Raw genomic sequence first — 70,114 nt, 5'->3', positions numbered from 1 at the left:
ACAGAAGAAGATGTGCACTTACTGAATTTACAGTTCCCTGCTCCTGGACCACTGTATATGCAGGCAGCTGTCACAGCCTCCCCTTTAAACAAGGTGTAAATGGTGATCACATTAATTTGCATGGTTTAACTAAAACTTACTAACATATGCGTCATATCAAGAAAAAATACAAACACTGTACGTACTGTACAAAGGGTTTTTGCAATTCAAATTGACTTGCTAAAGCATTGCAGCTTTAGCCACAACATGATATCCCGTAATACTCGAAAACTGCACTGTTTTGGGTAACACTTTATTTTAAGGGGTCCTTGTTCCTGTGTATCTACCTAATTAATTACAGTGTAATTACCTATGTAACGGCATGTAATAACATGTACTTACATTGTAAATACATAGTGTATTTTGGTGTACTTACAGGTCCTTGTTACACTTGTAATAAGAAATGCCAAAGTGGCCTCTCTCTTTGCACAAGCATTTCTTATTACAAGTGTAACAAGGACCTGTAAGTACACCAAAATACACTATGTATTTACAATGTAAGTACATGTTATTACATGCCGTTACATAGGTAATTACACTGTAATTAATTAGGTAGATACACAGGAACAAGGACCCCTTAAAATAAAGTGTTACCCTGTTTTGTGTATTTACCTTGGGTTTTACTCCACAACACACACTAACAATAAAGACCACCGGCTCTGTGTCGCTCCTGTTAGAGCACCCTTGGAAGAAACGTACCACACAATTACTGCAAGTGTGTTATTTACCCTTCACAGCCAGCAAGCCAGAGCACACATTAAACAGAGTCACAGATTGTGTATGGTTCAATTACGTTTAGTCAAGAAAACTGAGCAAACAGGAGCAGGAGACACAGAGGGCCTTTGAGGTGGGTTTTAGACCTACGGAACATAGCGCTATGAAAGCTGAGGATGTCTGCCAGGAAATTATACGTCCAGCTGCTGTTGATCAGTGAAGTCTTGTTTTGGGCACACGTCACAGAAACAATACAATTTCCTGCCTAATTATCTGGGACCGTTCCCTCATTTCTTATTGGGAAAACTGTCCACAACACAAACAGCAGAACCAATGACAAGTGTCTGAAGACAGAAACAATCCACAAGGACCAATTTAAAGGTAATAATCCATATTGGTCTTGGCTGAAACACTGCTGAAATCTCAGTTACCACAATGGTGTGCATGTTTGTGGTTTGATGCTTATATTTCTTATTCCCACAATTAACTGATCATTCATGGACAGGACTGATTAGATTAATCTAAACCGCAAATCCACTTTGGAAGCAGAAACCAGCCATCTCAAATATCAGCACTTATGATCAGGTGTTGTTGTCAGGCTCTCAGAATGAAAAGGCACTACAAAAATCAATACTTCCTGTGACGGCAGCATCAACACACTATAATGCAACACAGCTAGAAGAAGACATGGTGCATTCATGAGTAAGAATTGCAAGTGAAATGAAAAAAGTCTCATTCATTGAACTAAAACCCTTTACACGAACAGCTGAAGGCAACAGGTTGCCATCTTCACTGGTGGCTGTCAGACGAAATTGTAGGAAATAAAGGAAATCACTACCTAAAAATAATGAACACAAGCAGGCTCAGAGAAAACAGGAGTAAATTGCAACACTTCATCATACAGTAAAATCACAAAAATGTATGATGCACTAACAAAAACTGACGATGGAGGTCAGAGCATACAAATCCAGAAATGTGTTTCTTGACTTTATCTTCAATGTTTCTTTAAAACTTTGAATAAACCATTACCAGCAGTGGAGACAGTGTTTTGGGTCTTTAAGAACCCAAACCTTTATAAAATGTCTTATTTAGTTTCAGCCCTTGGATCAGTATGCAGAAGGCAGAAGTACCTGAGAGGGCTGAGTCAGTATCAAGAGTAGATTAATATACTCTGTCAGACCACAGATGGAGTTCAGGGACTTCTGGCTACTTTTCAACACCATTATCTCTGGCTCCAAGTGCTGGCAAGGTGAAAGACAATCCACAGAGCTTTTACACTAATTGGTGGCTTTATGAATGTAAGAGAGCGCAGGCCGTCCTCCCTTAACAGCCTCTGACGAGTTTCCTGACACAACATCCCTCCGCAGGGTGCCAACTGCCCAACTTTGATTGTAGCCAGAAATAAACCTGACCGTGACGATCCTGTCCTTAATTTCCCACCGTGAACTTCCTGTCTGGAAGCACAGTTGGGTGATGAAGGACTGGGGAAGAAGTTTTTCAAAAGCCATATAATAGATTAAATATTTGATTAAAAGTTAAGATTTCATTATTCTTTTCAGGTTCAGGTTCAAGTTACTTGTTTTTGTACCCATAGGTAGATTTGTCCTGCAGTGAGTTCTCATTCACACATTAACATTCATCATTCACACCAGAAACAATGACAAAATGATCAAGTGATAAAGTGCTCCATAGCTCAAGGCTCCACCAGTTAATACATACATTCCTTAAAGACAAAATGACAAGAATACAATAACAGGGATGCTGGGGAAAGCTGTGACTCACCAATCAGTCGAGAGGACCATTTAACTATTTGGTTATAGGCCATTTCTCTCTTTTAAGGGTGTGTGACAGTCCCCAAATATTTATAAGATTGCACCACCTCGATGGTCGGACCCATAATAACAGTATCTTCATGCAAGTGCGTATTGGCTTAAATCAATCACCATGTCTTTAGTTTTTGCTAATTTGGAGATATAGCCTATTCACACCTGTCCAAAAAATCCTCTACAACTGAACCATGGCTGGTTTCATTTCCCTGCAGTAGACGGACAATAACAGAATCATCTGCCATGTCAGCTTTGGCACATGTTTGTGTATAATATATAGTAGTGGTGACAAAACACAGCCTTCAGGTGAACCGGTGGATGAGCACTTACGGTCAGAGAGAACACCATTTACTTTTACCCTCTGTGATCTATTAGTTAAAAAGTTTAAAATCCAACCCACCAAGTTGTTGTTCAGCTCAAAGTGTTCTTGTAGCCTTTTGGTTAGAATGTGAGGTTGGATTGTATTAAAAGCAGAGGAAAAGTCCACGAATAAAAGTTAGTGAGTTAGTGTTGCATCCTCCACTCTTCTGTGAGACCTATATGCAAACTGCAAAAGATTTTCATGAGAACTGATGTCAGAGCAACTGGTCTGAAGTCTCCAAATTGAATAGTGCATTTGTTGTGGACTATCTTGTTATAGGATTATCAATACTGGATGTTTCTGTAAAACCCCAGATTATGTTTAATGGTAACATTTCACAGTTTGCTTGGTGCATGCAAATCTCATCTTCTGCAGTATAACTATAGTATGTATGGTAATATATGTACATATATTAAATTTACTGTATGTGAAGGATATACACATATAATATAGGTATGAATTATACATGAAGCCTATTACAAATTTGTTTTAACTCTCATATTAGGTTAGGAGAATACTGCTAAGCTTGGGCACCTAAAAACACAAGGATTTGGAGAATGGAGGTCTGTAGCACAGAAAAAAAAGTCAATACTGTTCTCAGGGCAGTTGTAGCCTAGCTGAGGAAATAGAGAAGGTCGTACACACAATTCTTCTATTGGTGTGTCGGTGAAAGATGATTGAGAGGCGAACTGTGGAGCTCTTCATCCACTGAGATAGAACAGTGCAGTCCATTTAATCTGAGTCAAATTAAAGAGAATTAAATAACATTATTTGGCGAGATCAAGAAATGTTTCTGTAATGCCAGTCAAACCTGTTAAAATTAAAATACCTCTTTTTCTTCATATGCTAGAGTGAACACAAACTGAGTGGTGCATTGCAGTCTTCGGAGTTTGTGAGCCTCAGTTGAACCACCACTTAAATAGAATAAATCTTAATTGTCTGACTTTGGATATATTCCAGAGATGAGAGAGAAAAGTACTGGAAACAGAACATTTGGCTGTATGGAAACAAAGTTTTCTTTAAAAAGCATTCCATTAACATTTCTTTGAAATGATTGAGCTTAGAAACAGTTCTGAGATTGTTATGTGTGAAGTTATCTATTGGCAGCTGCTATTGAACTTGGAGTTTTTAAGTGAGGAGCTTTAAAGGATGAAAGGTTGTCTGTATCAATGTACCTCACTCAGCTTGAATCATTTTTCTGTCATCTCCACCACCCTCTGTGAATTTACAGACATTATACTTTCAGGACTGTTGGCGAGGATGATTAATCACTGTGCAATAACATTGTCCGTTTCCAAGTCACTATGCATGTCCATGAACTTCAACTGAAATCTGTATGCACCCTTATGGTGTATAGGTATTTTAGGTATAATGCATCAAAAGATGATTCTCTAAAGTGTTTCATGCTAAGATACAAATGTGAAGTTCATCTTACTAAACAGAAAAGGGAGTAGTGATGAAATCAACAGCCAGAAATTGGAAACTGCCTGAGCTAAGGTGAATAAAATAACAACAACACTTGTATCATGTAACTCAATGACATGGCCCTGGAATAAACTCCTCCTTATGAGGTGTGATTGCATTTTTTATGGGGACTGTCAGAGAAGTGGTGATTCAACTCTATAATAAATTTTGTAGTGTTAGTTTGTGGTTTCGAACTGGATTAGATAATAAATATCTTGTGATATATCTATGTCATATGTTGTTTGCCCTGAAGCCAGTAGTTTTCACTTTTCATTAGGCTCAATCTGAAGACATCCATGACCCAAACATGTTTTTTTTCCCCCCTTCATCTTTTGAATTATTATATCCACGAAAATATGGAGTAAGTAGCGAATAACTTACTCTATGAAAACATTTCCATTTGGACCTACTTTTACATATAAAACATGTCAAAGCATATTGTTGGGTAGCTTTCTGTCGTCTTATCTTTGGTTTCATGTCCACACTGTTTTGTCAGAATAATGATGTTCATAATATCATCCAGGCAGAATGAAAGTGTGTTTTCAAGTTAAACATTTTTAATTTAAATTCACAAACTACACATGGACATATGACACGACACTTAAATTACCTAACTCTGCCTAACCCTATATTTTTATCCACTGGGTTTTTAGTTCACTGACCTTCTGGTCCATTGTCATATCCATGCTGAGAATTGCATACATTTGTTTTACCTGCCTGTTATAAATATTTAAATGTTCCTTTGTACAGCACTTTGGCCATCTCAAGCTGTTTAAATGTGCAATGGAAATACAGTAGTTGACTTATATTACACATAATATCCAGTCTCTTTAGTTTATTAAATAACAAAATGCAATCCAATACATTATACAGTATGAAAGTGTTGATCTTCAATAAAAAAAAGAGAAGGACCTCAGTTTCAGCAACATCACAAACTGCAGCCTCACATATTACATTCGACTCAATATCTCAGACGCAGTGTCAACATCATTTAAATTGTATAAGCTAAACATTTATGGCACAGCTATATATTGTATATTAGATTAAATTTGATTGGATACGTTTGTGTTTATGTGTTCATTCCTTTATCTAAAATGTATTGCTGTTATCACATTACAAAGGATGGGAAAAGCTTTCTCTTATTTTACCGAGGCATGAAAATCTTTTTCACAGTATCTTCAGAGATAAATTGTGGAGACTGACTGTCAAATTGCATCTCTAGTTTCTAAAAAAAAAAATCCAAAGCACAGCTGTCATCAATAATTACCTCTAGACAAATCCAACTATGGGGAGAAGTGTGTAGCTGTTAATGGACTGCAATGTCAAAGTAATAAAAGGGGGAAAAAAAGAAAACAGAAAATTCTTTAGCATTTTAAAAAGGGACTTTGGGACATTTATGTTCTGTTGGATAATGATCACAAACAGGGACGATGAATGAATGATGAAAATGAGCAGGAGAGGATACAGAGCACAGCATGGAGGAAAGCTGAACCTGGGATGCTGGAGCTACATACAACCAGAGCTGTCCACTTTGGTTTATTTGAGAGAAACAGACACTCCAGACTCAGAATGAGTTTCTCTTTAGCCATTAGACACCCAATCAGCTGGTTTTTGGTTGGTCTGAAATCCCATGGATTTCAGCAGCACATGCTTGAAAGCCACTGTAGCAGAAAACACCAATTAATCTGTTTCTTTTTTTCCACCCGTCACTGTGACTAAAGCTCTATCTCTCTCACTCATTCTGGTCTTAAGAACTTTTTTCCTTCTTACAATGAGAGAAATAAAGTTTGTTCTAATGGTCAGGCCAAAATGACTGAATTCAACAAAATAGCACTGCAAAGGGCTATGGGAGAACAGAAAATGTATATTGCTGTCATTGCTGGTGGCAATGTTGAAAATCAACCATCAATTTTCATCTATCTGAGACACCAGGGGTGTCAGTTTAACCTTATCTTATATTTACATTTTCATTCAATCATGGATCCATAGAGATTTGAGTGAAATTGACTGCTGCAGTGAGTCTACAGTATATGATACTGTCACATTTTTTATTTGCCACAACATTTCATTGATGCAGACAGGATCAAGTTAGCGACCCACTATTTTGCTGAAGGACTAACCAAATCATTTAGTTGGTGAGGACACAGACACATCAAAGGACAATCTTTACAGCTTTGATAAAACAGACCTCTGCATGATGCTTTCATAGAAAAATAAAGAAATTTCCTTTTCTGTTTTACTGAAAGAGTGTACTGGATAAATGCAATATATATCTATACGAATACGGTGGTGTAGTCATTTATTATCTACCTGCAATATAACTATTTATCCATCATTAACCCTCAAGCAAACTCTTTTAGTTTCAGTCTTTACCGTTATCTATTTCAACTCTCACCTCTTACCTTCAGTTTAATTTGTCCATTAGACTAGCTTACTTTAAATCTATCTCAGTCTTTTATCTGTTTAATGAAAGCAACAATTTTTATTCAGTTCTTTTAGTGAGACTGGCCTGCTTGATAATTACACTCTCAGTTACAACATGTAGTGTTTAAATGTAAGCTGACCCATGGATATGTCTGAGTCCAATTGTTATTGTCATTTAGAATTAGATGAGGTACTCCTCGTTGCTGCTGTCATCATTTATTTGCAGCTCGGAAAGAGCTCAGTGGGAGCAGCCTGAAGTCGAGGTTAGAGAGTAGGTGAATGAGGCATCAAGAGAGGATAACCTCAAGTGTGTCTAACATGACAGAAGCATGGTGAAAAACAACTTTGCCCTAAATCAGCAGTTTGCTGTGTAACAAGGGGGAGAAAATAAACATAGATGTTTGTATTTCCTGGTTTCTTGATTGATTTCCTTCCGCATTTCAAACTATTATTCGTAACAAACTTGTTGTGCTCGGACCCCCAGATGATATATCCGAGTTTGGAGAAATTTAAATGTTTGGTCAAAAAAAAAAATCTAACCCGCGGGTGGCCTTTTTTTTCAAAATGGCCTGTGTGGTTTTTGGTCATTTTCTCCAAAACCACCGGCCCGATTTCAACCAAACCTTCTGTGTTGGACTCCCCTCGGACCCCCAGATGATATATCCGAGTTTGGAGAAATTTTTATTTTTGGTCAAAAAAAAAAAAAATCGACAACCCCTTGGGTAAAATTTTTTTCAAACTGTACCATATATAATTCAGTCTGTTTCATTCTCAAGAGAAACTCGGGCCCAACATGCATCAAATCGGTGTGCATTTCCTCTGACAGCCTCTCTGTGTAATAATAGATGAAACAGAGGATCACAGGAGAAGGACTCCATTAGGTCGGAGTTGAGAAGCAGACAGATATAGTAAGCCCATATGAAATATCCACATGGATTTAAGTTATAGTGGTTCGTGGTGCGATTACTGTATATGATCTTTTTTATTTACAGGCTACTGAGAGGTGTAAATAATACTTGTGGTCTGTATGTGGGACCATAAAGTAATCCAGACTTGCTCTACCTTTAGTCAAGCAGACTTAACACCTCGCTCCAACCACTATGCTGTACGCTCACAGTCAAGTCAACAGATGCAACACACAACCAAAAAGACCTCATGCTGCAAAAATGTCAAATTTTCTGAGTCAACCATAAACAAGCTGAAGGTTCAAGCTGTAGAGCATGTAAACAATACTGAGACACCGAAACAGACATTCAGAGTTTCATGTAGTACAGAGAATCTCCTTCTTGTGTCTTTTGTGCATTTTTTGCATTGCATGATGTTGTGTGTGTATCATTAATTGCCTTGATGACTTAAACACTGAGCTTGTTTACAAGAACAAGGTCTTCAGGACAACTCATGTGGATAATTTAGCAATCAGATCCTCACTCGGTCGAGTTGTGTCTGTGCTATTTGTTATTATCTTCTGTTAGTTGTAAACAAGGGTGTAAATCAGAGTGTAAACGAACAGAGTTAGAGGGATGAGGGCTAGCAGTTTGAAAGCTGCACTTTTTGTTTCTTTTTTAATTCAGCATGCTAATGTGGGGTAAAAATTGCACAAATGCCTCTTCCAAGGAGCAGTCAAAGCCTTTAATTCTCTTCTGAAATCTATTGCACTATTGTGTAAAAAAATAAAAATGAAGGTTGAAAAACAATTTAGAGCTATTTGCTTCAACCTGCAAGAATCCCTGGATTGTTAGAGGCTGTTTTATAGAGCAACACACCAGAATGCACAACACCTTCACTGTAAGCATGATGATTATTCATTCTTGTGGTTGTTAGCGCGACTTAGCGTGCAGCCCCAAACAAATGGTCAGAGCCAAGTTTAACAAAGGAAGGAAATCATACTCAATGCCTCAAGTCTGTTCCAAAAGCTGAGAATTGCATAGCCTTTGTGTGGACAAATGGATTCAGGGCATGCGATTCTTAGCGAAAGCAAATACTGTGTAATTAATATTCTCCAATTATTGAATGTGCTCATGTACAGCCAAGTAACTCACTGATATTGTTTCTTCCTGTCGCTTGATTGAGAATTACCGTGCGGTGAGTTGATTGTGTTATCCAGAAATGTAAACAATTACTGAGTTGAAGCGGCTAATATATAAAACTTCAGCCACACCAAAAATATATATCTTAAGAAATGATGGAAACTCCAGTTCCAAAATAAAGTGTCTGGAAGTCTCATCTTCTGGCAGTGGTTTTGCCCCAATTTGCTGATAAGCACTTCGCTCATATTGTAGCACTTTGCAACGGAAATCACATCAAACCAGACATCACAACAACACCTACTTGCATCAAAACATTTTTTACTGGAAGGACTTAAGTATAAGAGGTTATTCATATCTCTGGAGCAGGTTTGAAGCAGCACACCGCACTTCCAACTGAATTCTTCCCTCGTCTGTTCAGTGTGATCTAACGACTGTTTTGGGTTACACCACTGGAGGAATAATTCTTATTCCAATAGAGATATCTTTGCAGATTAAAACAAAAATCAATCTTGTCAGTGTCGCATTTTGACATCTGGGATGAGACGTGAGCAAAATTAATTCCCATGAGAAATGAGACCCCCAAGGAAAGTGCGCTATCTCTTGGTGGTTAAATGAACCATTACTTTTTCAGGTGTCACATGCATTAGGACAGAGATGTGAGTAAGAAAGTGCATTTTGTCGGTGAGCGCAGAGACCAAGCTCCGTGTGAGGCAGACTCTCAGGAATACATTATTCAGTGTCTGTCTCCCCACTTAAACTAACTTACCCAAGGACGGGCTTCTTCTTTCTCACTTTACCTCAAGTTGAGGCAGCCCAGACAAATACTCAGCCCATTTCTTTCCATTTATTACTGATCACAGACATTTATATTCTTATCTCCTGTCTAATGAATTGGAATAACTCAGGTTTGTCTGTAACTTTTCACCAAGCACAATCTTTTTTTGTGACATTACCTTGAACCTCAGCTTTACTTTTTGCTTACACTGATTTTTTTGTATCTAAGAAACAGTTTTGGTCTTTATGGCCGATGTCCTCCCTCACAACAGTTGTATGGAGCGAACATTTACTTGTTAAAATTGAAGACTGAAATTCTCCATTAGAGGGTGTGGCAGTGACAGTTGGTTGATCCTTTAATCTAGCCTCTTTAGATACGTGTGAAAAGTATATATGCCCACGTTAACACTGACTCACCGCCTTGACTCATTAATATCATCATTGAAATTTGCATTAGTAAGATAAGACTAGTGGTATTATCTATGTATATGTTGCATGCATTTACAAACCCTGTTTAATAAAATATGTTCATTTGTGTTATTTCACTTTATAATGAACCAAAACCACAATCAACAAATGACACTATTCTTCATCTTAAAATGTTCATTCTGAAATATTCCTCCACAAATAAGTCACAGACTGCTCTTTTTACCCTCCGCCCCCCACAGGGACAGGGCCTATTTGACGTATCTCGAGCATTTGACTGCACAGATGTTATGTTACAGGCAGCATATTTGGTCATAGACATGGTTTATAATTAGAGAACTGGGAGGCCGTTCCTGTGTATACTCTGGTGGTCGCAACAGCATCCGCTTCTCTAGAAGAGATCCTGCCCTAGGGCGAGTCAACACTGCTGGAGCACCATATACAGCCAAAACTACACGTTTAGAAGTGATACGTTATCGAACTGGCAGGGTGCTGAAAATACGATTGTGGAGAAAACTCTGTGTTCCTTTGTTTTGCATTCAAGTCATGGATGTTGATTAATTTCATTTGAGTGGCTCAGTCAGTGTCTGCATCAGTGATAGACATTTTGTAGCCTGCAGAAAGAGACTAGAGTTTTTTAATGGGGGGGAGCTTCATTTACACAAAAACTTTTAATAGGCACATATATTATTAAGTAACAGCTAAATGGCAGTGTAAAGGGGTCAAGGCTTATTCAAATGTTAGATAGTAATCCCAAGGTTATTGTTTGAAAAACATGTTCGGATCACTGTATCATAAACTATTCAATAGTATGATGGGGGCAGAAAATATAACAGATTCGCTCAGAGAAAAATAATTCAGCCTTCATGAAGTAGGTCAGTAAAAGTTTAATGACAGAAGAGTGGATGCAACTTATTGCCCACCAGTGGGTACGTATTGTGTCAGTGTGGGTGGTTACTGAGCTTGGTGACAAACCACTGTTTATCATTGATTAAATTGTGTTTTCTGTTTCATATTGTGTTGGCCAAATGACGCAAAGGGGGAATTACAAGTGTTTAATAATCAGAGGTTTTATTTTATATCTAGAAATATTTTAATTTACCAGCATCAGGGGTGAAGACGAATGTCTTATAGTTACATTTTGCACTAACAGGTGACTTGTCTGTGGTTGTGTAGTTTGATATCTACATTATGATGTGAACATGATTGAATTGTTATGAGAAACCAAAATCCAAATCTTTTCAACAGTACGGAAAAGCCTGAGCAGACAGCAGTGATGCCAAAAATGCCATGGACACACACTGTTTAAGGGGGGGTAGTTATCTCTCGATGACGGCCCCCCACCATCTCTTACCACCAGTAACTCTCCATGTCCAAGTCAAGCATCATTAGTGCTGCTGAGCCAACTCTTGGTGAAAAAGTCTGGAAATACTTCTCTTAACTACTCAGTGACATGTCTGCAGTGGTTACATCATTTCTTAGGTGTAATTTGCTTAAAACAATGTATATTTCTGCTGCTTTATGCAACCCCACTGCATTCATTCGTTTTTTTTTCTTTCTTTCTTTTTACTAAATTAGGGATATTGCCGGAAGAAATGATCACCTTGTAAAATGTGATTTGTTTGATTGAACCACCCACTCGGATATAGGTAGTTAAGACAGACTCCACCTCAACTACCTACATTAATACGTCACTTGTGGTGAAATCGTGTGAGCCGTGTCAGGATACCCAGACAATTTAAACTCAAGCATTTGCTGAAGCTTGATCGAGGAGAATAGAGATAACCCCTGTACAGTTAACACGGGGTTATATTAACTGTGTCCTTCCTGCAGGGTGTATTTAAACCTAAACTTAAGTCACATGAAATGACTTCAACCTAAGTCTTGCAAGGAATACTTTCTCATGGAGAGACAGCCTGGCTTTAGGGCTCTGTGCTACAACTTTGGTAGTGGTGGAAGAAGTATTAAAGGGATAGTTCAACATTTTGTCAAATTAGCCTTTTGCCATAATCCCAATCCAACAACTCCAAAGCGCTCTTGTGACCTGCACATTCACCACGCTATGAGATAATCATGTATAAATTATGTAACATTATGACACACGAAGCAAATACCCTGAATTAACTTCACTCCGACTGCATTTACCTCGAAAACAACTCTGTCTCCTAATGTTACATGATTATTTCGTAGCGTGGTGAATGTGCAGGTCACAACTTGTCCACAAGAGTGTTTTGGAGTTGTTGGATTGTGCATTTGAGTTTTGAGAGACAGGGGACCTGTACCGTCAATTGTGTTCGCTGAGCAGCTCACATCTCTGCCCCGCGGATCTCAAAACAACTTGCACCAGTAATTAAAGGTAATTAACCTAATCCTATGACTAGAGGGCTTATGGTAATAGGCAAATTTGACAAAAATGTTGAACTATCCTCAAACACAGTAATGTATAACACACCATTATAAGTATAGATGTTCTGTGGACAGTCCTACTAAGACACATGAGACTGATATATTATTTTATATAAGTAATGATCAATAGACAAGTAATAGTAATATATAGTTACTTCCCCACTAACCTTGGTTGCCATGAGAACTGAGTCTGGTGGACTCAATCAGCATCTTCACAGCTCTAAAGGAAACTATATTACTAATACACTTTTAAAACCTATGAAGAAAAAAGAAAATCAGGTGGTGCACTACATGTTAATGCAACTACTATAATGCAATATAAATAATAACTTAATACTTGAGATATTTTTTAACAGATTAGAGGATTGCTGCTATAGGATCTGAACACCTATAGATTTTTCTGCACATCAATGGTTGGACTGTCTCCTAGAAAATTAATATCTTGTCAATTAGTTATTATTTATGGATGTACAAATCAGATTTTTAGAAACAATGGTCATTGTGTTTGGCAAATTAGCAGCAGCGATAAAGGACGCATTATTAAAATTATTTAGTGATTAAAAAATATTTGTTAGCAAACATTTTTAGCCCCACACTTAAATAACTACAGATAAGGACCTTGTTTACATGCTGACAACCAAGCTTATCAATTAAACTGCAGCTGCACACTGCCCTTTAGAGGCTGGAAGCAAGTACTACACAAAAGAAGGGAAATTACCAAACGTAACTTATGTACTAATAAGCACAAAAATTTATTAACCAATCATTTCAAATCTGTTTCATCAATCACAATCAAATAAGCCCATCAGAAACTTACAGAAATTTTTTTTCTATTTACAACTCGTATGAAAAAATACACAAAGTAAGTCTACTTAAATATAAAAATGACATCACATGTCAATATCGTATTCTTTAACCTTTTGAAGTTGGTCATTTCTGAATGACATATGGTAAATCATCCACCAATCAGCTGCTGCCTTCAGTCTGAACTTTCCGCATATATCCTGGTGAACCACAATACTGCAGGTAGAGCAGCGACGTTCTGGATGCTGTAGGCGTGTCCTGTGAGAACAGAGCACACACACATCAGTAGAAATAACCACTATGTCCAATAAGACATTTATCATTTTCAGAGGGGAACACAAAAAACTGTTTCATCACAGGTTTTGGTACATGTGGTCACAATTAACTTTTTTTTCTTTCTTTTTTTTCCACAATTTCCAGAAACAGCTCATTAGATAAAACAACAATTCAGCATTTAAATGTTTGTAATGATGCCGTATACATACCAGATTGCACCATGAAGGATTGTCCTGAGTTGAAGAGGGACTTTGTGCCATCGATGGTGACACTCACAGAGCTTGTTATAATGTTAAAAACCTTTAAAAATAAATAAATAAATAAATACAGGACAATTAAAGTATTTTAACAACTCTGGTATATAAGACGACTGTGAACATAATCATGCGTGACCTAAAGTGAGAAAATGAATTGACTGACTGTTGTGGCGTTGTGATCCACCCAGAGAGGCTTCTTCATGTAGGAGCCCAGCAGGATCTTTCCATTACAGATGGAGCCACTGTTCAGGTCCGCCAGGATGCCGATCGCCCGACCTTGATAGAAGTACCAGTCAAACTGGTCTGGAGTGATGTCACTACCACCTATGATTAAATTAAAAAATAAAAATGATTCAGTGAGAGGTTCAGTCAATAATCACACCTGTTTTATATCCTTAGATAAGGATCACTGTGTCTACATTATTTGATAATAACTACATTAAATAAAGGCTTATTCAAAATCATCTCTGACAGACTCTTCTTCATACAGAATGTAAAACAAGCCAAAATAATGCACACAACAGAAATAAAAATGTAGATAACCCCATGAAATGTTTTCTTGAGGTAAACCTGTTAAGATCCTCTCAGCATGCAAATGGCAGAAGGCAAATATGGTACGTGCTGAGTGGTACAGTGATGTACCTCTGTAATCTAGTGAAAACTATCGCCCACATTCATGTATCCATTTCATTTTAAAGTCAAACATTACATTTACTCACTGTTGACTGTGGTAGACCAGAGATTCTTCAACCACTCTGTCAGGTTGGCCTTGTCCTTTGGCTGTAAGGTCAGAGGTCGGAGAGGAGGAGCACACAGATCTGATACCGAGAGCGCAGTTGCGACTCTGGACGACGGCAGAACTGGAACAAAATCAACACAAAAGGAAAAGTTGATTTTTTAAAAAAAGGCTGGGTGATCAATTAAAAAAAAAAAAAAAGACACTTTTCGCCATTGAAAATGTACATTATCTTCACTCTGGCTTCCCTCTTTCCTGTTGAAGTTACATATAAATTCAAATTAAATATGAGACCTTTGGGTTAAATGTGACTTTAAATCCCTGGGCTGTGTGTGGCTCAGTGTGTATGCGTCATAGACGGCTCTATGCAGCACTAAACGCAGCCCCTACAGTTTTACAAAACAGCCTTAAGGACAGGAGGAATATACTGCGTATTCATGTATATTTAAGAGATGCCTGAACTAACTCTGTTTAGGAAATATGTCATGAAAATGTGCGGGAAAAGAGAAAACTGAAATAAGAATTAGAAGCAGTGAGATAAAAGACCAGAAAGAAGCAGATAACTAAATCAAAAAGGGTGACATTTTAACATACTCATGTCATTCTCTTCATACAGCTCCAGCTCAATCATCGAGGATGGTCCACTTCTGAGGTCTTTTAACCTGCCAGAATAAGGAAAAGTGATAAGCACCCAACATATAATCACCATATTTGGAACAATATTTTAACTTTAATTTTCCATACGTGTTTTCTGGCTTGTACTGTGGATTGTCGTGACTGACAGAGCCGTTCTGTGAGTTCCTGTATTCACCAACATCCGTGCCGAGTGTCTCTTTATCAGTCTTACTGAGTACTGATACACAGTCAGTACCAGTGACCTCGTCTGCCAGAGCATCATTGATATCATGTATGTCGTTCTGATTCGTGTCTCTGCCGCTGACCACAGACGGCGTCTCTGCAGCTTCTTTTCTCGATGCCAGAGAGCGCTTGACAGTCTTTCGAGCAGGCAGTGTTTTCACATTCAGCGGAGAAATAGGAGCTCCACCCAGTGGCTTTGGGGAGACCAACATGTTGCCGTGTTTGGGACTTCCAAGTCTGGGAGATAGGCTCCGTTTGGACTGTGTTTTTCTGCCCTTATGCGGTTTAGGCTCCATAGGATCAGGCTGCCGAGGTTGTGAAGGGGTGCCGTCCATGTCCTCAGGCACGTCATCAACCCTCCACCAGTCACCAGGAGGTTTCCTCCTCCGTTTCCCTGATTCTGTTGCAGGGAGCTGCTCCACAGGTCTGCAGGGAGACGGATGCCGTGATGTGTTGGACTGTCTTTCGTTAGAGACATTGTGGTAGACTCTTGGAAATACCCGATCCCCTGTAAAAAATAGAACATATATATACAGAACATATTAATAAGTAACAAACCTTATTGGCTGCACAGTGAGCGCTCGCTCCATTGATCTCACCTGAGGTACGACTGATATCACTGTGTGAAAAGACCAAAGGAGAAGATTGATCAGGATCCATGTCCTGATCGGGAGCCTCCGGCTGCTGCTGCTGCTGCTCGTCTTTCTCCTCGGCCTCATTTGTGTTTAAGACGTCAGGTGTTGCTTGGATCTTCTGTGTTGAGCCTCTTCTTGCAGGTTTGTTTTTGTTTCGTTTGGGTTTCTTTTCTTTAGCTTGAACGGTGTTTTTAAGTCCGTCCTCCTTTGCCTTCGGAGGTGACGGTGCTACTGCTCTGGGCTCTTTGCTGTGCTGTTTGGACTTCTTGACTGTAGGATGGTTGTTTGTCATCTCTGTTTCCTCTTTCCTCTGAGAACTTAACCACCACTGTCCAGTCGATTTTCTTTTCCTTTTCCTAAGAGTCTGACCTTCTTCAGGTGAACTCTCTTCAGATACGCCCGGCAGCTTGTTCCCTTCAGCCTCTCCACCTGCTAAATCATCCGCTGCTCCGCTGTCTGTCACAGGATTTACATAAAAAAAAGAAAGGTTTTAGTGGTTGTAACACTGATTTTGACTGGTTGGAGAAACACAATTATCTTATATGATATTAATATTACTGTAACTTTGTTTATTTTTTACTTTTATGTGCAGCCATTTCTGTCTCATTAAGATGATATAAGACTTTTTTTTTTTTTGTGTGGAATTCATGATACAAATTCATTAGCATCTTAAATATCCAGGGGATTTAAAATTAAATGTCTTTAAGCATCAGTTTAATAGCAATGGGGGAAAGAGGGGGAAATCATTAACATAGTAATAATAACCAACAGAAAGACTAAATGTCAACACATAGGAGGAAATTTTAAGGGTATGACATCTTTACCTGTAAGACAACCAAAGTCTCTAGCATCTGCATCCTCCTCACTGTTCTGCTCCTTCGTCTCTTCAGGTTCCTGCGTCACTTTTTTGGTCCCCTTCAATGACTTAGCCCTGCTTGTCTTCACATTTTCTTTCCTATCTTTTGAATACTTGAGGCTTTTCGTCTCCGAGGCCTTCTGAGCCTTCTTTTCCACTTTCTGGGAGAGTTTTTCTTCATCTGGTGCCTCCTCTGCCCTGTCACTCTCTTTTAATTGGGTCTTTAGGAGCTGTTGTTTCTTTTTATTTGGTGGTTTTGCCTGTTCCACCTCATCACCGACAGGAAGATCCTCAGGACTCAAGTCACCCTCGTCATTTCCAGGAGTTAGTTCATTCTTTTCTTTCCCTTTCATCTTCCTTATTTTCTGATGATCCTCTTTTTGCACAGTCTCCGGTGGTCTGTCCTCTGTCCCTTTGTCCGTTGAGCTGTGTTTGTCTGTGCTGGCGGCTCTGCTCTGCTGCCCTCTCTTACTGGTGGCTGTATTAGTTGGGATGGAAAACCAAAGAGGAGCGTCGTCCTCCAAAATCAGGAAATCATCGTCTGGCTCAGGAGGGGGGCTGGGAACTCTTACTGGCGACAATTTCCTAAAACTGAGAGAAGAACGAACAAAGCAAAAAAAACAAAAAATATTAAAAATCATGTTATGTTTTTATATCTAAACACAATAAAAGACTCCCTACTAATAACTAAGATCTACTTTTATCACAACTCACCATGCAGGTTTTGGCTGTCTAATACCATTCAGTCTTAGCATCTGCAGAAACGATGACTTGTCTTTTCCGACTTGGGTCGACGTCTCTGTCAAAGACTGGCTGTGAACTGTTCCCTCTTCTTTCTCAGGAGATGCGGGTCCATTCGTCTGTTTCACTGGTGGGGTTGAATTTACTTGCCTGGTATTTAAAAAAAGAAGAAAACAGAATGGACTGAACTAAAAGGTGTAGTTACATTACAAACCACAGTATATATATTTTGCTGCTGAATGAATCATTGTGTGATTGCACTGGCTAAGATTGGTCAGTGCAGTATATACAAATTGTAAATCTTCCCAAGTAATACATTCTCAAATGAAGATACTGTTACTTTGAATTTAACTATGCATAACAGTGATCACTTCCTACCTTGCTGGTTTTCTTTTGCCCTCATGGGGTTTATTACGCATTTTTTCTTCGACTGGGCTAACCGCTTTGCTGAAAAGAAACATAAATATATCCATGAACATTTATGTAACATCAGATACCAATGAAGAGCTTACACAAAAACAGTGTTTTCAGAATGAAAAGCCCCTTACCATGATGCCTCCACCTTCTTTCTGGGACTTGACCTTGTGGATCTGCTAAAAGCAATCTCGGTTGGTGGAGACTCAAACTCACAGTCACCATTTCTAGAGTAAAAGAGAATTATTATTGACCAAAGAATCAATGAAACAACATACAGTATAATGACTCACGACGTTGGTGCTGGAACAAAAATCCTACATTTTAAAACTACCGGTACATCATTATGCGCAGACAATTTTATAATTAAGTGAATGCATTTCCTACCCCTCTGTGACGAGCCCATTGGACTGGGGTTTCTGGGTTTTTGTGTCCTCTTTTGGGTCATCCTCACACTCAATAAGAATCTGGGGGATGATTTGTTTTTTTTCATTGCCCTCTTCCTCTACGTCTTTTACAACAACGCCCTCTTCCTCTACGTCTTTTACAACAACGCCCTCTTCCTCTACGCCTTTTACAACAACATCACGTTCAATTGGGCTGGAAGTCTTTATGGGTCCATTAACATCAAAAGGGACGTCCAAATCTGCAACACAAAAAGGACTACCCTTTATCAAGAAATTAATTGACATTTGATATGTGTTAATAGAAACATAAATATATATATCTATGTTTTACCAGGGTCCATGTTAGGAGTGGGTGGTGTTGTAGGAAGTAGGACATCTCCCTTAGGGCCCTAAAGAAATACAAAATATACATTCACAGGCTGAACACATCTAAAAAGGTATCAAGTCTTATCTAATTCAATATCAAGCCCAAGCATGGGCACAAAACAATCAATCATAACATCATGCTGTTACTGTATGTTTTTTGAAACTGTTAGGCTTGACAACACAGACACTGAGAATAAAATATGATACAAGTAAAATAAAAGGCTTAAAAGCAACTGTCTGTTTTGTCTTTTCAGAAGCTGTAAGACACACATAACAAAACAAGTGGACATTTACATGTTTTCCTTTCTGACTATATATTTGTATTATCAGCAGAAGTTATTGTTATGACTGACTGAACATAACTAAACACCTGACATTACCATCTGGCATGGTGAAGTTTCTTTAGTGAGCTGCGCCCCCTGTGAGACCGGTGAAGCCTCTAGCTCGCTGTGGTTAGTCTCAGACTCAGAGGATTGGAGCAGGTTAACCTGTGAGCACGAATCTGTAAAGAAGAGTACAGCATCGGTTAACACAAAAAACAACAACAACAACAACTGGTTAAATCAATGACACACTCAACTTACCCAAGTCATCAAACATCTTATCAACGTCTCCCAATGTCAGCGACTCTGCCCATTGTTTAGACTGACTGAAAACACAATTGAACAAAGTTAAAATAGTTGGAATAGCAGCATTTCACATTATTTGAAAGTATAAACTAAAGTTTATAATCACTACATCACAGCGGATGTAATCCTAAATGTAAGATATTTACTTACATAACTCATTATAGGACATATAATGGACAGCGATACTACATGGAGTTAAAAACTAATTTCCTTTGAGATATTATATATATTCAAGTATACCTTTCTTTCTTTGTGAGGTAACAGAGTTTCCTCTTTGGTCTCCTCTGTAAAAAGACAGCAAGTACATAAAAGATTAGTTTTATATAGTAATTTGTGGGAAAAAGAACAGCAGACAACATTGCTTTAATATTATGCTAACTTCACAGTTTATCACATACACCAAGCTAAAATTACTGTAATCTATTATCCAATATTAGAATAATTTGTCTTCATTTAGCCTACACCATGTACACAACATGTGAATATGGCTTACAGATAATGCTTTAATAAATGGAAAATAAAAAACAAATGAATCAAAGCAAGATTAATTTCCTTTAGACAGTAGGATAGTTCATCATTATAGGTCACTTGATACTGAAATATTTCCATTTTCAATGCAACTTTTTTTTCCTATGTTGAATTTATGTTTTAAAAAATCAATTTAGACACTTCTTCATATATTTACCTCGTCATCAACTCCTCTTTGCATTTTACCGAAACTTAAACTCTGGGGAGTGAGGATTACTGTTGTCCCTGGTTTGATGGATGATAATACCCCTCGTTACTAGACAATACAGCCACACAAAAAACCACGAACACGATCCAAACAACGACCGTAAAGTTAAAACCAACACCTCTCTCCAACACATTATGACCTTGTTGTGGTCGTAACATTTACACATTAGCCACTGTTTAATGTTTAAACCCAACGTTACGTTACGTTACGTTACGTTTAGTTTAATGTAACGCTAAGTTAGTAAGTTACAAACTGGGTCAGCCCACCTCTCACTGTCTCGGCTAACAACATTGTTTGCTCCTCTTCTTCCTCCGCAGGACAACAGAAATACAGACACACAAACGTGACCATTTACTCACCAATTTTGGGTAATTAGTCTCCATTAGTGACAACCAGCTGTGTCGATTTTAGTCGATAACGGTACAAACGAGCGTTTGAACCCGCGCTAACAGCTAGCTAGCTTTCATTTCGCTTTCAACCCCCCCTGCTTTCCAGCTGCCGCCTAAAACTCATAAACTCCTGTCTTTAAAAGTTGACTTAAAGTACAGAATACCTGTAAAAGTGGCTTGTTTGAGTCACTTTTTAACTAAAGTTACCGTTTGCAAAACAATGGCGCTGTTTACTGTTTATAAGTAACCCGCGCATTCCACGGCCTTTGTCGTAAACCCTGAGCTGTGCCTCCCAGGCAGCGATGTCGCTGAGGTATCGCTCTTTTCCCAGATGCCAAACAGAAAATCCGTCCGTGGAAGACAAAAATAACCTCACAAAATAACATAAACGTGTTCTATAAACGCATGTTTAACTGGTGGAGTCATTAATGGTTGAAAAACGCACGACTTGGCAAAGACTTTCTGCCTGAGAAGAACTGCTGTTGGGCAAAAAACACACAAGGCCAAAGGGTGATCTTCTTCTTTTGCACTTTATTTTCCGTCAGCCTTGAGATTTACTAGGCCTCTCGCTTTGCTGCCCCCTACAGGTACATTACACAATTCATTTTATGACTGCCTTACAGAGCATAGACATAATAGATTAATGAAAAAAAAGAATCAGAAACCAAAATATTGAATGTTTAAACATACTGTAAGGCATGGTAATAGTCTCCTTACCACAAGCTAATGTGTTAGTAATCACTACGATAAACAAGAGCCATAAAAGGCTCAGAGACCGTTCAGCCAAGGTTAACGATTATGTAGATATTATACCGTGGTACATTTTAAAACACATGTCATTAGAATTTGGCAAAAATGAATGACATCTACAAAATAAAACAGTTATTATCGACAAAGTTATGTTTAAAATAACACCTATTTAAATATGAAATATGACATGAGGTAGGTTATATCATGAATTGAACGTTTTCAGCAAAATATCTTCTTCTGATTCTCAGCAATATCCATTGGTTCCAGGGCTTCGGGACTGATGCCATCATAAAGTGGGTGTTTGATGTGTTTCCAAATCACCAAACCAATCCTTGTGATGAACAGTACAGAGGCTGAAGCCAGTAGTGCAACTGAGAGATAAAAACACAGTGAGTACATCTTTTATATACTGTATACATATTTACTGTGTACAGTTTCTGGTCTTAGCATGTTATGACATAATATTTCCATTAAAGATGAAAATGGCATATTTAACTTAAAGCAGATATCAGTGGAATGTTTTTGTTAATATAAGTCCTAAATAGTCCTATTTTCCGTCAGCAATCACTTACATGAAGTATTTCAGCCTAAACACGAGTCTCTCCGTCACTCTGCTCTGCTGTAACCCGAGGAGAAAATTTTCCTTGTGGGATACAAGTGTTATCCAATGAGGAGAGAGAACGGCATGAAGGGCTGTGTGTGCAGCATAGACTGTAAAAAGAATGGACGTAGCGTCCGTGACGTCACCCATTGGTTTGGGGGAGTCTGTTTTGTGCCGCTACTACGGGGGTTTGAACCGCGCCATGTTGGATTCTACTTGCCATATTTGGAGCGGTGCGGCCGTTGGCCGGCCGAGAGCCCGCCCACTGGCCTCGTAACAGCGGTCGCCGGACCTGTCACTCAACGGTTCTGCGCCCTAATTGGCCAGAGCTTTAAACCTAATAATAGTAAAACTGTAGAGTTCAAAAAAATTCACCCCCCTCAGAGTGTGTGCGGGGGTAGAAACTATCGATTGAGACCAAAAAAATAAAATGTACCAGGCTGTAAATATGTTTTTTTAAGCTGTAAAATCGGCTATTTTAACATGGGGCTCGATTGGAGTTGCTCCCTTCTGGAGCCAGCCCCCAGCGACAGCCGAGGGGATTGCAGCTTTTTGAACGCGGAAGTGAGCTTCACTTCTCAGACCGACAACTGCCCCCTTGGTGTGCAGCCAAGGGATGCGCGTGAATGTGGTGACGTAGCACGAGGACCAATTGATGCCTGACAAGGGCGGGGGCTGCTAACTCATGGTGCGTTCAAAGAAACTCGTACTTTGTGTTTTTCCTTCCTGTGAAGTCATACCAGTTCGATCTGGTACGAGTTCACGGGTCGGAAGTTACGAGTGGCCGTTATAGGGAACTTTCACAGACAACAGGATGGTAAAAACACGAGCTACGGGTTACCTGGAACGCTACCAAGTCGTAGTTGTGACTTGAAGCTGTAACTTACGGTTTCAAAAGCCTGCCTTGAACGCAGCATTAGCCGTAACGGCCGTGAAGCTGATATCTGCTTTAAGTGTGAGGGTAATTTCAAATGTGATTAACTGAGATTTGCTTTACTGTTAATTTATTTCACTAAAAAGTCACAAAGACATTGTAGCCTACTTAATATTATAATTAATTCCCTTAATATTGTGTTTTTTTATTCAATAAATTTAAAATGATATATATTTATATAATATTTTAACCCTCATATTGGCTTATTCATCATATATGGGACTATCTACAATGTCTTACCAATGAATATGCCATTGCGGGTTAGTGATTCAGCATCAAAGTTTTTGTCCAGGTTTCCAGCAAGGGCCCAGATTACAACAGGGTAGACGATGAGGATGTACCGTACATGTTTGTCAAGGACAATGTTTTCCAAAAGGAACCTGTGAAACATTCAACACAAATGCGTTCTTCAGAATCTCTCTCATGTATATCAGAAATTTTTTGTGTGTCGAAGTGAAGACCACTTACCACACAAACAGCAAAACTGTCAAAATAGAGTATGAGATGGTGGCAGCATCCGTTGGAGACATATTTACATCGTAAGTCAGAACAATGGTTAGGTTGATTAGAGTTGCAATGGTTGTCCACGTTGTGTATATCATCACGCCATTTTGAACCTGTGTTGAAAAGTATTTTAGTTTAATGTAATGAGAAATCAGCGTAAAAAAGAGCTGAAATTGAACACTGCACATTGTCAACTTGAATGAAACAGCAAATAAACATGCTGTACATTTGTCATACTAACCAGCACACGAAGGAGCCACAGGTCGACATTGTGGTATTTCTTAAGCCAAGGTCCATAACTATGAAGCCCGTGGCAGATGAAGCAAATCATGGAGTAGTTTGTGCAAATGACCAGGATGAGGAAAACCAGCGCAGCAATCATGATTCTTTAGCAGGCACAATAAAAACAGAAAAAAACATCATGTTTGGAAGTCTGACAAATTCTTGTACAAGAATTGACATTAAGTTGTTGTAAAATAAACTTTTGCTTGTGCTACAGCAAGCTTAATTTAGAGATAAATGTGGAGAGTCTCACCCTCTGTCCCAAACCAGCAGCCAGCCAATATTAAAACACAGATTGAGGCACCAGCTAACGAAGAATCCATAAGGCAACACTGCAGGGCTGCAGTAAACATAGCCGTAACCATTCCTATGAGACAGAAGTTAAACATTTGTTCTGTGGGACTGTGTGTGAACATGAAAATGCAGAAAAAAAAGAAAAGAAAGAAATTGATCGCAACTTTCTACAAAGTCCTGAAACGATGTAGATGACCATGGCTGTCAGCCAGACGTAGATGACGCTCCAGATGTTAAAGGTCCATCCTGATGGTGTGATCTGGGTGTCAAACACAGCAGACACATTGGCTGTGGTTGTATAATAAGGACCTAGTGGGAGATGTAATAAAGTATTCAACAAGATTAGCAAGACTTTTATGACATGCTCAACTGGTATTTTGTTGTTTCTCAAAGAACCTGCACTTCTTATTCACAGAGTCATCTCAACATCCTCCACAAGTAACAGCAAGTATCTAAATGACAGTGAATTCTTACTTACCTATCCCAACTACCGACAGCCCATTGAACGCCAAGCTTATTGCAAAGCCGACAACAGAAACCACTATTGCAGTGAGACGTCCATAGTCATGTTTTCCCATTGTACTTTCCTATAACAAAGACAAAATTGGAGATGAAAATAATGAAATAGCTGAAAAGAGGAAGTGAAAACATCCAGGGCATGTTAGTCTCTATCAACCTCTGTACTTCCTCAGGGGCAGGACAAGTGATGATAATCATTCACCGTATGCAGTAGGCTACATACATCCAGTATAGACAATTATACCTAATTAAAGCTTTTTCATAAATTGTCAGCCATCTTCTTTTCTGAAACTCATCATCACCAAGACAACATAAAATATATCTCTCATTCCTAGTCAATTTTTGTTTAGCATTACTGAACTGGACTATGAACTCACAGTAAGTAGCCTAATATATAGTAGCCTATATGAATGAATATGAACATGTATAGTATAGTCCATGTGTCACTGCAACGTGCTGTGTTCTAGGATTGTAAAAGGTCGGCAGCTTAACATACAGAGAGTCCGTTCCATGAAGTCAAACAACACATACCTTTCTTTGCTCCTCCCTGTGTGAACACCAAGAGTAAGTGTGCAGAGGACCAAGGACTGCCTATTTTATAGAATAGTTGGTTGTGCAAGAGGATGGCTTACGACCTCTAAAGTGTCACGTGCGTCTCTTATCTCGTATACATTTCTGCCTCAGTGCAGTGGATCATAAAAGACAAACTGTCAATATTTTCCCACACAGCTGCTATAATCCTGAAACCATCCATGTGTGTGGCTTCTGAATGATGCCACTTCGTGTTAATTTATTGAATTTAATGTACAAATTTGGTAAGTGTTGCGGTTTACAGCAATATTTTTTGTACAGACCCAGTCAGAGAGACCAGTGCTTTCTAGTATCGCTTCATGTAGTTCATCTCAATAGTTTGTACTGAATATTTTCAAGTCTACCTGAGCTCGATCCGTACATGAACCTGATCGTTGACATCCGCAAGAGCAGAGCAGGTGATAATTGTCAATCCTTTGCAGTAAACACAGAGGCCACTCAGACAATCACACCACATGTCTTTCTCACAAAAGGTGTGGCTCCTAAACTGTGAACTTCTAGCTGACTTATGCCTTCAAAGTTTTTGCAGACTGTCATGTATGTGGACAATGTAAGGTAATTGAAAAATCAGAATAATTGTAAAAAATAGTTTTTTTTAGTTTTTTTTTTTGATTTTCTTTTAGCTTTTTTCACTCAAAACTACAGAAAACAATCATTTCAATAAACTTTAAATATAGAGTATATAACCTACTGTAAACGGTGTGGTAATGCTCTCCTTATCTGCCTAATGAGTTTTGTTAACAATCAGTGTTAGAAAACAGCCATAAAGGGTTCAGAGAGCAGTCACCCAAGGTTACGAAGTAATATTTCCACTGAATGCATAATAGTTTATTTTAAAATATGCCGTCTGTGAAAATTAAATAAAATAGTTGGCCTCACTATTATTGAGTAATGCCACACAAATGGACACCTGTTGTGACAGGGTGATTTAGCTTCATATTTTTTTTCTTTCTTAACAATAAACCTGTGAAACACCTGACAATTATAAGTTTGGTCAGAGCTCATGTACAGTAATAGAGAGAGGCATGAAAATATGCTGTTTTAAGAGATACAACATGGATTTAATTTCATAATTTGCAAAATGACTATTTGTTTCACTGTGGTCATATCTACTCATTATCTTATCATTACTGTAGACATTATTTTGCTGTTTGATAAAACAGTTATAGTATTTATTGCCTTCATAATTATTCCAGAAAGACACACGCCTGAGGAACATATCAATTTTATTTCATAACAATACAGAAAACTTAAAAGGCGAGCAAAAAAACAGAGTGCAATATACAAACAAGTATGAGTGAACAAAATGTCACATTCATGTTGTGGAGCTTCAAGCCAAAACAAAAGTCATCAATTACAAGATACAAAACATTTACAAGTAGGCTACACCACAGCGACTCCAGGTGTATGTGAAAAAAATACTCAATTATCACGACGCAGGCTCACTTAAATATGTTTTTCTGCTTGTCAGCAACCTCCATCGGAGACATGGCCTCAAGGTTGAAGTCTTTGTAAAACGGCTGTTTGATTTGCTTCAGGATGACCAACAATACCCGTGCAGCACACATGGTGCAGGTTACAGCCAACAGGGCAACTGTAGTGGAGGAAAACAGCAAAGAAGCACAAGTGCACATATAAGTATTATTTATAGTATAACAGTATGTAGGCTGATACAAGCAGGTATAATTCACTGTGCCCTGTTTGTCTATTGTAAAGAATAGTCACATTCTCTACAATTATTGAGAAGAAATTGATCTAAAAACACAACAAACATTCAAGTGATGTGTTTGAGATTGATTATGATGTTTTTTTTCCTTACCGGTGAAGATATTATTGCGCGAAGACGCCTCATTGTTGTTCACGTATACCCCCGTCAGTGCCCAGATCACAACTGGGTAAATGGTGAGAATGAATCTCACGTGTTTGTCGAGGACAGAGTTTTCTAGAATAAACCTGTGAGAGAGCAAATACATTTTGTTTCCGATATATATTTTTTTCTTTGATTTATTAAACATGTTTTATCTCTTTTTGCTCTTACCACACAAATACCACTACAGTCAGGATACTGAGGGAGACCGTTGCGGCATCAGCCTGGGACATGTTTGCATTATATTGCAGCACAATAGCCAGGTTAACCAAGGATGCAATGGTTGTCCATGTTGCATATATGGCAACTCCATTTTGAATCTGCAACAGAGACAGGAGAAAAGGCTTTGAAACAGAGGCAGAAACATCCTTAAAAGAACATTACTGGCAGAAAAGACTCTGCTGGGACGTAGGAGAAAAAAATTAAAATAAAACTGTACTACAATTCATACCAACACACGGTGGAGCCACAGATCTACTTTGTGGTATTTGTTGAGCCAGGCTCCATAACTATGGATGCCATGGCAGGAGAAGAATATTATGAGGTAGTTGGTCAAGGCAATCAGGATGAGAAAAGCCAGGGCAGCAGCAAGAAACCTTTTTACAGAGATAAGAGATAGAAAGGTTTCTTGTGTGAATGTGCTTCTTTTTCACTCAAATCAGGTACATTTTAAAAACATAATAAAGTCCGATTCAGTATTTACAACTGCAAAATGTGCCACCAGTACCACCAGTATGTTTCTCAACACTAACATATAAATTGCAAATTGATTTCAGTTTAAAATAAAGAGAATGGCGTCATCTCACTTTCTGTCCCACAGGAACAACCATCCTGTATTGAGGCCCAGGTTCAAGCACCAAACCATGTAAAATCCATGTGGCAAAACAGCAGGACTGCAGTAGACGTAACCATAGACATTCCTAGAAGAAGCAGAAAGTGCAGAGTTCAACATACCAGATGCAATGCAGAACACAAAGATAATGTTTGATTGTTTTTCAGTGGTTCTTACCTCCTAAAGATGCCAGAGAGCAGGTAGAGCAACACTAACGCCAAAAAGATGTAAATAATTGACCAAATGCTAAACGTCCATCCTGCTGGTGTGATCCCTGTTTCAAACTCATCTGAAACATTACCAGTGCCTGACACAAATGGATCTGGGAGACACAAATTTTACAAGTACAGTTTAGTATTTTCCCATATTTAAAATTTCAAACGATTATTCTTACAGTTTTATAGTGTATTATTTACAAAACAATATGTATAGCATCAGACATTTGACTTACATATTCCAGGCGCTGCCAGAGCACTGAACACCATGGTAATTATGAAGAAAATCAGAGCCAGCGCCAAGGCAATGAGAAGGCTGATGTTATGTTTTGCCATTGTGGATAAGTTAACTTATCTAAAACAAAAGAATTACGAATTAAAACACATCAGGTCAAGAGAAGCAAACCATGTTGATAATTTAGCGTTAAAACCGAATAGCACCATTATTAACATGAGCAAAGACATACCATTTAACTTGACTTCTTGGATGAAAGCTGTGTAATGCAATGCAAAGACAGCCGTCAAGGAGCGGCTTTTATTTCCAAAGTGGGAGGTTGTATAAGTGCAAAGATTTTATAACCCTGGTGCACGTGTTTGTTCAAATCTATATTATCAGCGTTACATCCTTTCATGTGGCCTCTGTGAAAGGGGGAAAAAAATTTCTATGAGCAAAGATGAACGACTCCCTGCTTCATAACCCATCAGTCCCATTATTACAAACATTTATAAAACCCAGACTTTGTCCCATAATGTTTGGTAACACACGTTTATCATCAAGCCCAGCAGGTTAGACCAGGTGAGAGTTTGAGTCTTGAACTGTTGGCCTGCTGCCAGCTGCAGGCAACGCACCTCGGTAAATGACAACAGAAAAAAGTCAATATCATATACAGTATGTAATAGTCAAATACTGTGCATTTATTATATAAACAGAGGGTGAACATGACACTGTGTGAGGCCGTGGAAGGATTTGAGACAATTTGTGGGCACAGACATGAAAAAGACCCCACCCTCTTCTTAAGAACAAGACCCTCATCTTGAAAGAGACACTGAACGACTACAAATGACGCGTTGTTCATGAACTGAAACTTCTGGTCCAGTGTCCTCCTCCTGAACCTTTCATCCTCCAGCTTGTGACCTCTGGAGAAATGTCAATTTGAATAGTTTGTCTGCATCATTATCAGAGACATAGTTGGCATTGGCATCAATGAACAAGGTCTGTTTACAAATGGCAGAGGGGCAGCCCCCTACTCACTGTGCCTGTACACATTTGGAAAAAACATGAATATAACCTGTGTATATTTGAATAGCTTAGTATTGAATGCACAATGTATGATACTGGGCCCAGTTTGATATAATACACAATTGTTTTTAATGTAGTAGGGGTCCCTGCTCCATCTCTCCATCCATCGTCAAGACCCCTGGTCTAATCAACGGTGGAATTTAACTTTTACTCAGGATCTATATTTTTCTGGGGTACTTACTTGAATTCTGTTGCTCTGTTTTATGCTTTTTCATACTTCCATCTCACTAATTTTAGAGATAAATATTATTATTATTTGTTCACATAAAAAATGATGGCAATTTGTACTTTTGCTGACACTTGTGTGCTTCTATAGGGTCTTTAATTTGTATGGGAGTAGTTTTATGTTGCCTTATTATCACTGTTTGTATGATGTTTGCAACTGTGCAGATTCACAATAAACACAAATACTGTAATGTTACAGTCATACATGTCTCATTCCTATGACCATATGACCTACACTGAGAGTATACATGTTGTAACCTTCTCCTTGGCAGCTAACAATATTAAAACACATTTTACATAGGCCCTATTAGCAATAATCCTATGACGAGTAAACCTATAATAATCCAGTCTTCTATGATATAATTATCACTCTCAGCTCGTTGTTCATGCACCAGTTTAGTAACAGCAACTTATCACCTGCGCAAAGCAGTTTGTAAGAGAAGAGGCGGGGCCAGAGTTATGAATTATGAGTTATGAAATGAGATGTTATTATTGCCATTACAAAAGCTTTATGCCTCACCTTACATAAGTCTACGCCATTCACTTATTTGCATAATGTTACTGTGCTATAATAAGCCTAAAGGCTACATATATTATTTGTTATGTTTTTGCCACAGGACAGTGTCACATGGTGGAGATAATTTGAGCTATAGTTTTATGTATAATACAAAGTAGTGTGTTTATAATACTGATCTAAACATGAAGTATAATGGTGTGCAGTAAAATCAGAATATGTAGCTTGTTCATATTGGCAAAAATGATGCCTACTGATATTGTAAAATACAAGTATCTCAGCGTTGTAATAACATTTCACAATAAAAGAAAACTGAACACGTCTTCAACGGAATCAGGTTTTATTTACAGAATTTGTGTCCAACAAGTGCAGCCAATTCTGTTGCAACATAGAATTTGCATAATAAAACTTGAGAAAAGTTAAAATCCAAATATTTACAAAAACAAGGGAAGCCACAAACATGAAACATCTCACTCCAGGTGGTCGCGCATTTCTATACCTGAAACAGTCTGTGCGCACATGAACACATGACATGGCCAAAACACAAACCTTTTTTGTAATTATTTACATCAGTCTTTCAGTGTCCATCGCAGCTACCAGACTCTGGCCCTTGGCAGCAGCATCCTCGCAGCCTCCCGGCGCTGCGCCTGCGGACAGTATCTGCGTGTGTGCGCGTAATCCCCGGTGGCGCAACAGATGGGACAGGTGTAGTTCCGCAGGATGGGACAGGTGACTTTCCCGTCGTCGGATTTCAGCTTGTGTGAGCGGTACACCCTCGGAGTCTCTCCGTTTTGCTTGCAGAAGCGGCAGCAGTGTGATGAGGAGGAAGTCCCGCTGCAGCAGGTGTCGGACAGGCTGCTGACGGAGCTGCTCTCTGCGGAGTGTTTGCCCCCCTCCCGCCGGGGCGACACCCGGATCGGACTCTCCGGTGCTGCCTGTTCCTCCCGTGGGCGCTCGGTGTCTCTCTGGTCCACCTCCGGCATGCGGGACAGCCGCTGCAGCAGCCGGCCCAGCTTCATGTAGTCGTGCCACATGTCAAAGCAATCCCCATCAGCCAGAAGGGAACCCTGGACCCCAACGTGGTTTTGCATTGTTGTTGTTGTCGTCGTCACTTATTTTGGAGAGCAATCCCATAAAGTTTGTGAGTGTATAGGAGCCTCCCATATTTGTAGATTTCTGAAATGGCTTTAAAATGAAACAATGTTCTTTCTAATGGGCAGATTGATGGCAGGTGTCTGGAGACAAAAAAAAACGTTTAGGAGGTTATCTTTCATCTGACCTCTGTAAGAACTTTAACATAAAACCATTGGGCAAACAAATCCCATCTTCAACCCACAGCACTAACATCTAAGCTAAATAGCCTATGTGGGTTGCTATGACACTATATTTCTTGGGTGAATAGATAGGCCTATATGGAAAATATTCTGCTCCTGAAATCTATACAGACTAATGTATCATGTTTTAGCCTATATTTTAATTGCTGAGTCAAATGGTCAAGGGTGTCAGATTTCACCTGTCAACACCCTCTCTTATGTCTTATGTAGCCTACAAATATGCACACACCATAGACTGTATATAAAAGAGGCACACACACACACACACACACACACACACACACACACACACACACACACACACACACACACACACACACACACACACACACACACACACACACACACAAATGTTGTCCTCAAGATGATGATAATAATGATCATCATCATGTTTTACAGTTTTGCTTTATGTTTGTTGGCGAGGATATTATGATAATGATCCTATATGTCTGTTTACCTTTTTTGCTGTTGGTTTCTGTGCACGTGAGCAACACATCCACAGCGTTTGTCTGTGTGTCATGTCATTTGTTGTTCATGACGAGCCACGCGTCCACACGATGACCGCTGGCGCCGGAGAGACGGTGCTCCGCTTCAAAACAGTATCATTGTTACAGCGACACACGTACACACACACGTACACCTGTATTCAGAGACGGCTTTTAGAAGTGAATGGCCGACGACTTCAGTCCACCTTGAAGTTGGCACGATAGCATTTTGACTGCACACCACTGCATAGTTGTTATGTTCTTATTTCTAGGCCTACCCCTACTTTAGCCTATTCACTCACAACTCAAATAGGCCTAGAAGAGAATTAAAAGGATAATTAGGAGAATAAAACTTGGGCTACCAATAATAATAAGGATAGGCCTACAGTAGCCTAACACAACCTGTGTAAAATTATAAGGAAACATAAACAGGCTTTACATTCAGTTAGTGCAGGATGAACAAATGTGTAATAATGTACAAGTACAAGTGTTAACAGTGTGTTACGAATATAAAACAAGGTGTAGCCTATGTGACGCTTCTGTGGATCGGATTTCTGGTTATAATAATCCAAGCCGCTGTTATTTACAGGGCATAGGTGTCGCGTGGGTGGGGTGGAGTGGAAGTGAGTGCGGGGGAGTTGCGGGGCGGTGGTGGTGGTGTATTGAACATTGCGCATGCGCAGTAGCATACCGGCGACGGCTCAACGGACGGTGGCCTAGCAAAGAAGGGGATTACAGAGGAGAGCCCAATTTGACAGGTCAGATAATAATAATAATATTAATCGCTTATATTTGGCAAAAGCTCCGCGCGGAAACACTTAATAACAGGAAGCTGGTTTGGTCCTCGTTGTCGGCTGACGTCAGCGCTGGATTCCAGATCGAACGTTCGGTTAGCCACTGTTAGCTTTAGCGTGCTGCTAACAACGGCTATGACATCAGCTAGCTGAGCTAAGCTAAGTGTAATGTTTCCCGGTTTATATAATATTGTTCTGTGTTTTAGTGATCGGCGGATGGGTAAGGACACATACCACAGCAGATCACCAGATAATCGTGTGTTCGGTTTTCTGTTAGATACGCAGTGTCAAGACACATGAAGCTAACTAGCTAGTATCCTCAGATGCCCCCATTTGTTGTGCAGTGTTTGCTAAAGGGGACTCGTCTCTTGTTTAGATAGATAGATTTTTAAATATACATTTAATAAAACAGTGGGACCTCCAACAACTGATTGTTTCGGCGAGTCTTGTGAGTTATTTACATGTCTGTTTTTATGTGTATGTCTGCATCTTCCCAGGCTACACAATGAGTCAAGGTAAGGACAATGCACGACTTAAGAGCTACAAGAACAAGTCCCTCAACACAGATGAGATGAGAAGAAGGAGGGAAGAGGAAGGCCTGCAGCTCCGCAAACAGAAGAAGGATGAACAGGTCAGCACAGTGTTTACCACTCATTTTGTCTTCCTTGTTGTAGAGGTACAAATGTTTACAAATTAATCAAGTTACGGCAGGGCTCCTGACTGCCCCTATAATCTGACAGTGTGCAAGTAAAGGGGGCAACTCAACTCACAAATTAATCTGGGGGTCTGTCATCACAGGTGTCAGGCCAGTGTGTCTGAGGATCATGAATGAAAAGGAAGTGTGAATATTTGCTTTGCCGGTCGATATCCCCTAGATTTTCTGCTTGTGCTCCTAAAATTTCAAGTAAGGGGCCACTGTGCTCCTAGTAAAAAAAGGTTGAGTTAAGGGCTTTTGATCACTCTTGACAGACTCCCATCAAACATAAACAGTCTTAAGTTTAAATTGTTTCCTGTCAGGAAATATGAATACGAACATGAATACGAATAATTGTATTAATCCCCAAAGAATAGAATAATTAAAAAGGCTGATTGCAGTGGGTATAAAAGATCTTCTGTATCTGTCTGTCCTGCAACGAAGAGAAAGGAGCCGTCACCACCGTTGCTTCTTTCGTCCATCAGGGTGTATTTATGAAGTGGATGATGATCCGTGTTCTTCATTGTGTATCTCTCCACCACTTCTCTTACTACGATCACAGAGTCGGCCTTCTTGACAAGCTTATCCAGCCTCCTTATCTGCATTTGCAGCATCTTAATACAGATGTTTAGAGATCTGAGCTTTCTTAGGAAAAAGAGGCGGCTCTGTTCCTTTTTGTAGAGTGCAGATGTGTTCAGGGACAGGTCCAACTTGTTATCCAGATGTACACCTAGATATTTAAAGGTTGTCACCACCTCGATGTCAACTCACCACCTCGATGTCCGCTCCACAAGTGTTCACTGGCTGAAGACGGGACTCGGAGTCATATTAAAAGAGGAACTATCTAAGTCCGGTCGCTTTTCTGCTGTTTTGCTAACCCTCCTTTTCGGCCATGTGCATTTGTTTACCACAAAGCCGGCCGGTCTTGCAAGGTTGATTTTCAGCCAAGAGACGCAATAAGTCACACGCACGTAGCGGGGATAGGATGTTTACTCTGTATCCTAGCAACTATTTCACATGGAACATCGGCCGTTGCCTTGGGAGGGATGAACACAAGTATTGTTATGATACGACTGAACTCTCTTGGTCCATAGAAGTTTATGCTGGGTTTCTTACGTTGTTGAGCAGTTGTGCTCAACAAGACCAACATGAATTCATGTCAATACTTCTATTTTTTCCAGCTGTTTAAGAGGAGGAACGTTGCCACAGTTGAGGATGATGGCGCCCTGGAGGACGACGGGATGGCTGATAGTGGCTACCTGGAGTCCCAGGCGAACAATATGGACCCACTCACGGTGAGAGGGAAAACATGAAATCAAATGAGTGTTTTAAATTAAAGCTTAGCCTAGACCGGTGTGGTATATATTCTGTGTTTTATCAAATCCTTAATATCCAATTCTGTACAGGGTGCGGTGATCTCTGAGGACATGACTCAAATGATCTTCTCCAGTTCCCCTGAGCAGCAGCTAATAGGCACTCAGCGCTTTAGGAAACTCCTTTCTAAAGGTAAGTGTGGTCTAGATGATGATTATTCCCCATGATTTGAGTTTTTAAATACCTGAATATACATGTTAATGTTTTGATATAATAAATGATGTGATATGATTTGTTTTTTCCACATTACCAACCTCTACCCTATGTCTCATTTAGAGCCCAATCCACCTATCAACGAGGTCATTGCCACAGCAGGCGTGGTGGAGAGGTTTGTTGAGTTCCTAAAGAGGAGAGAAAACTGCACTTTGCAGGTACATTTCCAAAGTATATCCAGGGGTGCATGAGCCGACTAAATAGTGGGGGTGTTGTGATTTATGTGGTTTTATATCATTGTTTGTAAAGTGTTCTTCCTGTCCTATTAATGGATTTCAGTGTGATGTGTGTAATTTGTAATGTAGTTTGACTGTTAAAATCTGATCTGAGGGATTAACACAAGATGATGAATTAATGCGTTTTTTCTTATATGTATTTCTTTAGTTTGAGGCTGCGTGGGTGTTGACCAACATTGCATCAGGTACATCACACCAGACACGGGTGGTAATCCAGGCAGGAGCTGTGCCCATATTCATAGAGATGCTCAGCTCGGATTTTGAAGACGTACAGGAACAAGTAAGAAGTCACTAAAATGTCTCTCAAAATGTTTTAACATAATTTTATGCTGGTCTGGAGGATACGGGCGCTATAAATATCCTGCCTTGTTTATTAGGCTGAATAAAACATAGTGGAGATGATTAGAAACATTTTTTATCATTAGCATTTTGCAAGTCTGTTGTCCTGAGCCATGCTTTTGAATATATTGTCATATTAATTATTGGATAACCTGGATTATTGCTCTGCCCCTCAGGCAGTGTGGGCCCTGGGAAACATAGCAGGAGACAGCACAGAATGCAGAGACTTTGTCATAGACTGCAACATCCTGCCTTCCCTGGTGCAGTAAGTAGCAACGTCATGTTATTTAATCTTTACTTTCAAAATATTCACGTTATTGCACTTGACAAAAAAGAAAAACTTTAACTTGAATAAAACATGTTTGGTAAAACTTTCCCTCAACAGATTATTGGCCAAACAGAATCGTCTAACAATGATGAGGAATGCGGTGTGGGCGCTCTCAAACCTGTGCAGAGGGAAGAACCCACCTCCAGACTTCACTAAGGTGATTTGCCAAGATAAACACGTCACTATGGCAACAGCACACCTCTCACATTGCCAAAGTACATCATATCTCACGTCCCAAGGTCACAAGCCTCCCCTGAAGTTAACACCAAAATGTTTTTCTTTCCTTCCAGGTGTCCCCGTGTCTCAGCGTGCTGTCCTGGCTGCTGTTCGTCAACGACACAGACATTCTGGCTGATGCATGCTGGGCACTTTCCTACCTATCTGATGGCCCCAACGACAAAATCCAGGCTGTTATTGACTCGGGAGTCTGTCGCAGGCTGGTGGAATTACTGATGTAAGGGCTTTAGTTTTGTTGGAGACACATGCAGGCCTCTTGTTTGACTGTGCTGAACGAGCCGATGACACCTGAATCATATGTCTGACGCAGACAGTTACAGCACCATTCGTCACTTCTGCTTTCAGTGTGACAGTCTAGATGTGGGTGTGATGTGAATATTAGCAGCTGATGCAAAAGCACTTACTGCTAACTCATGGAAACTGGAGTGCGAACATTGTCGTGTCATTATTTTCAAGTGTATACAAAGGACATCGGAGTAACACTACAACTCTGCCTTGTTCCAGGCATGTCGACTACAAGGTGGTATCCCCTGCGTTGCGAGCTGTTGGGAACATAGTGACTGGTGATGATCTGCAGACACAGGTTAATGGCAACATGGCAACACAGATTAAGTCGACTTACTTCTGCAGAAAGTAAGGAAGCAAACTGTATTTCTGACTTTGGTTCTAATGTTGCATTGTTTTCTAGGTGATCCTGAACTGCTCAGCGCTGCAGTCCCTACATCAACTCCTAAACAGCCCCAAGGAGTCCATCAAGAAGGAAGCCTGCTGGACTATCTCCAACATCACTGCAGGGAATCGAGCACAAATACAGGTCTGTGTGCCTCGTTGTCTCGTTTTACCCGGAGAGTTACGACAGAGAGTTGCGACAGACGTTTTTAAAGAGGTTCTTGAGCGTTACACAATGTAATAATCAGCCATCCTTCCTCTTTGCAGATGGTGATCGATGCTACTCTGCTGCCTCCTCTCATCACTATCCTGCAAGTAGCAGAGTTTCGCACAAGGAAGGAAGCAGCATGGGCCATTACTAATGCCACCTCGGGGGGCTCTGCAGAGCAAATCAGGTAGGACCACTGATGCATTTTTCCACACCTACACAGTACATGGAGCTTCTGTTCTTTGTAGCGAATGTACAGTACACCCCTGCAATATGCATGATTCTTTGACCCTCATTTGGATTCATATACAAATGCAAAGGGAACTAATTTCTGTATGAGAAGTGCTATATAAATGAAGTCTGATTGATTACAAAATGTGAAATGTGCTGTCTAATAGCATACGGGATTGGCACAGACTGGTGTTTCAACCACACCTAATTTGTGCAGGATGTGTGGTTTCCTTATCATATATTTTATTGTGTTTCTGTGTTTGCCGCTCCCTCACAGGCATTTAGTGGAGCTGGGCTGCATCAAACCTCTGTGTGACTTGCTCACACTTATGGACTCCAAAATAGTTCAGGTAGCTCTGAATGGCCTTGAGAACATCCTGCGACTGGGAGAACTGGAGGCCAAGAGAGGAGGAGGCATCAACCCCTACTGTGCACTCATCGAAGAGGCCTACGGTACGTTTATATGTGGTTAATTAATAGAAAAAAACACCTACAAGTAATAAATTATTGCCTAAACACATCGGCTGCTTATCACATAAGGAACTTATAGATTTGGGGAATATTTTGTACAATAGCATGTGATATAGTTTACATGAGCAGAGAGAATATTTTACATATTTGCTTTGAAAATGATGATGAACTCAATGTCAATAACTAAATTTTAACAAAATAGTTGCAAATTGATTTTGTGTCTGTCGACTAATTGTTGCAACGTTTGGGATTTTTGATTGATAAAGTAGATGATTTCAAAATTTGTCGATTACATATTTGTAAGTTGACTATTATTGTCTTTCTTTTCTTCCCAGGCCTGGACAAGCTGGAGTTCCTGCAGGGTCACGAGAACCAGGAAATCTACCAGAAGGCCTTCGACCTGATCGAGCGCTACTTCAACACTGAGGACGAGGACCCGTCTCTGGCCCCGGCCGTGGACCTGCAGCAGCAGCAGTTCCTCTTCCAGCAGTGCGAGGCCCCGATGGAGGGCTTCCAGCTATAATGCTAAACCCTCCCTCCTCTCCCTCCCTGTGCTCCACCTTCATCCTCACCTCTGCTCATTTCTCTCGCTCTCTGCCCACTGCCACGGGCGACAACAACCCTCGGCGATAGATTTTAATCATTCTCATGATTATAAAAAAACCAACAAAAAAAAAAAGAAGTAACATTCAAGGAGCACGTGTGTGTGCGTAATGTCCAACATGGGTCAAGTTCTGCGGTCTTGTCAGCCAGTTCGTGAAGGTTTCACTCATCATTCTGTCTTGCGCTGAGCTCACCTCTGCGCCTAGTTCTTCAGCACCTGAAGCCCTTCTAGCTGCTCAGGCCCCTGCATCTTATACTAAGAGATTGCCCCTGTAACAGCCCCCCCCCCCCCTCCCCACCTCTCCTTTCTTTTTTGAGTTGCTCCTCAGATCATCCCAAATGAAAGGCACCTCTCCGCGTTCCCATAGGATTGGCGACCCCGACCTCTCATAGAGTCCGAGGGGGTTTCAGGACTGCACTGCTTGTCTGGTTGAAGCATTAATTACTCGCAAGACAGACAACCATGGATGTGATTTTTACCCCCCTCCCACACAGACACTTACACACACACACACACGCATACACACATACATACACATACAGAAGAATGATCTAACCCTTACACTGGACTGACCATGAGACTTTGACCACATATTTAATTGTGGTCGCTGGACTGAACTGCCCACAGCGGGGCCACGTGGCCAGTCCCCAAACCTTGGACTCAACTGACCTCTACAAAAGGCACTTAAACGACTCAAAAACAATGGAGGCGAGTTCCCTCACCTCCTCACTCCGGCCATTGGAAAAGTGACCACAGATGGACAAATCAGGAACCTGACTGTGTCGCTGAGGGGTGGAGCTTGTCGGTTACAGACCAGGCTGCTTGCGTTCCCTCCTGGATTCTCATATCATGCATTCCTCTATCCAGTTAATGGGACTTTTCCTCCTGCACAGGCTCCATCCTGAAGAGTTTAGACTGCCTCCTGCCTCTGCTGTGATGTGAATAACCCCATGGAACCATGGGATTTGGAGTCTTCCCTCACACTGAGACAATTGGACAGACTTGGACAAGACAAAACAGACTATTTAACCCTGGGCTCTGTCCAGCAGCAGACCAGCGGGAATTTTTATTATCTTACCATAATATCATTTCATTTGCAGCACTTTAGTTCAGGACTGATGCCTCATTGAGAATATACCATAGTTTTTACATTAACTATTTAATTGGTTGATGACACGGCTCTTCCCTCCTCAGGATGCGGGGTATCGAGGTGTGGTCTGTATCCCTGGCCCCTTTCTGGTCTAGAAAAAAAAAAGATTGCAGTGTACTTCACTCTTTACCCTTCTCCACAGAGGGACTCAAGCAGATTGTGGACTGAAACTATTAGCACACTAATCAGTAGACCATACTGCCTCAGCAAAGCTACGACAACTGAAATCGAGACTCTTTGGAAAAAATTGGCTGTTTAGGTTAGCATCTGTCATGTTGCTGATGGTGCCATAATCCCTATTCTACAGAAATCCTTCCAGATAATTTCAACAAAAATCCAGATTAAACTTGAAAAAAAAAGAAAATACTGGTGATCATCTTAGTTAGCTAAACTGAATGTTTGTTTACCAAGTCCTCTTTACATCGCTTACTTTTGTCAAAATCTCTGCAAGAGATGACCAGCTCTACATGTACATTACTGTTTGTTGAATTGTTTGTGCAACTGTCCTGTTATCCCATTTGCATAAAAGCCGTTTCATGAACCACATCTTAAGTGAATCTGTTTCACTGCGATAAGGACCCAGTGTGAGGAGGTTTTTGATTTGATACTCCCTCTCTGCCATCCAACTAATGCAATAGCACTACTTTAACCTTCTAGGGCAACAAACATTTATTGATTAATTACCTAATTGTACCACTTTTATGTGTTGGGAGGATTGATCGACTTATTACAGCCGTGCTTTTGTTTGTATTTGTTGGAACGCACTGGAGAAATTCAAGCTAACAAACTACGTTACATACTGAAGGGAAAATATATTGACAACACTGAGGAAGTAGTATAATTTTGGAATAATTTCAACAGTTTATACAAACCAGAATTGGATTAGGTCATTAAATCAGACAAAACAAAATCTCAAGAAGCATTAGTTTATTAAACTCAATTCTTTTGGTGCTCACTATGTACAAACAGATGTGACAAATACGCCAAATTACATGAATCTTGGGAGAGACCATTGTGCACATGGATCCGAGACATTTCCTGACAGTCGCTTTAGAAAACTGAAGGCCCTTTGAAACCTTTGAGGTCTGACGTGTCTTCACAAGGCGGATAAAACCAAAACTTTTGCCTCTAAGGCAAATTTAAAAAACAGGCATTTATGCTGGAGAGTTTCAGAGACAGATGTTGGAAATCTGCTGACAATGACAGAGTACTTTAATCCAAACTAGGCGGTTTTGTGCCAATTTATTATCTGAAATATACTGTTTTGCTGTGTCAATGACAATATTCATTCAAAACTTCCCTTGAAACCTGATTTTTATTCTCATACAACCATATGATACCGCTTAAGAACAGTTTGCTCAAAAGCAGATGTCAACTCTTAACTTGTATACATCAAAACACTGGGTTTCAAAGTGATAAAATAATCCATATTTGTGTACTCTGCTGTTTGCAAAATACCAGCTAGTATCCACTGCTCTTTTTGTTGCCCTACTTCTCCAAAACAGCTGGAGCGGAGAGTGATGAGGCTGCGGTTCACACAGCTGGGAAGGTGACACTACTGCGCCCAGCATCGGGACAAAACGACGAGGTTGTGATGAGACGAGGTGTGCGTCGTCACTGAGCCTTCTCAGTCAGAAATTCCTGCTTCAATTTAGCTTTCTTCTCCATGTTAATGGCCGTCAAGGACTCGTGCCTGCCCGCTGCCTGCAAGAACAGAATAAAACAAACAGTTGATGCTACTTATGCCACCTGCAAAACAGAAGAAGCAACAGTAGCATTCAGATTTTTCTGTGCAAAACAAAAATAAATCACTGATAAGAAAACAGGAACAAAACTGCTGTCACAACCATTCAACTGACACTTTGCTCTTTGGAAACAGAGTCTGGACACACACGGTGCACTTGTCTTTGTCACCAACTCACCCGCTTGCCAAGGATCACCGTTATCAGACAGGCCCCAATTGTGACCGCCATCATAATGTAGCAGGCTTTCACTCTGACTTTGTTTCTGGCAGCATCAATCATCTCGAACCTGTGGCACAGACAGAGGTATTTAAAAACATATTCTTTTAGAAACACATCAGAAAACAATATACACTGAACAAAAATATGAACGCCCCACTTTTGTTTTTCCTGAACTCAAAGATTTAAAACGTTTTCCATGTACACAAAAGGTCTATTTCTCTCAAATATTGGCCTTTTATTATGGCCAGCCTCATGTACACCTGTGCAATAATCATGCTCTCTAATCAGCATCTTGATATGCCACAGCTGTGAGGTGGATGGATTAAAGGAGAAGTGCTCTCTAACACAAATTTAGACAGATTTGTGAACAATATTTGAGAGAAATAGACCTTTTGTGTACATAGAAAACATTTTAAATCTTTGAGTTCAGCTCATGAAAAATGGGAGCAAAAACAAAAGTGGGGCGTTTATATTTTTGTTCCGTGTAGAAAACACGACTCAAACCCTTTACTGATATTTTGTGATGTTTATGTTCCACGTTTCAGCTGCAACAATCACTCTAGATTACTATTCAGTCCTCTGACACTTGTCTTTTACACCATGACTCAACACAGACAGTGTTATTTTGATGCTGAGCCTTGCTTCATTGTGTGTACGTGAGGTGGGGGGTCTGCAGTTTGTATGCGTGACAATCAGGTCTTTTATCAAAGCAACAATCTCGGATATCATCTCCACCCTGGGTTCAGTAATTACATTATGCCACAAACACAAACTGCAGCAGCCTCACTAGCTCCGTTTCTTGTGAAGCGGCTTAACTAAATCACAGTGCAGTGGGAGGTCTGCGGTAAACAGGAAGAGGCTACTTACGACACAAACTCCGGTATCTGGTCTGGGGTCTTGAAACGTCCCGACCAGACCAAGAACTTCTTGTCCATCTCTGAGGGTCTGGAGCCTGGGATCCTGAAGGCCGGGCGAGCTGCTGTGTGACAGAACCAAAGCACACACGCCAAAGGATAAATAAACGGAGCAAATGTCCACAAACCCAATTTGCGACAAAAAGAAACAATGAATGAAGGAAAGCTCAGTTTCACAAGCCCCATTAGATTAGAGTCTGAATTGTGACCCCTTACTTCCTGTGCGCCTCCTTCCCTTGGGACTTGGTGGAAAAATGCTCACACACTTTATGTGGCAACAACAAGCGGCCTATGATGGACAGGATATCTAAATCTTTTTGAGATACTTAATTTATCCACCAGATTCATTTGAACTTTGATTTCCTTTCCAACGGTTTTATTGGTGATTAGCAAATGCATGATGAGACTTATAATGATACTCTGGGTGACAGATAAAAGTTGAACTGGATCCAGAAATGTCTACCTTCTGCTGGGGCTGTAGGTAGAGACTCTGCTTTGATCTCCTGTGGTTTATTGCACATCCCTCTGTGGCTCCATGCTTCAGCAACCAGCCTGCGCCTCTGACCTGTTATATATGTGTATATATATATAAAGTGTTGTAATATACAGATAAAATGAATGTCACAATATAGAAGAAAACATTAGAAGAATAATTTCATTCAAGCTTGAGGTGCCAGTGTCAGTCAGCTAGTTTTAGCCGACCAGCTGTCAAAACCTGCAAGACAGTCTGTTCACAAACAGGGACAAAAACACAGCAAATTCTCACACCATAGCTGAAAGACTTGATTTGACCGGTTTTTAAAATTCATTGATTATCAGAGTGGTTGATTGGCATTTATTTTCCAACTAATCAGCAGCTCAGATGGGGACAGATATTTCCTGAACCTAAAGATGGATTTGCTTGTTCTGTCAAAGCATCAGTTCACAAACACCACATAATAACACAGGCCATGCAACCAAGACATACAACAGATAGATAGATAGATAGATAGATAGATAGATAGATAGATAGATAGATAGATAGATAGATAGATAGATAGATATGCATGCAAGTGTTAAATCCCACTATCACCTAGTTTTATATGAATATCCACCCACAATATAATTTATAATACACGTTTCGCAATGACATTATAGGTGTGTCACACTAACAAACAGCAAAGTTAAGTACGATGATACGACTGCTACGAGAGGCATTTTCCTAAACAACAGAGCAAATACTTTTATCTGTCAATACAGCTGATCGGCTCACACACTGTTTTAGCCATGTACCAACCAGATAAAAGAAACATTAAATAAAAAGGGATCTACTAAAATTATGTTCTAGGTTGGGTAATTTTGCTACAACTGCAGTTTAACTTCAGACACCAAGTAGCGAATAAGTCGGTGCGACATTAGCCGGAAACAACAGACCCCCGGTGGGAAACCAACCTAAGATGCTGCCGACGGAGAGACGAGATCTGACGAAATTCATGTTGTTTTGTTCTTGTTGAAGTGGCTTCAGTTCAATCTGGCCAGGTTTTGTAGTCCAATGAGTCCACCACCACCATCAGCTGCTGAAAGTCAAGCTACTTGCCAGTGACAGGACCCCTCATATAATCATAGGAGCCCGGTCACCTGCCTGATCGAAATTCACACAGTGTTTGATACGCAGTTTGATCAGTACAGACTAAAATCACGGATTCATTATGGTTAAGCGTCACAAAGATCATTCATATGATTTGTATTTATTTGTTTTGGTTTGAGATTACGTTTCCCCCCCCTTTAATCAAGGTGGGCATTGTGCAGACATTCACATCGGTTCAGGTTCAGACCTCTTTTTTATAGTCTATTGTTCAGACATAGATAACACAGAAAAGATTTAATTTGATTTAACAAAAATCGTGAATTAAAAATAAATGTTAAAATATAGACTAAGTAAGACTTCTTAGGTGAAATGAAGATTAAAATTGACGTGAACTTCCTGTTTGTTCCAATGTATGTTCAAGATCAGCAAGAAACAATTAAAATTAGGGAATTTATCAGAAAAGAAAAAGAAAAAGAAAGAAAAACGCCTCATGGAAATTACATTTATGTAATATCAGGCTTTTAATAGCTTTGCATGATCTATTCGTCCATTGTGGTTGGACTTGGCCAGACTTTGACCCCACAAGTTACGTAACTGTTATGAATCCCTTGGTCTTTTCTTTTTAATATTCATTCAGATACAGGTATTATTATATACATTTTTTTTAAATAGATACCTTGCTTCGAGATTAACCTAACACGACGAATACATTTGTTAAATGAGTTATACATATTTATATTTAATCCAGGCATCTTCTCGGACAGTCACCTGGCGCTGTGTCTGCAGAGGACCCCGCAGTCCACTATGGCGGCGCCCGGTGGCACTTTAAACTGTGAGGACTTTTCAATGTTTCAGGTAATTTAAATTAAACTTTAATCGATCTGTGCAAACGCAGCACGTACTGCCATCGATACGAGTCGGCAGTCCTCGGAGGATGCGGCGCCGAGTGGCTTATTTCCGGTGTAGTTGAGTGAATGAGTGACCCTCCTGTGCACTAATGCTCACTGTGTGATCTGGATCACACAACCAAACTGTCTGCATGTGGTTAAGAGCAGCAATTAGAGTAATTAGAAAGCAACAAAACAAACCGCCTGAAGTTGTTTACTGATCTCCTTTGACTAATGCCATATTTTTATTTTTAAAACCTAAAAGAATAAAGCTAGAAATGGCCACATGAGAGCAAAATGAAGACTAATCATAGAAACAACTGTCAGCATTTCATTATTTATTACGTACAGTTACCGTAGTTCACTTACTTTTGTCCTTGTGAGAGGAAAATGGAGCCTTAAGGATTCTTATGTGTCTAACCCAAACATGAATATTTTATCTCACAAATAGCTGAAATAAATGACAAATACAGAAGTTGCACTTGTTGCACAATGTTATATATCTTAAGTGTAACATATTTGTTGTGATTTGTTTTGTGTCATTGTTTTCCTCTCACTGTGGGTTTCTCAGGAGGTGCTGAAGGCGATGCGCACCATAGATGACCGCATAGTCCACGCCCTGAACACCACTGTGCCCACTGTCTCCTTCTCAGGCAAAGTGGATGCCACGCAAACATGCAAACAACTGTATGAATCTGTGAGTGTGGCTAATTTGATGGTTTATGTGCACTGTGTGTATTACAATGAAATACAACTTGCTGCTACATGTCCTTTCCTCTGTGCTCCCCACAGATGATGGAGGCCCATCTCACCAGAGACAGAGCTATCAAGACCTGTATAGCCCAAACATCTGAGGTGGTCGGACAACTGCGTGAGCAAAGAGCAAAGGACAGCGAAAACCTGGCGCTCATCAAACAACTCAGAAAGGAGCAAACCAAAGTAAGGCCTTTTTAAAATACAGCAGGGCCTCAGTTCCCCAAGGCTGTAAGATGTGAGCTTTACTTAGAAGTAGGTCCATATTTTGCAGGTAGACTCACCAAATGAATAATCAGCATTTTGATTTGCGGTGCTCAAAGGTTTGTAGTTGGACAAAAACAAAACAAAACAAAAATCCCATGTCACTTTTCAGTATAGCAAGTATATTTAAGGGTAATCTAATGAAACACTATGAAAGATGTAGGATTAAGTGTTTTTCCGATTTTGACCAGTACTTGAGACTGTGTCCTTGGTGTCACCCAAATCTATAAAACATTCCTTATTTCCTCTTTTTAAAGTGCTGTCCTTCTTTTATTAATGGAAGTCTTTTTTTTCTTTTCATAGATGTTTCCCCACTGTGAGCTTGTAGGGGAGGACATATTTAGAGACATTTAACAATATTTCCCCAATACGTATTCTGTAATTTTCAAAGTAAAGTAATTATTCAATCTGACTCCATTCAAAATAACTTCACCATGAAATATTATTGAGAGTTAAGAATTGAATTGAATTCTGCTATTTACAGATCTGACATCAGTCCTAGTTCAGGGATGGTGGATATAGGTTAAAAACCACTCAGCGGCCTTCTTAACATGGACAAATAGCCCTGATGCCTGGGTTGAAGTATCCAGACCTTACCTTATAACTAAGGTCATTGGGATATAGTATTTAACTATTCACTATCATAGTTGAGGTATAGACTAACATAGAAGAACAGCCCTGGCACCTGGGTTGAGATATTCAGAGGTTATGGAACATATCTTAATTATTACAAAACATGATACTCGATATTTTCTATTCAACTCAGATATTTATTAGGTCTTTAGTTATGGTAAGTTTCACTCACACCCTTAACCTCTGATTCTTCACTACTAGAAAAAGTCTCAACAAGGCAATGTTAGAAATGAAGGGTTAACATACCAGTTTATTGTTAAGTAAAAATATAGACTGTCTAACAAGCTCCACAAAAAATATTTTCTCCACTCCTGTCATAAACAAACTGACCATGTGATCTGTGACATAATATCCTAATTAAACCCTATAAGATCATGAATGTGCAGCAGAAATTGCATTCGTAGTTGAAGTGAAAATGATACAAAATGCATTTGTTTTCTTCCTTTTCTCCAGTTAAAGCTAATGCAGTCAGAGCTGAATGTTGAAGAAGTTGTCAATGATAGAAGCTTGAAGGTACGCTCACTATTCATCCATAAAGCCATATAATCACACATAAACGACGTGCGTGCCTATGATCTTAATCCTGATTTCCTCTCTTCAGGTTTTCAGTGAAAGGTGCAGAATCCACTACACGCCTCCGAAGGTGAAGTGAACCTCGGTCTGAGATCAGGTTCATATCCAGGCTGGCGATACTGTCTCCTGCTGTCGAGCCGACCGCAGGCTGTCCACCACCCAGACCTCTCCGACCTCTTGTCCAACCTCTATTCCATTGTCACTATGTATGGCATTACCACGGCTGTGTAAAAGTAATCTGTATGCTTTCTTTGATGAGAAACATTGTACAAAAAACAGTTTTTTTAAAAAGACAGTGAAATGTTTTCAAGTGACACAAAAGTTGTCTGAGTGACTCAGTATTTTCTACATCCAAATGAAATGAAGAACACAGTTTAAATCACGGCCACGCTGTCTTAAATTCTTGTTCAAGTCAATGCATTTTTTTTCTTCTTTAGGATAAATGTAATTCTGCCTGGTGGTTTGTTTGTGGGCCACCATTTTGGTCCTGACTGAAATAACTGCTGGATGTATTAACCTTACTTTTGAATTTTAAGAAATAAGAAATCATCACCAGGTGAAATATTTTTTGGATTGATTTAAAAAATGAGAATAATTCTGTCAGGTAAACATTATACCTGCAGAACATGTTAAAATGCTACTGTAAGCATGTCAGTATGCCAACATTAGCATTTAGCACCTCAGTATGGCCTCAGAGAGCAAATTTGGTTTTGCATAATTCAGGGAAGTTGGCAGACAGGACTGTAGGCAGTGTCAGTGTATTTTCTTGTTTTGTTAGATTCTGTATCATCCCTTATTTTGTAATGTCAAATATGTGTGAAATCGTATTCCCTGTCAGGCAAGTGAACTTGCATAGGCCTTTCATCCATCCATCCATTAGCTCTACTGCTCATCGGTGCAGGGCAGCAGAGGCTGGGCCCAATCCCACGTAATGTAAGAAAAAAAAAATACTATCAGTAGGTAATGTCAGAGACTTTGGTAATGTTCAGTTTTAACTGCCAGTCTGATAGATGTTGATGATCCTACTTCACCCAAAGAAAAAAAAAAGTTTACTAATGCAATTAAAATACAAACCTCAAGTCACATCACTTTTATAACTGCTGCAGTGTATAATGATTCCAAAGAGAAATTGCGTTTTGATATAGGCCTACCTTAATCTAGAAAGATCTTATCTCTATGTGACAAATATTTCTATTGCAAAGAAGTGCTTGGGAAACACTCAGGTGAAATGTTAGTTCACTTCTGTTTCTGATTAATGTAAACATAAATCTACAATACACTTGTTACTTGCGGTGCTACTAGAATGCAAAATGATTATGATTAAAATTCCAATGTATTTATTCAATAAATATAGGCTACTGTTATTGACTTAGGAAATAACTCTTTATCTCGAGTGAAGTGGCTCTTAAAAGAGCCTTGGTAGTTGTTGTTAGAGTAGTCTGGTTTAAGCTCTCTCTCCACGGATGCGGCGGGCCAGCTGGATGTCTTTGGGCATGATGGTGACCCTCTTGGCGTGGATGGCGCACAGGTTGGTGTCCTCGAACAGCCCCACCAGGTAAGCCTCGCTGGCCTCCTGCAGAGCCATGACGGCGGAGCTCTGGAAACGCAGGTCGGTCTTGAAGTCCTGGGCGATTTCACGCACCAGGCGCTGGAAGGGCAGCTTGCGGATGAGCAGCTCGGTGGATTTCTGGTAACGACGGATCTCACGGAGAGCCACGGTACCGGGCCTGTAGCGGTGAGGCTTCTTGACGCCGCCGGTGGCCGGGGCGCTCTTACGGGCAGCCTTGGTGGCCAGCTGCTTCCTGGGGGCTTTGCCTCCGGTGGACTTACGAGCGGTCTGCTTGGTTCTTGCCATTTCACTGTGTCTTTCTCTAAACTGAAGAAAAGTGTGATGAACCGCCGCGGCACTCGGCTCTTAAAGCCTGAGACCGGCTGGGACACAGTGACGCTGCTCGACGTCTGTGGCTGGTGATTGGTGAGGGGCTCCTGCTGGAGCTCAGCGCCGCCCACAGGACCAACCCGCCGCCCGAGTCTCTGCTGCTCATTGGAGGAAAGAGCTTTGAAAAAGCCCGGACAAACCCAGAGCAGGAAGCCGCTGCTGGAGCCTCTCTCTGGTTGGTCCGGCACAAAGTGTCCCGCTCCTGCGCTCATATAAGAGACAGTTGAGCTGTGGAGCCACACATTTCTTTGTAGTCAGACTAAAGAGACCAATCAACCATGAGTGGAAGAGGAAAGACCGGGGGAAAGGCCAGAGCAAAGGCAAAGACCCGCTCCTCCCGTGCTGGGCTCCAGTTCCCAGTGGGTCGTGTCCACAGGCATCTCCGCAAAGGAAACTATGCTCAGCGTGTGGGGGCTGGTGCTCCCGTCTACCTGGCGGCTGTGCTCGAGTACCTGACCGCTGAGATCCTCGAGTTGGCTGGAAACGCTGCCCGCGACAACAAGAAGACCAGGATCATCCCCCGTCACCTGCAGCTGGCCGTCCGCAACGACGAGGAGCTCAACAAGCTGCTGGGAGGAGTCACCATCGCTCAGGGTGGTGTGCTGCCCAACATCCAGGCTGTTCTCCTGCCCAAGAAGACCGAGAAGCCCGCCAAGAAGTAAACTTCTTCCTGGACAACACCAACACAAAGGCTCTTTTAAGAGCCACATACTCTAATCTAAAACAGCGAAATTCCTACTGCCCATGCCCATTATCCTTTTTCATGATGTAGCCTACGTGACTACGTGGCCTATTTTACCAGAAAACACTGATTACGAATTACTTATGTGACAGCTTAATATTTCTCGATAAACAGTGTTAATAACAATAAATGAAAGAAACTGCATTACGTTAACGAGGCGACTCACTACAAAATCACTGTAGCCTACTTAACCCGATTCCCACCGATGGCGCTGTCTAATTGTATCCCATGAAATGGCTCATAAGAAAGTTTGTGTAATTGTAAAATAATAGGTCACATAATACAGTAGGCTATAGCTTGATCTTTTCTTCATTCAAAACATATTAACTTATATGACCATGTAGGCCAGTAGCCTAGGGGAGACTGGTGGGGACAGTTGCAACAATATTTCTCCAATCAGAAACATGCTGTGATGACACTCGCACTGCACTTTAATGCCCAGTCAGACCATCTACCCACCAAGAATAGAGAAGACATTCAACATCTGCTTCTGTTTGTTGTTTTAGAGGTATGAAAGTAGCCTTTTCATGAGCTGTATTTTTGTCATAATGCCCTGACCTTTTGTATGAATTAATCCAAACCTACCTGGTTTGAATCATTGTTTTTTTGACTATCGGATGACATGGTTAGCATGTGTCATTGTGTTTTGTCATGGCTGATGATGGGGTGGGGATGGTTGCAACTACTAAGGCAAAGCATAGCTTAAAATAGGCACAATTTATCTATTTTATTCCTCATGATGAACAGAAGAGGCAATTATATTAAACCATGATCGAATAATGCTCAAACAATAAACAAAATAATTCCCAAAATATCTTCCTACAATGAAATATTAAATTATGGTTGTATCTCTAGCCTAGTTGTATCTTGTTCTATGGGACAAAAGTAGGCACATATTTTTTCCAATACAAATTGCAAAAAAGTTGATTTGATTTCATGCGGTGAATAAATCGTCCAAAAGTAGAGTATTGCAGATTGTTCTTTTCTTCTTGTCTCACACTAAGCTACCGAGTTTTAATACCACCGGTAACTTCTGCACATTGACTCATGGCTTATGTTCTACACAAAACCAAACTCCAACTGTTCTCTGATAAATATAACAAAATAATAGGCTACTATAATATTATTGTAAGACAATGCATATTTTAGGAATATTATGCTTATTGAGACAAAAAATCAAAAGTTAATCAGTGATATTTAATCAATGTAATGAATTAATTAATGTTTTTAATATGTTGCAACCGTCCCTGATCCATGTTGCAACTGTCCTCAGGTTTGGGGTCAGATGCAATGTCTGAATTCTCCTATTCAAATGAATATTGTGATTGATGTGTCATATGTAACCATCTTTAAATGACATGGCTAATTAGCAGACACATGTATGCTTCATCTATCAAAGTGTTTCATCAGTGGCCTTTGGTTCATATCAGACAACTGGTGACATGTTAACAATTTGAAAGTAATATTTTCATTTAACCTCAACATACACCGGATTGACACATACAGCTGTAAGAACCTATAACAAACTAATTTCTTTCATCATGTAATCGTGTCTACCAAAGTCTCACAGTTTAACATAATTCAGCTCTGTTTCAGTTTGATTTCCGCTTCATTTACCAGAGATGATATGCCCTCCGTAAAATAAAATTTATGCACTCTCCTGTGCTGTATTTACTAAACTGTATGTCTTAATTAGTTGTACAAAGTATAAGCTCTGCCAGCATCACAAATGTTTTCACCAGGTTAAATAGTCAAATGAAGTTTGTCAAAAAAAAAAAGTCATAAGAGGCCATTAAAATATATTCTCATCTAATAATTTGTATCATAATCATGGGCTTGGGTGACATCCAACCTTACACATTAATTTCATAAAGATTCGTTTTTTCCATGTAATGTCAGCTGAAGTATTTCTTCTGACATGGATGACTGCTAGTATTAACAATAGACATCTTATGTAATAAAACTGTAGCTCGATTTATTTTATTGGCTACCATAACCACCAGTTAAGATGAATCAGCTCTTTTAGAGATGTGTGTGGCTCTTAAAAGAGCCGTTTGATATTTTTTTTTGAGGTTTTTTGAAGAACAGCTCACTTCTTCTTGGGTGCTGCCTTCTTGGCCTTAGGCTTGGCCACCTTCTTAGCGGGGGACTTCTTGGCAGCAGGAGCCTTCTTGACCACCTTCTTGGGGCTCTTGGTTGCCTTCTTGGGGCTCTTAGCTGCTTTCTTGGGAGCAGCTGCTGGCTTCTTGGCCTTCTTGGGGGACTTCTTAGCCGCTGGCTTCTTGGCTGCCACCGCCTTCTTGGGCTTCTTGGCCGCTGCGGGTTTCTTAGCTGCGGGCTTCTTGGCTTTAGGAGCGGCCTTCTTGACTGCGGGCTTCTTGGCTTTGGGCTCGGCCTTCTTGTTCATCTTGAAGGAGCCGGACGCTCCGGTTCCCTTGGTCTGGACCAGAGTGCCCTTGGTCACCAGGCTCTTGAGGGCGATTTTGACGCGGGACTTGTTCTTCTCCACATCGTAGCCTCCTGCAGCCAGAGCTTTCTTCAAAGCGGCCAAAGACACACCGCTGCGCTCCTTGGAGGCACCGACAGCCTTCACGATGAGCTCGCTGACGCTGGGACCGACTTTCTTGGGCCTGACGGCCTTCTTCTTGGCCGCTTTGGCCGGGGCGGCGGCTGGAGCTGGAGCAACTTCTGCCATTGTTTTCTCTGTACGGCTTGGATTCACTGAGTGAAATGTTGGGAATCCCGGAGCAGGAGGCGGTACTTAAACACACCATGAGAACCGTGGAGACTCAGTCTAGTCGAGGCTCCTCTGTGCAGCCTCGACACAGGGACACTTTGTGTTTTCTCGTCGCTCAAAAAAGCCTCAAAAATCAATGTAAGAAAGTTACTAAAGGCTGCTAATGAACTGAGCTGATAGCGGACTTTATTCTCTTCATATTCAAGTCACGAGGAGCTCTGATTGTCTCTGAGTTTTGTTTGTGGAGCCTCTAAACCTCAGCTGATCATCGTGTCGGGCACCGCTGCTCAGTGACTTTCCCCACTTATCTCTCTTATAAAATGATTTAAAATGCACCACAGTTTTACCAAAACTAGTTTTCTAGCTCGTCAACATGTTTATTCAGAGATCCTGATTAAAAAATACCTCCCACTGATGTTCAGTATATTGTAAATTTGAGTTCTTCTCTTGACAGCAAACACACTGCTTATGGCCCAGCTCGACTGAAACCAAAACCTCAAGTTATGAACATTTAATTATGAGGATACCATATAAAATTGATCATGTTTAGAAATAAATGTTGGTAAAATGTATCAGAAAAAAAGTTTTGTATGAATTGACATCCATGACAAATAAATGCTGAGAATAGTTGCAATAAAAACAAATAGGACATGGCCCATGTAAAGCAGCCTATTATTAGTTGGTTCTAGAAAAACCTTTAAGTTTTCTGTATATCTTTACTTGTTTGTTGAGATTCAACATCTTTCATCTGAAAAGAGAGAAACAGGAGTTAAAATGTGACTTCAACAGATTATGTATCCAGACTTTGCAATGAGAGGGAGTAATGAATACACTGAATGCAATGAATAGACTAGTGTTTTCTAATAGAGAGCCTTTAGTGTCATTCCAGTGACTATGATTTAATGAATTATCTTTATGAAAAAATAAACATAGATTATTGTATTCAAACGATGATTAACAGTGTGGCCTATACAGTTGCATGGATGTAAGTAAAATGTAGATATATGTCCAGATACAGTATAGTGTTGAGTTCCAGGACAGGATGGAGCAGTCCTGGCTGATAGTAATAGGAATGTGTTTGCCAGTTGACTAGAAACATTTACAAGCAGGGGTGCAGATCAGATGTCAGTATTGGGGGGACACAAACCTTTGACCTTTTTTTTTGTCATCATAAATCATAACTTTGTAGAGGCTCGCCATATCATTCAAAAAGTCCTGCACAGGGAATCATTTATTGTGCTTACCTTTCTTCTTTATTGTGTCCTAAAGAGCCAACAGCTCATATCACTGCTATTAGTAAATCATAATTTTAAGGGTCTCTGGCTAATGTCTACTCACGTTTTTATGTTTCACCTCCCTCTCCAATTCTTCTCATCATCTTTCTTTTCTCAAATTGTATGAGACTACTTTATGCATGATTCATTGATATGGATGAATATCAAAATGTGAAGCCCTAACCAAGTTGTGTAAACTAACTGATCATGTTTTTACAATGCCAGTTATGCTGTCATTTGTTCAGTTTTGAATAATTTATGGTATTATTAGGCTATTATAAATATTGATGTCCCGGGATCCGCACCCAGGTTAACAATTTTGAGAAAACTTTTGCACGTGCATGTTGTGCTCAGATGTTTCTTTCAAAGGCACAACGTGTGAGGTATTTGTATTTATATGGATGCAATATATTGTGTAATGCACATTTCTTTTTAAGTGAAGTAGTCATGTGTCAACACCGATAACCGTTTTGTAATGAAACAGCTGCCTGGTGAACATGAGGCAGTGATCATCTTTAGTCTAATTCAGAAACAGAAGGATAACATAACACAAATTGTTGTAGAAGAGAAAAGGGATGAATGTATTTGGCAACAACTGGGTCCAAGACATTACCATGGGAAGTAAATGTGTCATCAAAGTAAGGGCATTAGCTATTATAAAGGTCAGTTGACTTCATTGATCAGTGCTTCCCCCTGCAACTATATCACTACAGAGAAACATCTGTATAACATAGAGTTAGTTAGACATATACCAGTAGCACCAATTGCGCATACTATGATAAAATGAAGATGTTTGCACTTTTAGATGAAGTGTGTGGCTCTGAAAAGAGCCTTTGGGTCGGGTGTAAACAGCAGAGCTGTTTACTTGGAGCTGGTGTACTTGGTGACGGCCTTGGTGCCCTCGGACACGGCGTGCTTGGCCAGCTCCCCGGGCAGCAGCAGCCTGACGGCGGTCTGGATCTCCCTGGAGGTGATGGTGGAGCGCTTGTTGTAGTGAGCCAGACGAGAGGCCTCGGCAGCGATGCGCTCGAAGATGTCCGAGACAAACGAGTTCATGATGCTCATGGCCTTGGACGAGATGCCGGTGTCGGGGTGGACCTGCTTGAGCACCTTGTACACGTAGATGGCGTAGCTCTCCTTCCTGGTCTTTCTCCTCTTCTTGCCGCCCTTTCCTGCGGTCTTAGTGACGGCTTTTTTGGAGCCCTTCTTGGGCGCGGACTTTGCGGGTTCAGGCATGTTGATCAGAGGATCGTACAAACCACAATGCTGACGGGAAGGAGGCGACTGCATTTATATAGGCTGTATGCAAATTGGGCTGTGAGGCCCCCCTCCTGTGATTGGCTGAACTGTGCGGCGTTTTCACGTAAGCCCAAATTTCACATATCAGTATCACCTGGAAGGGCAAATTCTGGTTGTGATTTTTTATTCCTATACACCAGTATATTAAGTTTTGATAAGACCTTGCTGACTGGCAGCTTTATAGTATTTAACACCTAAAGTAATAGACTGTTGCTGTTCAAAAACGAAAAAGTGCCTTCCTTGCATCATCTTTCTTTCATCATATCCTCTCCTTTGGGTGTGTTTGAACTATTGGCCAGCCAGAAAGACTTGTAATAAACCCTTAAGTAGTACAGTAGCCTATATTTCTTCCCAAATTATAGATAGATAGATAGATAGATAGATAGATAGATAGATAGATAGATAGATAGATAGATAGATAGATAGATAGATAGATAGATAGATAGATAGATAGATAGATAGATAGATAGATAGATAGATAGATAGATAGATAGATAGATAGATGTGGTGTGCATTAAAACACTGGATCCAGATATCAGTCCAGTCCTATATTTTGGTAACTGAACAATGATGAACGCAGATCAACAAAATGTGAACAAAAGGTGTGAAAAGGTGTGAAAGGATGTGAAAGCCCTGTCAATTAAGTATTTTTTCTCAGGGCTTGAGGCAGCGGATAATCTAAGGTTCTTCCTTCAAGTTTCTTGGTCTGTAGCTCAAGTTGCTCAGGCTGTCCCTCCAAGCCCAGATACTCTGCTGTACCAGGTAACAACATTGTGCGCTCTGATCCATCATCTAAGATAGCATAGGTATCAAAGGTTTTGTCCTTGTTGGAGAGTCTCACTTTAACAACTTTGGGCCTTTCTCAATACCAAGAATGCAAAGAACAATGAACTCGGGAGATCACAAGTACACAGAATGCTCCGTTTTCAGTTTTGAGACGATGTGTTCTCTTGATCATAGTGATCCAGTAAAGTGTGGGGCATATGGAACTGGAGCTGGGGGGCAGTAGGGGGCGTTAGATGCATATGGTGCCTGTTGGGGCTCTATATTACACTCCTCTTCTGTATCTCCCTCCAAGTAACCCTGCTCATACTGCTCAACTCTGTCCATCAAGACTGGAACCATACTATACCTCTTAGTTGTGCCAAGTCTGTAGATATCTTGGAGGCATTCTCTCCCACTGTGGCCTTTCTCCTTGCTCTCTCCCATCATGTTGCTGAATGGGTCATGGGTCCATTTTCCAGCATGGGTGTTCGCTCAGGCTCGAAGGACCATGAAAAAACTCATATGTGATGTCCAAAAAGAGTGTTGAATGACTTTTAATGTGTTATTGGCCATCTGTGTTCTTTTTGGGGAAAATAACAAAATGGGGGAAAAAAAAAAAAAAGCTGCTCCTATGAAAAGGATCATATTTTAATTTACTTATATTGACCCTAAAAACAATTTAGTATAGGTAAGGTTTTGCCCACTCAAGTGATACCGGTATCTGGTCTGGCCCAATAAGGACCAATACTGCTCTGGTTGAATGGACACGGATGACAGACGGGGGACCCCTGCCAGATGTGACGTCAGCCTGTGAGATGACGCCACATAGCCAGTGAAGGGTTGTCCCATGGATGTATTATATTATTGGTTGTCCCTGTGAGTGCTCTCTGTAATGAATGAACCTGTTGTGTGCGTCTGAAGCTCACAACGAGTCGACGTGTCTCCTCTCTTTCTCCTTCATGAGGAGGAGGAAAGAAACCCCCCAGTGGGATTCGGCCTCAGAGTGGCTGCACTCCCGTCCGCTGATGACGAGACAGGACGACAAGGCTGAGAGGATCGCTGTCTTCAGAGACAGGTGTTTGAGAGACGTGTAGGAAGGGCTCAAAAGGAGGCTCTCCCAGAGCGCGTAATAGGCGAAACGCTTAAGCAGGGGATGTGCAAAATCAGACCTCTCTCCAAAACCTTCATGACAGGAAGAGATAGCAGCAGCAGCATGTCTTCACTGTAGATAGGGTTAGAACCCTCTACTAACTCGCACTGATGGGTGGGAGGTAGGGAGACCGCAGAGAGGCAGAGATGATTTGTGAGCAGAGGTGCTAAAAACAAGGGAGTGATCGCACAGCCTCAGCAAATGACGCGCTGTGACACTTCGCAGCAGCCGAGGAGGAGAGAGTGTGGGGAAGGTGTGTTATAGTCTAGTAGTGCAAACAGTGGCAGCTGTTTGAGAGGATTATGCTCCTTACCGACTGGTGGGTAGCTCTGAAAAGAGCCGTTGGTGTGGGCAGAAGCCGGAGAAGATCACACACTCCCTGCATCACGTCAGTACCGAGGCTGCTTGCTCCGTGGGCCGGACCAGCCCCGCCGCCCCCGGCCCCGAGGGCGTGAGGAGCGCTGAGCCGCGGCGGCCTGGAGGCAGGCGGTGTCGCTCTGCCCCAGAGGCCCGAAGAGCCCATCGGGGCAGATGGGACGATGGAGCAGGTCTCTGCAGATGTGGGCCGGCAGCTCAGACACGTGCAGCCAGATGTTGCGCTGCAGCATGGTCTGCCAGGCCATGACGCGGGCCTGGGCCTCGGTCACGGCGATGCAGAGGGTCACGGCGGCCGCCATCGCCTTCCTGATGTCGGTGGCGACGTCCGGCCTGCAGGCCCCCGGCCGGGCGACCATCGTTGCCACGGAGGAGCAGAGCAGCGCGAGGTTGTTGGCAGCGGCCACCGACTGGGCGGCGACCTGGTGCGACCGGTCGGTGAGCCGCGCCGCCACCTGGTCGTGGGCAGCAGGTGGAGCAGGTTTCCGCCCCCCGGGGGTGTAGTAGGGGGCCTCCGGCAGCAGGACCCCGACCAGACTCTCCTCCAGCGGCGGCACAGCGGGGAAGCCGGACGCCGTCAGCCCGTCCACCTTGCAGAAGAACTCGAACCGGGAAACCGGAGCTCCCAGTCTCCCGGGCTCGGAGAAAGCCTGGTCGATGAGCGGCCGGAGCTGCTGCAGCCGAGGCCACACGGGGGGTCGTGGTGGAGCGGGGGCTGGGCCGTAGATGCTGTCCAGGAGGCCACGGGGCGGGGCTGGAGGCTGGGCCGGCAGGGGGATGCTGTGGACCGCGGCCGCTCTCTGAATGATGCCCGGCAGGTCCTGCAGCAGCGTCGGCTTGGCTGGAGGTCTGCTCTTAACTTCTTTCTTCTTCGTAGACTGCATCTTTCTATAACAATGAAGAACAAGTGGGAGCAGGTATCCGGGTCCGCAGGTGTCATATACCCATGATGCGGACCGGACAGGGGCAACTGTGCAGGGCACTGTGGCGCGAAAGACTTTTTCAGAACTGCGCATGCGCGGAGGATAAACGGACACAACCTGTTCACCTCGGTCATTGCTTTGCCCAATAAGGCTTGTCTTTAGTTTATCGCTCTCAACACTCGTTTGAATACCCGAGAAAGCAAGAACAAAACACAATTGTAGATAGTGATGTTTCATTAGCCTATTATTAGGATAATTGAGAAGATTTAGGTCTGCAACATGCTGTTCAAATTCATATTTCTGATCTGGACAATTGTGTGCTGCTCTCATGTCAAGAATCAAGTCACTGTTTACTGGATTGTTATTATTGCTAGCCTTATCAACCCCGTGTTTCACAGTTCTGCCTGGAGATGATGTATAGCACCACAGAGACCGGTGATTGCACTGGACTGGACAGCATCCGAGAGATTTATTAGGTTATATTACAATTCAATAACATTATAAATGAGGCGGAGTATGGTGCTTATATCCAACATGTCACTGTTTACTAAATCAACATCAGTCTTAACAGAATAAAGTTTGTGCAGTGCCTGCGTGGAGCTGACCTGCTGACGGATAGCTCATCATCACTAAACCCATTCTACCATCTGATTGTCCGGGACGGGACAAAGTCTCCTAGACATACATGTACAGTGCTCAGCATAAATGACTACCCCCCCTCTAAAAAGCAAGATTTTAATCAATATCTTAATGAACACAAGAACAATTTCCTAAATCTTGACAAGACTTAGTTTTAAAAAACATTTGTGTAACTCATAACATTAAAATACAGTTAATATTACTTAGATTACAAAAACTTTAGTTTCACTCAAATTAGTTGGTGCAAAAATGAATTCACCGCATAACAAAAACTACTACATCTGGTATTTTGTATAACCTGACATGATTTTTAAGGACAGCACCAAGTTTTAGGTATGGAATGAACAAGTTGGTGACACATTACGACATCTATCTTTTTCCATTCTTCAAAAACGACCACTTTAGAGTTTTCCGATTAACAGGAAAAGTGGGCGTAGCTGCTTTGTTTGTTTGCTGTCAGTGTTGGGTGAAAAACTAATACTTTCAATCAACTCAGAATCATGAAAACTCCCTAGTTTGACCCCTGGAAGTGATGTGGCTTCCCTTGGCAGGTGACTTTGGAAGAGGATTAGGGCCGCTGTGGAAAAACGTGAGTTCTGACTTTTTTCCTCAGAATTCTGACTTTAATCTCAGAATTCTGATTTCAAACTCAGAATTTAGATTTTAATCTGAAAATTATGACTTTAATCTCAGAATTCTGAGTTTCAATCAGAATTCTGAGATTAAAGTCAAAATCATTTTGAAGCAGTTTGGATAGTGGTAGTCGTAAGGTGCTTGAATATGCATGGTGATGGGTCAAATATGGCTGTGCGTATAGCGGCCACTGACCTATGCAGAGCACAACTTTTGATCAGCACTGTCAATGGACAAAATCCCTCGGAGTACTTTTCTTATAATACAACCTGTGGAACTCACAAAATCAAAATGGCTGACTTCCTGTTTGTAATGGATCATTGGTGGCTAGATTTTGTGTGTCTAAAAAAAAACAACCTTTTTGTGTGTCTGGACAACGTACACATGTGAACCAGCATCTTCCAAATTCAAAAAAATCCCTAGGGAGGGACTTTCAAGGTGGGCACTATAGAGGGTGCTATTTGGGGGACTGAATTTTAGGGGTTAGAGAGCCAATTTTGCTCTGCCCATTTCAAATGACTTTAAAGTACTAACATATTCGCTATTCCCTACATTCATACTAAAGATTGTGCATTTTCAAGCATGTTCAAGCCACCAGGGCCTTTGCTGACACTTGGGCTCTAATAATGGGCCAATAAGTGGAAAATTACAATGCAGAGGACATATAGGTCACCAGAGGTCAGACAGAAAGTGATTCCACATCTGAAGTCAAACTTGGGGTTATGTAGCCTAGATAAATTGCTGCAATCTTTACACTTTGCTTATCTGCCTCACCCATGTGTGCTCTTTTATGTTTGAGTATGTGGCTCTTAATAAAAGGAAGGAGAACATGTTTTCTATAGTAAAATCTAAATTGCACCCTTCATGAAATAAAATGCTACTTTTTACGTGTAGTGTTACTCTTGAATCCTGTTGCCACTAACACGAAAAAGATGTTTCACTACTATACAGATATTTGACTCTTTTAGATTAGAGTATGTGGCTCTTAAAAGAGCCTTTGTGTTGGTGTTGTCCAGGAAGAAGTTTACTTCTTGGCGGGCTTCTCGGTCTTCTTGGGCAGGAGAACAGCCTGGATGTTGGGCAGCACACCACCCTGAGCGATGGTGACTCCTCCCAGCAGCTTGTTGAGCTCCTCGTCGTTGCGGACGGCCAGCTGCAGGTGACGGGGGATGATCCTGGTCTTCTTGTTGTCGCGGGCAGCGTTTCCAGCCAACTCGAGGATCTCAGCGGTCAGGTACTCGAGCACAGCCGCCAGGTAGACGGGAGCACCAGCCCCCACACGCTGAGCATAGTTTCCTTTGCGGAGATGCCTGTGGACACGACCCACTGGGAACTGGAGCCCAGCACGGGAGGAGCGGGTCTTTGCCTTTGCTCTGGCCTTTCCCCCGGTCTTTCCTCTTCCACTCATGGTTGATGTATCTCTTTAGTCTGGCTACAAAGAAATGTGTGGCTCCACAGCTCAACTGTCTCTTATATGAGCGCAGGAGCGGGACACTTTGTGCCGGACCAACCAGAGAGAGGCTCCAGCAGCGGCTTCCTGCTCTGGGTTTGTCCGGGCTTTTTCAAAGCTCTTTCCTCCAATGAGCAGCAGAGACTCGGGCGGCGGGTTGGTCCTGTGGGCGGCGCTGAGCTCCAGCAGGAGCCCCTCACCAATCACCAGCCACAGACGTCGAGCAGCGTCACTGTGTCCCAGCCGGTCTCAGGCTTTAAGAGCCGAGTGCCTCGGCGGTTCTTCACATTTTTCTCCAGTTTAGAGAAAGACACAGTGAAATGGCAAGAACCAAGCAGACCGCTCGTAAGTCCACCGGAGGCAAAGCCCCCAGGAAGCAGCTGGCCACCAAGGCTGCCCGTAAGAGCGCCCCGGCCACCGGCGGCGTCAAGAAGCCTCACCGTTACAGGCCCGGTACCGTGGCTCTCCGTGAGATCCGTCGTTACCAGAAATCCACCGAGCTGCTCATCCGCAAGCTGCCCTTCCAGCGCCTGGTGCGTGAAATCGCCCAGGACTTCAAGACCGACCTGCGTTTCCAGAGCTCCGCCGTCATGGCTCTGCAGGAGGCCAGCGAGGCTTACCTGGTGGGGCTGTTCGAGGACACCAACCTGTGCGCCATCCACGCCAAGAGGGTCACCATCATGCCCAAAGACATCCAGCTGGCCCGCCGCATCCGTGGAGAGAGAGCTTAAACGAGACAGCTGCTCCCACTAAAACAACAACAACGGCTCTTTTAAGAGCCACTTCACTCTAAACTATCGAGTTATTTCCTCTGACTTGTGTGATACTACATTGTAGCAGAATTATTGCACCAAGTTTGAATATGAATTTATACAGGTATCCAAAATGAAGTTAATACAAGTAAAAGGCATCAGTAAACTTAAGTGAAGTAAGAACTGTAATGTAAATATTCAGTGCTTCATCTACTTAATTCCATGATAACATTTAAATGCTACACTGTATGGCTACATTGGTGATTCATTATTTATAATTGATGTATAAACACGCCTGATTTGTTTTATCTCTAATTTGATTTTTATATAGTTTTGTCTGAACCAGGTATCTGTTGCCATCAATACCAATTAACCTCACCACAATTACTTTCAATACACTATCAGGAAATATCCTGGAGTATTCAATCAGACACTGGAGATAGTTGGAGTTCATTGCAGTAGGGTTGTACTTTACAGGCAACAAAACCCAAGGTATGCCATGTTGAAAGACAAATAAAAAAAAGAAAAGGAAATGAGAGAAAAGCACAGGACAGACAAAACCTGAGCACTCACCTACAACTGATATCCACACCATGCCTTTTATACTTTTAACCTAGGTGAGGATATTACCTTCCCCGTCTCCTTTTCTCATTCCAGCCAATCATATTAAGAAACACAATGGCGCCACACCTGCTTTGACACTTCCTAAATTTGACAAGAAATGACAAATATTTACTGTAATGGTGTTATGTGCAACACACACTGGGAGACAGGTTCCCTTGGCTTTATTTATTTATTTATTTATTTATTTATTTATTTATTTATTTATTTTTACTTTATTTAATTCTACACAAATACAAGAAAACAGAACAGGGTAATACAAGATACATTGATAATATCAACAATATCAATATTATGATTTGGGAGAACAATTAAACAAATAAGAAGAAGAAAGAAAAAAAAGTTATGTTAAAGTTTAAAGATGTAGAATGTCCCATGTGAGAGTACGTTTTCTATCTCAAGTCTTTCTTCGTCGAAGATCTGAAATGATGTGTTTTTCTGACTGTGTTGCTGTCGATTAATGTTTATTTAATGGTGCATGGTTGTCCAAAGTTTATGAGTTGTTATTGCGATGACCAACAAGGAGGCAACAAAAGATCAAGGTGATGTAAATGTTTAACATCAAAGCACTTTACATCTTTATTGGCAGGAAGCTTTGTCTCTTACAATTAATAATTGTGAATGATTCATCACATTGTGGCTCAGACACTGATGGGATGGGAAAACCAGGAGTGGAGGAAAAGGATCCTGAGTTAATGTCTAGAGTAGGAGCCTCTGTAGGCAGAGGGGTACTAGCAAGCTGCTGGCCAGCTGTTAGGTTGGTCATCACTAAAGTCTGAAGGATGACTTTCACTTGCACTCTAATAATTTTGATTATCATTCTCATTTTCACTGTCTGTATCGCTGTAGTAATCAGTGAATGAAAGACACGCTGCCTACGGTCCGGTCTGCTGATGATCAGCGTCCTTCTTGAGAAGAGGGCGCTGAGGCTGGACGGCTGGCTGCAGTGGTTCCCGAGGATGGTCACGGGGATGCTGGTTATCTGCTGGGTGCAAGGCTGGATTAAGAATTCAGAGGTCCTTGGGCCAGACTCTTGGAGGCCCTCACACACACACGCACACTAGGGTTGTATATCTCCACCAATGAGGCCGATTCGATACGCATCTCGATACGCTGCCACCGATACGATACATTAACGATACACTGAAGCTCCCGTCGATACGATGTGATACGATTCACTCCTGTTCACGATGCGATGCGATTCAAATGCGATTTGATAACGATATGACTTAATTACAAAGAGATTTGGTTCGATATGTTTGATACAGTTATGATATGAGAGTTTCTTCCCACATCAAGTGTATTACCTCAATACCATTCTGCTTTACTTTCTGTATCAATTTGAGGGATGTAGCCTATATTTGGTTAATTTTTACAGGGCAAACCAATAAATCATATTTGAAAGGTACAGTCTAGAGGAAATAAATGGTAGAAATGAAATCCAGCTTAATTATATGGGCTGGTCTTGTGTGGTGGCACCTCTGCAGTTTGGTCTTTTGCTATATTATAATAATAATAACTTTATTTATATAGCACCTTTAAAAACACAAGTTTACAAAGTGCTTCACAAAACAACTTAAAAGAGACAAGTCACAGATGTTTTGTTGTGCACAGGACATTTCTGGGTGGAGAGTCTGTGTTTGTGAGCACTCTCCAGCCAGTGCTCACAAAGCTCAGGTGTAGCTCAGTGCAGCAGCAGAGTAGGAGAGCTACTGTACTAGCCCTGCTAGCTGTCCGGATGCTAACCGCTACCGCTAACTAGCGGTTAGCATCCGCGGCTACCACCGCTTCCCAGCTCACTACAACCAGAGCCACTACCACAGCCCTGCTCCTAGTTACAGCCGGTGACGGCCGAGTATTGACCGGCCGCTCGGCTCCAGCGCTTCAGGTCGGACTGTTTACTTTTCTTGGCAGCTCTGACTACAGCTGCTGCTGCTGCTGCTGTTACCTGTCAGGGGCAGGAGGCTGCGCACGGCTAACGCGGTGGTGCATTCAGGTTGCCTCGGAAAATGAAATGATCGATGTAACCATGGAATTTGCCGATGTAGAAGGCTAGAAGAGATGCATCGCAAATTCAACCATAAATTATGTCCGATGTAGCCTGAATCTACCGGTGCAGTCGCATCGCACACGTTTATATCGGACCACCGATATGAATCGGTGAATCTCCACATCCCTAACGCACACACAAACAGTAGCACCGCTTTGCCACGAGTCACACATCCCAGCTAAGTGCTTCTCTCATGCATTCAGGCTTTTTAAAAGGACATACAGTAGCTACAGAGTCCTGACTCCTCCACACTAGCCTGTCTGTTTATGTAGCTTACATATTCAAAAATGAAAGATATGAAGGTCAACAAAGGGTAGGCTAATAAGTTAAATGACATCCACACACATGTTCCACACAAGAAAAGATTATGATAAAGATTTTTATTCTGTGGGTAATGGGGGCGGGACTAGATAAGCTTTTGCTTCTCCCGCTTTCCCTTTCGGCCATGTGTATTGTATTATTTGAACTAAGATGAAGTGTGATGATGATGATTTAAATTGGCATGCCCGAAATAAACAAATTTATTGATTGATTGATAATTTTGTTATCCATTACACACACACACACACACACACACACACACACACACATGGCTGAACAGAACACCATTGATTATGTTTTTTTTTTACTTAACTAAGAGTAATCTTATTCAGAGTTGACTGAACTAACTAACTCAGTTTGATAGATGAGCTCTGAAAGTTTTGTTGTGCTGATTCAAGTTCTGATCAGATGGTGGCACCAACACACCAAAAGTTCATGATAAACGGCCAAACCACAGAAGAAGTTACCAAACCACTCCCCCAAGTCTTCATTCACGTCCGCAGAGAGGGTTTGAAAGGCGGCGCGTCCTGTAGCTCAACCAGTTGAGTATTTTTGTACCCAGCAGTCAACATGAGTGGAAGAGGAAAAGGAGGAAAGGGACTCGGTAAAGGAGGCGCCAAGCGTCACCGTAAAGTCCTCCGTGATAACATCCAGGGCATCACCAAGCCCGCCATCCGCCGTCTGGCTCGCCGTGGCGGAGTCAAGCGCATCTCCGGCCTCATCTACGAGGAGACCCGCGGTGTGTTGAAGGTCTTCCTGGAGAACGTCATCCGGGACGCCGTCACCTACACCGAGCACGCCAAGAGGAAGACCGTCACCGCCATGGACGTGGTCTATGCCCTCAAGAGACAGGGCCGCACTCTGTACGGCTTCGGAGGTTAAACACCATCACAACAACTAAACAACACAACGGCTCTTTTCAGAGCCACACACTCAATCTGAACGAGCTCACATTTTCTGTTAACTAACAATGAATTCAATTAACATGGACATTTAACTGAAAATAATAGGATACATCTTTGGTCATACTTGCACTAGGATACTGACTCTCGATAGAATTGGTTACTCAGTAAAATTAATTCATCACATTTGACTTGCAATGGCCTACTCTGTCAATGAAGATGTTTACACTGTTATTGAATTGGTAAAGTTCCTGAGAGGATGTTCATCTGCAGAGTGCATCATGAAAATATCACTGTCAATCTAATCACGGTTTAACACAACCCAACTATTGCACCTTAAGAGTTGAGGATAATTTCGAGACCTGCGTTACATTTTCTGCAGTAAATCAATATGGTTTGTTACAACAACTGCATGAAACCACAGCCGAAAGGACAGCTTGCATAACACGTAACATCTCTTGATTAGGCTACTGCTCATTTCATCACTCCAGATATCGTCATATGCTGATAGTTTCATAAGGACTGTGATCTGACCCACGGCTGCTGCTTTACTGATGCCATTTCAGATATTGACTCATTGATCTTTTATTTTCAATATCCCCTCAAACTATGTCACTCTGCTTTACGTTATTTACCCTGGTCTTTTTTTTGTGTGGAGGAAAAACAGAAAGTCTTATCTGATATAACATAGCCCAATATAACATGTAAAAGGCATATAAAACAGTGTGTTTTATTTACGATTTTTTAGCGATATTCTTAAATTTAGTATTAGTAGTAGTATCATCAATATTCCATATAGTATGTTGTTTTGAATCTTTATGATGTTTTAGTGATAGTGATTTTGTTCATGAATTTGTAACCATTTGTATATAGCTACATTTATTGATTTATATTTTGTGTTCACGGAACAGCTCTAGGTGTTGTTGGCAAGGACAGTAGAACAACGTATTAAAAGAGCTGAAAACTCATCAATACTTGCAAAGCAAAAACAACAACAACAACAAACAAAAAAACATAAATTAACCCAGGATCTACATAACATCTTTATATATATTTAAACATAATACAACAAAAATACACATGCCCCTTAATATCAGAGGACAATATCAATATCAGAGGACAACCAATATATGTGTCGAAAACCACTGGACACATGTATACTACTGACTGTATATAAGTGACTGACAAGTACAATATCCATGTTTGTTAGCTATATTTTGTCAGTAATGAATGCATTTCTTTAAACCAAACGTATGATTCAAAGATCTATTCATTATTGTGAGCATGTCAATAGGCTACTTAATCCTTCATACACACCTATAGAGAAAAATGATGAGAAAGTAAAGCAAATCTCAAGGATAGATTGTGACACAGTTTACAATACCTGTGGATAAATGAGAAAACAAAAGTAAAGCAGACCAATAAATGTGTGTAAACAGTCACACTGTATCAGTTAAACTATGATTTCCCTTGTGACCCAGCATGGTAACCAAACCACAAGTCAGACCTCAGCACAGACTGAACACACAGGAACTCTGTGTATGTGAAGTATGTGACGACTTATAAATCCAACCCACACCAAATGAAACCCTGTAAGCCACACACTTATAAATGTTGAAACTGATCTCTAAAAACCTAATGCAAAGCTTTTATTGGTTGGAGAGATATTATCTGATTGGGAAACTAGATTGTCTGCTCCAAAATCAAACATCTGATGCTCCTTTGAAAGTTTTCTTTTTATAATTGTGAATAATATTCTTACGATTTGGTAAAGCAACTAAATTGGCAATTTGAAAACAACAACAACAAAACAAAACAAACAAACAAATATTTGCACCAAAATGTATTAATTACCAAACTCAAATTACACGTCCTTTTAAATATACCACTGCTTCACTGGCTGTGCTCTTTGACCGTTATAAATAGGAAATTATATTGCTGCTCTGCGACATAATGATCATTTGTGAACCTACTTCAGTTTACATTGTGTGCCATGTGTCTTCAGCATGTGCTGAGTTCAGTTTTCAGTCATTAACACAGTGTTTCTGATTTTACAGCCAGAAACTTTTCTTTAATGACAATAAAATCTGCAAATCTTTGTGACTTTATCTCTTCTGCTCTGATTAGTTGGCATGATTACATGTAAGAAGTGTGCTTCCTGACACATACTTCATTGTGCCTTGTTTTTTTAGTTTAATATTTGCTGTTGGTTGTACTGATATAACCTTAAACAGCAAGAATCTGTACTTTGTGGTCTTATTGACCTCCAGTTTATTTCAGGTCAAAAGTAACATGATGCAATGACTGCACTGACAAGAAACTCCCACAAACATTTTCACAAGGAATGTGAAGAAGGGGAGTTTATGGTTTCTTGCTGACTTCTGCACTGATAATGTATGTAGAAAGCCTTCCATTCAAAATATTGGGAAAGAGAAATAAACCTTACAGTAAGAAGTTTCACCAGCATATATCTATATTTCTGAGAAACAAGATGTGGGCAAACACTTGCTTGGAGTTAAGCAATAACTGCACAAATAATTCCTGTTAATGTAAAGACTGATTCACTGCTATTGTCAAAGTTAAACTCGGAGTAAGAATTGCAGCCGTTGTGCAAAGAATTAATTCGGGCCCATCCAGCATCAACGCATTTCTTCCCATGGTTGTATAATTTGAAGTTGTATGTTTTGGAGAATTCACTAATTGCTTTCTTGTTGAATGTTCAAGATAAAATCAGCTATTAGGAATTCTAAAGTTCAATAATTAACACATTTGTGCTTAGTCAATTTAAAACAGTTAAAACAACAAGCTGGTGTTTTATGGGGATTCTTGGTGGTGAGCAATGGTGAAGTTGAGCTACCTGTTTGTTGACTTCAGGCTTATTTGACAATTCATTAGACATATTACAAACTACGGAAAAGGGTTAGAAATAAAAAACAAAGTGAGTTCTGACTTTTTTCACAGAATCAGATCAGCGGCCCTAATCATCCTCTGTTTTTTTTTGTTTGTTTGTTTGTTTGTTTTTTCTCTTTCTCTTTTCTTTCTCTGCAAGTGGCAATGCGTCGCATAGCATTGTCACCTGCTGAACAATTTGCAACAATATAATTGTAATTGCTGCCAACACCCTATGTAGGTTATTATCTATCGTTTTAAATGTCTGAATGTAATTTTATTTGTTTGTGTACCATGGGACCACGGATGGAAACTAGCTTTCTAGCTAAATCTGGCATATTTACATCAAATAATTGTTTTTGTATGTTCATGAATATGTGGAGTCCCATTTCAAATACACTAATTAAAAAAAACAAAAAAAAAGAATGGACCATGTCTTGCATTTGATTTTAGTATAGCCTGTCTGTCATTTTCTAATGTAATCCTTATAGAGTTGAGGGGAATTTTAAGGTGAAATTGAGCAACATATTCACACATCTGAATATTACACAGCAGTTCTTGGTTATAAGCTACATCACATGACCGTATACTGAATTACACAATTTGAAACGTCAGTTTTTGAGAAGTGTAACAGTGTCAGCTGAACTTTGTGGAGTTATTCATCAAGGATGAGCAACACTAACCGCATTAGTGTGTGGGTGCGGTTAGTTCCACCCACTATCAGATCCACCTGTCAGTCTGTATCTGGGGTCGTTGTTGAGTATAAATACAGAGCTATTTGATACCAAAACACAGACATCAGTAGCTTTGTTCATTTGTTTTTGAATTCACAGAAAACTGTGACAATGACAGGTATGTGTGGAGGTCTTAGCGAGACTTTTGATGCCAATGAAGAGGTTCAGAGCATCTGTGACAGCGTGAGTAGAAAAATGATTGTTGGGACTTTGGTCCTCATGCACAGTTAATGTGGCCTGTGTTTCATTTCTGATACTGATGTGACTTATTTGTTTTTCAGATGAAGCCCTGTGCAGAGGCTAAAACAGGGAAGAACTATGAAGTCTTCACAGCCAAGAAATACAGATCACAGCTTGTGGCCGGGACCAACTTCTTCATCAAGGTGATTAATACGTAACAAACAGAGAGCTTATTTATCTATTCAGTTATTGATGATATGCTTTTTACATAGCCTAAATGAAAAACAAAACAGTGAGACTGTCACCACTCTCACTGTTTCCATCCCAGATTTCCTGAAACTCTGTAAAAGAAAGGACGAGTGTATGTCCCTATCCATGACTGTTACGTGCAGTGTTGAGGAAGCTACTTTGCAAGCATAGCTTGTAAAACTACATGTAGTTCAGCCTGGCATTAGTTAAAAAAAAAAAAAAAAAACTTAATTTCTACCCCTGGAGAAATGCAATTTGTATACAGCTAAAAAAAAGTAGCATTAGCAACTACTTAACTCAGCATTAAATAAATCAACGTGGTGTATGAAACAAAATATACTCTCCTACCAAAGATTCACATGCCATCAGAAATATGCCTCTCAACTCAGTTTTATTTTTTAGAGAAAAAAAGCTGACAATTTTGGTCAACACACTGTCGGTTCACCAGGAACTTCAGAGGCACTAACACTTTGGCACTAGATGCCATGATTCATGCCTTTTTTCAAAGAACGTTTTGTAACACAATAATGGTAAAATAAAATTTATATTTAGAAAAATCATGTTATTGGACAAAA

The 70,114-nt window shown here is 40.8% G+C and overlaps 13 protein-coding genes across 13 annotated transcripts in view; 6 read left to right on the top strand and 7 right to left on the bottom strand.

Annotated features, from left to right (window-relative positions):
• Positions 1 to 13,289: 13,289 nt before the first annotated feature.
• LOC311003587 (uncharacterized protein) lies at positions 13,290 to 20,803 on the bottom strand. The gene is made up of 17 exons (XM_083995355.1): positions 20,536 to 20,803; positions 19,681 to 19,724; positions 19,396 to 19,460; positions 19,192 to 19,313; positions 18,777 to 18,834; positions 18,426 to 18,684; positions 18,173 to 18,265; positions 18,003 to 18,071; positions 17,598 to 17,774; positions 16,852 to 17,474; positions 15,992 to 16,483; positions 15,279 to 15,900; positions 15,129 to 15,196; positions 14,518 to 14,658; positions 13,962 to 14,122; positions 13,751 to 13,841; positions 13,290 to 13,523 (listed from the first exon to the last, which is right to left on the bottom strand). Exons 1-17 carry the CDS (start codon positions 20,557 to 20,559, stop codon positions 13,441 to 13,443), a joined length of 3,192 nt encoding a protein of 1,063 aa, XP_083851481.1. The 5' UTR covers positions 20,560 to 20,803; the 3' UTR covers positions 13,290 to 13,440.
• Positions 20,804 to 30,586: 9,783 nt separating this feature from the next.
• Positions 30,587 to 31,084, bottom strand: nanos2 (nanos homolog 2; the record flags this gene model as incomplete). The annotated part of the gene is made up of 1 exon (XM_083995276.1): positions 30,587 to 31,084. One exon carries the CDS (start codon positions 31,082 to 31,084, stop codon positions 30,587 to 30,589), a length of 498 nt encoding a protein of 165 aa, XP_083851402.1.
• A 1,403-nt stretch (positions 31,085 to 32,487) lies between these two features.
• kpna1 (karyopherin alpha 1 (importin alpha 5)) lies at positions 32,488 to 40,280 on the top strand (the record flags this gene model as incomplete). Its single annotated transcript, XM_083995756.1, is given in 16 exon segments — positions 32,488 to 32,514; positions 32,517 to 32,546; positions 32,549 to 32,570; positions 33,104 to 33,237; positions 34,482 to 34,595; positions 34,707 to 34,806; positions 34,951 to 35,045; positions 35,272 to 35,403; positions 35,639 to 35,727; positions 35,848 to 35,947; positions 36,081 to 36,244; positions 36,532 to 36,610; positions 36,716 to 36,841; positions 36,964 to 37,091; positions 37,413 to 37,588; positions 37,942 to 40,280. Coding segments are annotated over 16 exon segments (1,704 nt in total). The 3' UTR covers positions 38,130 to 40,280.
• Positions 40,279 to 43,856, bottom strand: fam162a (family with sequence similarity 162 member A). The gene is made up of 5 exons (XM_083995757.1): positions 43,670 to 43,856; positions 42,702 to 42,803; positions 42,192 to 42,303; positions 41,283 to 41,391; positions 40,279 to 41,064 (listed from the first exon to the last, which is right to left on the bottom strand). Exons 1-5 carry the CDS (start codon positions 43,710 to 43,712, stop codon positions 40,975 to 40,977), a joined length of 456 nt encoding a protein of 151 aa, XP_083851883.1. The 5' UTR covers positions 43,713 to 43,856; the 3' UTR covers positions 40,279 to 40,974.
• A 694-nt stretch (positions 43,857 to 44,550) lies between these two features.
• mix23 (mitochondrial matrix import factor 23) lies at positions 44,551 to 48,021 on the top strand. The gene is made up of 5 exons (XM_083995448.1): positions 44,551 to 44,660; positions 45,264 to 45,389; positions 45,485 to 45,631; positions 46,796 to 46,855; positions 46,944 to 48,021. Exons 1-5 carry the CDS (start codon positions 44,610 to 44,612, stop codon positions 46,992 to 46,994), a joined length of 435 nt encoding a protein of 144 aa, XP_083851574.1. The 5' UTR covers positions 44,551 to 44,609; the 3' UTR covers positions 46,995 to 48,021.
• A 338-nt stretch (positions 48,022 to 48,359) lies between these two features.
• LOC311003366 (histone H3.2) lies at positions 48,360 to 48,770 on the bottom strand (the record flags this gene model as incomplete). The annotated part of the gene is made up of 1 exon (XM_083995103.1): positions 48,360 to 48,770. The coding sequence occupies one exon, from the start codon at positions 48,768 to 48,770 to the stop codon at positions 48,360 to 48,362; it is 411 nt and encodes a 136-aa protein (XP_083851229.1).
• Positions 48,771 to 49,132: 362 nt separating this feature from the next.
• Positions 49,133 to 49,516, top strand: LOC311003572 (histone H2A-like; the record flags this gene model as incomplete). Its single annotated transcript, XM_083995340.1, has 1 exon — positions 49,133 to 49,516. The coding sequence occupies one exon, from the start codon at positions 49,133 to 49,135 to the stop codon at positions 49,514 to 49,516; it is 384 nt and encodes a 127-aa protein (XP_083851466.1).
• A 2,169-nt stretch (positions 49,517 to 51,685) lies between these two features.
• LOC311003696 (histone H1-like) lies at positions 51,686 to 52,291 on the bottom strand (the record flags this gene model as incomplete). Its single annotated transcript, XM_083995508.1, has 1 exon — positions 51,686 to 52,291. One exon carries the CDS (start codon positions 52,289 to 52,291, stop codon positions 51,686 to 51,688), a length of 606 nt encoding a protein of 201 aa, XP_083851634.1.
• A 2,177-nt stretch (positions 52,292 to 54,468) lies between these two features.
• LOC311003717 (histone H2B 1/2-like) lies at positions 54,469 to 54,843 on the bottom strand (the record flags this gene model as incomplete). Its single annotated transcript, XM_083995529.1, has 1 exon — positions 54,469 to 54,843. One exon carries the CDS (start codon positions 54,841 to 54,843, stop codon positions 54,469 to 54,471), a length of 375 nt encoding a protein of 124 aa, XP_083851655.1.
• Positions 54,844 to 60,415: 5,572 nt separating this feature from the next.
• LOC311003705 (histone H2A-like) lies at positions 60,416 to 60,799 on the bottom strand (the record flags this gene model as incomplete). Its single annotated transcript, XM_083995517.1, has 1 exon — positions 60,416 to 60,799. One exon carries the CDS (start codon positions 60,797 to 60,799, stop codon positions 60,416 to 60,418), a length of 384 nt encoding a protein of 127 aa, XP_083851643.1.
• Positions 60,800 to 61,161: 362 nt separating this feature from the next.
• LOC311003701 (histone H3.2) lies at positions 61,162 to 61,572 on the top strand (the record flags this gene model as incomplete). Its single annotated transcript, XM_083995513.1, has 1 exon — positions 61,162 to 61,572. One exon carries the CDS (start codon positions 61,162 to 61,164, stop codon positions 61,570 to 61,572), a length of 411 nt encoding a protein of 136 aa, XP_083851639.1.
• Positions 61,573 to 65,155: 3,583 nt separating this feature from the next.
• Positions 65,156 to 65,467, top strand: LOC311003727 (histone H4; the record flags this gene model as incomplete). Its single annotated transcript, XM_083995539.1, has 1 exon — positions 65,156 to 65,467. The coding sequence occupies one exon, from the start codon at positions 65,156 to 65,158 to the stop codon at positions 65,465 to 65,467; it is 312 nt and encodes a 103-aa protein (XP_083851665.1).
• Positions 65,468 to 69,183: 3,716 nt separating this feature from the next.
• LOC311003728 (cystatin-B-like) overlaps positions 69,184 to 70,114 on the top strand; it is a 1,559-nt gene continuing 628 nt past the window's right edge. The window contains exons 1-2 of the mRNA XM_083995540.1: positions 69,184 to 69,293; positions 69,392 to 69,493. Of these exons, the coding sequence (XP_083851666.1) occupies positions 69,222 to 69,293; positions 69,392 to 69,493 (174 nt within the window). The 5' untranslated portion in view covers positions 69,184 to 69,221. The remainder of the gene's footprint in view (positions 69,294 to 69,391; positions 69,494 to 70,114) is intronic.

This window comes from Trachurus trachurus (assembly GCF_905171665.1).
Source record: "Trachurus trachurus genome assembly, chromosome: 20".
Taxonomy (NCBI): domain Eukaryota; kingdom Metazoa; phylum Chordata; class Actinopteri; order Carangiformes; family Carangidae; genus Trachurus; species Trachurus trachurus.
Note: the sequence above shows the minus strand (reverse complement) of the source record. Positions and strands in the feature narration are given on the sequence as shown.

What these genes read in the sequence shown, in the direction of transcription:
- LOC311003587 (XM_083995355.1), bottom strand. Translation starts at nt 20,559, where the DNA reads ATGGAGACTAATTACCCAAAATTG. An exon ending in AGACTAATTACCCAAAATTG is followed by an intron (nt 19,725 to 20,535) that starts GTGAGTAAATGG and finishes GTCTTTTTACAG; the next exon opens with AGGAGACCAAAGAGGAAACT. An exon ending in TACCTCACAAAGAAAGAAAG is followed by an intron (nt 19,461 to 19,680) that starts GTATACTTGAAT and finishes TTGTGTTTTCAG; the next exon opens with TCAGTCTAAACAATGGGCAG.
- fam162a (XM_083995757.1), bottom strand. Translation starts at nt 43,712, where the DNA reads ATGAATTTCGTCAGATCTCGTCTCTCCGTCGGCAGCATCTTAG. An exon ending in CTCCGTCGGCAGCATCTTAG is followed by an intron (nt 42,804 to 43,669) that starts GTTGGTTTCCCA and finishes CATATATAACAG; the next exon opens with GTCAGAGGCGCAGGCTGGTT. An exon ending in ACCTACAGCCCCAGCAGAAG is followed by an intron (nt 42,304 to 42,701) that starts GTAGACATTTCT and finishes TCTGTCACACAG; the next exon opens with CAGCTCGCCCGGCCTTCAGG.
- mix23 (XM_083995448.1), top strand. Translation starts at nt 44,610, where the DNA reads ATGGCGGCGCCCGGTGGCACTTTAAACTGTGAGGACTTTTCAATGTTT. An exon ending in AGGACTTTTCAATGTTTCAG is followed by an intron (nt 44,661 to 45,263) that starts GTAATTTAAATT and finishes TGGGTTTCTCAG; the next exon opens with GAGGTGCTGAAGGCGATGCG. An exon ending in GCAAACAACTGTATGAATCT is followed by an intron (nt 45,390 to 45,484) that starts GTGAGTGTGGCT and finishes TGCTCCCCACAG; the next exon opens with ATGATGGAGGCCCATCTCAC.